At 33.9% G+C, this 51959-nt stretch overlaps 4 protein-coding genes and 1 non-coding gene across 5 annotated transcripts; 3 read left to right on the forward strand and 2 right to left on the reverse strand.

Moving 5' to 3' along the window:
* Positions 1–1335: 1335 nt before the first annotated feature.
* Positions 1336–3885, forward strand: LOC142613034 (small ribosomal subunit protein uS14z/uS14y/uS14x). The gene is made up of 3 exons (XM_075785211.1): positions 1336–1497; positions 2941–3040; positions 3667–3885. The coding sequence occupies exons 1-3, from the start codon at positions 1436–1438 to the stop codon at positions 3673–3675; spliced, it is 171 nt and encodes a 56-aa protein (XP_075641326.1). The 5' UTR covers positions 1336–1435; the 3' UTR covers positions 3676–3885.
* A 3312-nt stretch (positions 3886–7197) lies between these two features.
* On the reverse strand, positions 7198–7270 carry TRNAA-CGC (transfer RNA alanine (anticodon CGC)). The gene has a single exon. It is a non-coding gene; the product is annotated as a tRNA-Ala (tRNA).
* Positions 7271–8361: 1091 nt separating this feature from the next.
* On the forward strand, positions 8362–11274 carry LOC142612800 (uncharacterized). The gene is made up of 3 exons (XM_075784958.1): positions 8362–8775; positions 10626–10669; positions 10836–11274. The coding sequence occupies exons 1-3, from the start codon at positions 8673–8675 to the stop codon at positions 11043–11045; spliced, it is 357 nt and encodes a 118-aa protein (XP_075641073.1). The 5' UTR covers positions 8362–8672; the 3' UTR covers positions 11046–11274.
* An 11693-nt stretch (positions 11275–22967) lies between these two features.
* On the forward strand, positions 22968–33769 carry LOC142613820 (QWRF motif-containing protein 2-like). The gene is made up of 6 exons (XM_075786329.1): positions 22968–25011; positions 29260–29379; positions 29950–30066; positions 30149–30238; positions 32958–33065; positions 33380–33769. Exons 1-6 carry the CDS (start codon positions 23551–23553, stop codon positions 33437–33439), a joined length of 1956 nt encoding a protein of 651 aa, XP_075642444.1. The 5' UTR covers positions 22968–23550; the 3' UTR covers positions 33440–33769.
* Positions 33770–39277: 5508 nt separating this feature from the next.
* Positions 39278–40856, reverse strand: LOC142613825 (LOB domain-containing protein 39-like). The gene is made up of 2 exons (XM_075786336.1): positions 40542–40856; positions 39278–39961 (listed from the first exon to the last, which is right to left on the reverse strand). The coding sequence occupies exons 1-2, from the start codon at positions 40723–40725 to the stop codon at positions 39522–39524; spliced, it is 624 nt and encodes a 207-aa protein (XP_075642451.1). The 5' UTR covers positions 40726–40856; the 3' UTR covers positions 39278–39521.
* Between the last annotated feature and the right edge of the window lie 11103 nt (positions 40857–51959).

The following is a 51959-nucleotide window of genomic DNA, read 5'->3' on the forward strand; positions in this document are numbered from 1 at the left end:
AAACAGATTTTGAAGATGGGTTTAGCAAGTGTTATTAGCTTGCATGTGAACTTACTCATGGGCTAATGGGTTTTGTAAGTGTTTCAAACCCATTATGTGACCCACCTTTTGGGCACATTTGTAAACTTATAATAGAACCTCTTTGCCCTCCGAACCATACCTTTATTTATTTATTTATTTTTATAATAATTTCCGTAATGTTTTTCCATATGTGCTTAGGCCCATGGATGTGGGGAAAATAAGGAGTCCAATGATACTTAGGCTTGCTACCTTCATATAGGCTTGGTAAAAAATGGGCCTTAAGCAAAAGGAATTTGTGATAAAGGATAATGATGACATAGTTGGCTATCATTATTCATTAATGTATTGGCCCTCTTTCGGGTTCCTAAAATTATTCTCCTGTATTTTATACATTCTTATTACGAATTACATATTAATATTTTTTAAAATTAAAATATATTATACATCTAGCACCTTCAAGATAATAAAAGAAATTTTTTCAAAAAAAAAAAAAAACTGATTTACGCACAAGGTAAAGAATAGGGGAAAAAAAGAAAGAAAGAAAATTTTCCCAACATATTATTGTTTGGATCATTGAATTCAACATTTTCTACCTTAGTTTTAAATTTTTTTTCTCCCTCACAAGAAACAAAATGTTTCATAAGAGTTAAGTTTAGTGTTAATAAATTAGAATTATAACTAAATTTTTTTTGAGTAAAAGTTAGAAAAAATAACCAAAAATTTAACCTAATTGTTTTTTATATAAATCTTAAAAATGAAATATTTTGTTAGGGAAGGCATACATACATACATACATATATATATATATATATATATATATATATATATAAAATTCAATGATTGAAAAAATGAAGATTTGAACTTTAGATGTTTTTGTTATAAATATCAAAATATGTCAATTGAGGTAAGTTGAGCTACAAAATTATTGATTAAGCAAGTTTTAGTACTAGAAGAGACGACACATGAATTTATCTATTGCATTTATAAAAACCTAAAATAAAAATATAATTTCTTTAATATATTTAGGGAGCGTAATTTACCTTTTTTTTAATTTTAAAAGAACTTTATATTTTGGGGCAAGATTGGGTCTTCTCATAAAAAAAAAAAAAAAAAAAGGTTCAAATTCAATATGAGAATGAAGATAAAACTTTTGTTGCAAAAGTGACTAAACGACGCTGCGTTTCATTTAGCCTACAGAGCTACGAAACGGTGCGGTTAGGGTATTCTGTTCCTAATTCATAAAAGCAACGACCACGACCACGACCACGACCACGACCACGACCATCTTGACATATAAAAAGCGTTAGGGTTTTCGGTTCCTAATTCATTTTCTTTGCAAAGCGAGCTAAAAAAGTCCCAAAGCGGCGCACTAAGAGTTTAGAGCTTCTCGGAGAAAAAAAACAAAAACAAAAAAATGGGGCATTCGAACGTTTGGAACTCGCATCCTAAAAGCTACGGTCCTGGTTCTCGTACTTGGTATGTATTTCGTCTCTCTCTCTGTGGAGCTTTAAATTATTGATCGGTCCGATTTGGATTTGAATCGAAATAATAGATTTATTATCTATGTAATTTGTTCTCCTAGTACGCATGAGCTTATTAATCAGATTAATAATAAAAAAAAAAAACTGGGTGTTATAGTTCAGACTCATAGTCTTTTTGCTGTCAAAAGTTGTTTGTATGGGCTTATGATGATTGTTGCAAGATGTGTGTATCTATTATTAGAACTTATGGTTGGTGGATGAAACTAGACATGGGGTTTGGAATTTGGAGAGAGTCTATGCTTTCGAATAACTAGGACAAAAATAGAGGATATGGAATGTAGATGAAGGGGTTGTGAGACTTTATGGTCTAACAATACCAACGAGCGAGTGCTTTTAATATCTATAGGATAGAGAGATTGAAGATAAATGAATAGTAGGATACTAGTACAGTGGGTGAAGACTTGAAGTGTAGAAACGCGATCAGGATATTAAGTTGAAAGGAAAGAAAAATATATAAGATTGATTTAAGATCTACTATACTATTTGGTTTTGTTTTTTGGTCTGTTAAGAAGAAGTAACAAGTTTATGAAATGATTTTAACTGAAATGAGAATGTAAAGATAAAGGTAAATACGGATTCAAAATGGGGAAATCCATAGGGGCGACCCCTATTGATTAAAAGATGGGGGAGAGTGGTTTAAGATAGTTTGTTCATGTGCTGAGGAGAGCGATTAACGCATCAGAGAAGAAGCGTGAGTTGATTCAAGTCGAGAGAATGGAAAAAAAATGGTAGAAGACCTATAATGACATTAGTAGACTGGTAAAAAGGGAGATGTCAATTAAGAGATATTAGAGGGTATAACTTTCAATAGAATAGAATGGTGGAAAAGAATACATGTAGTTGATCTTGATTAGTCTCTAGAGGATCCCTAGCTAACCGCAAAATTTTAGGACTAAAGATTGGTTGTTGTTGTTGTTGTAACCTGTGATATGGATTTCATTGTTATGTTTGTCATCATTCACTTGTCTGTGTGGTGCTAGAAGTACTTTAATTGTTGTTCTCCCATATTTGGGAATTTTATTGATCTGAGATGCCAGTGCTATATGATAATATGAAAACGTGTCTGTTGATTAGGATCCATTGTCCACCCCAAAGCTTTGGGCTAAGGATTTGTTGTTGTTGGTTGTGAGTGATCGCTTTGTTAGTGCAGCATCGTTTCTGTCATCTATTTGTCGTTTTATTTTCTCCGGGTATATATAATATTTTGTCTCCTTGTAATCGTATTACCCCAACTATTTGGTTATAATTCTGCTGAAATATTTCTAAATCGTTGCTTATCTCTTTAAAATTTTATTAGTTATGTTAAGAAAATATATTGTTTTATCTTGATGTGCTGGTGCTAATGATATTGATTTGTGGGAACTTTGTAATTGTGTAGCCGAGTCTGTGGTAACCCTCATGGGTTGATCCGGAAGTATGGACTGATGTGCTGCAGGCAGTGCTTCCGTAGCAATGCCAAGGAAATTGGTTTTATCAAGGTAACCATCATTTCTTCAGTTTTATCTTTAAGGGCAAAGATTAGCTACAAAATTGGTTGTAACCTTATTCAATATCTTTTTATTAGAGGCGAATTTTGATAGATCCACCATTGGATTACATATTCTTCTTATATCTTTCATGATTGCAAAATTTCTAAAAAATTAAATATTCATAGTCATGTCATCAATAAATTCTTTAAGTTGCAAATTTTTGTAGTTTAAAATTATGCATAAAATATAAGCTGCTTATAGATCATATAGTAAATAATATCCAATTGACAAAAAAATATCAATTGACATGTGTATTAAGAGCGTAAAGGATATGCAATTTAATGGTTAGATTTTAGGGTCTAGGGTTTATTTTATTGAGTAATGTTTTAAGCTAAGGCTATAACTAATTTTGTAGTTAAACTTTGTTCTATCCGTAATTTCTCATGTGCTAACCTTTGGAAATGGCAGGAAGAAACAGAACCATTTTTTTTTTATAAATAAAGGGGAGAATACTTTGGATATAATTGCTTCCACTTCTCTCATTCTACCCTAATTTCATAAAACGTTATTTCCATAGCAATACCATTTGTTTGGTTTGTGTGTTTACTTATCTATTTCCTATTTTCATCTTTCAGTACCGTTAAAATATGGGAGGATCTAATCTACATTGACAATGTTTTCGTCCAAAGAATATGGTGGCTGCTTGGCCTGCTGGGTTCCCCTATTTTTAATTTTGTTTTCATGCTTGAACTATTGTGATTTTCCTTTTAATTTTTGTTCATGACGAAGGCTATGTAATGGTGACTTTGTTGGACCTCTTATTTTTCTACTCTGCATTATAGCCTTTATATACATATGAATGAGCCATAGCAAAGACAACTCTCACATCTGCGATGAGGCCAATTCGATTGTCCGGCAAAATGTACCACCTTAGACTGATGCAAATAGATGTTCTGTACCAGTTTGGTTCCATCAGATTTCATAACCACTAGAATTTTGAGACTTGGGCTCACTTTTAGGGGAGGCCTAACCATTAGGCCATTTGCTCAACTATTCTTTAAATATGTATTTTTGCTTTCATTCTATGTCTCTCCTTAATAAAAAAAAAAAAGGTAAAAGATGAGAAAATAAGTTCAAAAAGTGAGGGGTTCATAAAAAAAAAAAATTGAAACTCCCATGTTTAAAACTCCTAGCAACAGGTACAAGAATGCAACAAAATTGAACAACAAAAACTCGCAATAAATCTTAGCGATCAGATCCTAAATGTGTGTTTTATAACCATAAAATTTTATTTTTGTGTGTTTAATACCCATAAAAGTTTCAAATTTAAAAGCCAAGCGTCACGTGATCCACCCCGCATGCTAGCTTTCAAATTCCCTACATCCAGTAATCATATTTGGACCCCAAGATTCCCACTCCAACAATTTTGATTCAAAAACAACGGAAAATATCAACCTGATTAAAACAACTTACCCCAATTTAATCCTCTCAATTACATAAATAAGATTTAATGTGTACTGAATTGGTTAAAACAAGCCTTAGTACGGACAATGCTTGGGCTGATAACCTGGACATGGGCAAACCAAACTTGGAGTTGCGAGTTTTCCCAATCCCAGTTGATCTTAGATGGTACAAAATGTTTAAGGGAGTGAATGATGTGAGGTGCTGGCTGGTGGGTACAAACAATGATCAGTGGAGGGAGAGAGAGAGAGAGAGAGAGAGAGAACATCAAAATAAAAGAGGGGGCAGTTTGCATCACAGTAGTCATAAAGCTTGAATCAAACCCAAAACTCATACCAAGAAATTGAACCTTCAGCTGCCGAAACACCACACCTAAAGTCTTCCTTGATTTAGATCTATTTAGATCCTAACACTGTCAAGAGCATTTTTTGTAGTGGTTGAATATATGTTGTTCTTTGGGTTTGGATCAGTGGTTTTCACTTTTCAGGTCTCTTTTCCTTCTTTCTCTAGGTTGTATGAATATGACAATTTGGTGTGGATTGATATGGCTCAAGAACATTCTTAGAAAGAGGAAGAGTTTTCTTGAACCAAAACTTCACAATTTTTACAAAACCCTCACCTTTTGATCTTATTTTATCTTGACTTTTTTATGTTTTTTATATTTTGGGAGGAGAAAAACATAAAAATGAGAGCAAAAATACATATTTACCCGGTTTTTAACAGAGGTAGGTTATGGAAGACAAACATAGTGATCCTCAGGTGGCAAGTGACACTTTTCAAACCATTGGTAAACGATGTGAATTTGAGCTAAGTCACATGTGAGTTTATTGTATTTCCCCTTTAAAGAATGGATCAAATTTTGTATATTATTTTTAAAGGATGTATATAATTTTGTACATTTAAAATACACAAGATTTTCAAAAAATGTATAAAATTTTGTACGTTGAACGTACAATTTTTTTGAATAACGTATTTAATTATGTACATTCAACGTAAAAATTTGCAAATAATGTGTACAATTTTACAGATTCAACGTACACAATTTTGTACATTCAACATAGACAATTTTTCAAGAATATATTCAACGTAGATAATTTTAAAGAATGTACACAATTTTGTATATTTAATATACATAATTTTCTAAAGAATTTATCAAATGGTGTACATTCAAAAAACACAATTTTTAAAGAATGCACAAAAATTTGTACACTCAACTTACACACACACACACATATTAAAATGTAAAAAATTTTGTACATTCAACATACATAATTTTTCAAAGAATGTATCAAATTGATACATTTAACATACACAATTATGTATATTTAATTTACACATTTTTTAAAAAAAAAAAAAAAATTTTGGGTTGAACGTATACAGTTTTTTTTTATAAAAAAAAAAAAAAAACAATTTTATACCTTCAACCTACACTTAAAAAAAAAACTTACACAATTGTGTATGTGGGTGCCCGAGGACCGAGGAAGGATAGCACAACTGTAGCCTTTAGTCGTTCCTCATGTAGGAGCATTTATAACCCGAGAAATGAGGTTGCCTTAAGAGAAGATGGGAAAAGACAGAACGTCTTTTGAAGGCATAAGAGGTGAGAGAGGCGTTTCAAGGGAGAAATAAGATATTTTTGAGAAGTCCCTTGTAAAGTTTCACCTATCACCTTTGCATTAAATGACTGGTAATAGTTTTATTAGCTGCATTGATGAGGAAGTGATCTCAACAGCAGATCCATAGCTAAGCAGCTCCTTCTATCACCTTCACCAGAAGTCTAATGGGACAAGTGTCCTAATGAGAGTTTAGAGGATTGCAGGTAGAGGGTTAAGATGCTAGGAGTATATAAACAAAATGAATTTCTAGAGAAAAGGGAGATTTGAAAAAATCAAGGAAAAAAGATTAGAGTTAGAACAGTGACTGAGAGAAAAGAGAGAGAACAATGTATACATTTGCACCATAGTATTGTCTCCGAGCAAGCTTGTAATTTCACTATTAATATACTTAATCTTTGACTTTCGCTTGTTCCTTCTTTATAGGTATCCTCAAGCAAAACCCAACTTGTTTCATTCTATTATCTTTACAAATATTTATTGTCAGGTAACACCAATTTCACTATTTTAAGTAGGCTTAGGTCGCCAGATTATGTACTCTTACTGTGTACATTTCTCTGAATGTTCAACACACATAATTATGACCGTGTGGTTCTCTGCACTCCCTCATTTAAGCTGTTCTGTACTTCAGTACAAAAAAAAGAAGAAAAAGAAAAGAAAAGAAAAAGAAACTGTTCTGTACAGTGTGAACGTGGGTATGTCCTAAATGCCATTCTCGCTTCCATACTTGTGGACGAGAGCCCATACTCCAATTCCAATGGATCTTCTCTCTTCTCACTTCTCAGTGTGATAAAAGATAAACATAAACATTCAAAGCCAGAGTAATGAGGCGGTGCCCACGTCTACATATCTATGTGGAATGGATATAATACCAAGTTTTGACCAAGATATGTTTCAACTCTTGAGAGCAAGGTCAACAACGGTGAAAAGTTATTGCATCGGTTGCCCACACGCAAAAGAGAGGCCCGCATAACTGGGAAATCAATGTTGCTTCTTCTTATGTTTTTTTGTTTGGGCCTCATTGAAATGAGTTAGGCCCTGGTCATAATGAGCTTTGTCTTGGGATTGAGTTAAAAATTATCATAGCAAAAATGGAGGTGCGGGGAATCGAACCCCGTGCCTCTCGCATGCGAAGCGAGCGCTCTACCATATGAGCTACACCCCCTCATTTCCGTCTTCAAATTGCAAAACATAATACTTTATTAATAAATGTAGGATCCGGTTCATCCCTCATTCAAAAAATTTTGTTACTATTTTCACGATAAATAGAAAAATGATAAAAAAATCAGTTATTTTTGGGATTTTTTTTTCCAGGAAAAGTTAACAAATAAGTATTGATTTTGCAATTATTTTTAAGATGGATAACGTTTAGTTACAAAATTGGTTGTAACTTAAGTTTACAAATTTATTCAATATCTTTTTATTGGAAGTGAATTTTGATAAATTCACTATTAGATTACATCTTCATCTTAAATCTTACAAAATTTCTAAAAAATTAAAAATTAATAACTTTGTCATCAATAAATTCTTTAAATTTTAAGTTTTTGTAATTTAAATTTATGCATAAAATATAAGTTTATAGATTATATAGTAAATAATATCTAATGGACACAAAATTTGTTATGTGTATTAAAAGCGTAAAAAACGTGTAATTTAAGGATTAGATTTTAAAAATATATAATAATATTTATTTTATTAACTAAGGTTACATAGCCTTATGCTATAATCAATTTTATGACTAAATTTTGTCATTTTAAAAAATTATTTTATATAAAAAAATTATTATTTTTGACAAATATTTATAATTATTTTTTATAAAAATACTTTAAAAATTTTCTTAATATCCATTTAACAAAATTATTATCCTTCCTCAAAAAAAAAAAAAAAATTATCCGTTATCCGACCGTTTCTAAAATAGTTCACCATATCTATATCCATTAACGAAATCCACAGTAGTATAGATGGTGCAGTTTAATTGCTTGGGGGAGTGGGCGCAAACGCAAGTGCTTTTACTGTCGTCACCTAAGACTCAGAGACGTGCCCACTGGCTCGCATTCCACAACAACGTGTTAGCAATTGAAGCGGCTAGTTCACATTCCCCACTGTTTCTTTCTGCAACACAAAGCGAAGTGCAATAACTCACTCAGTGTTTTACCATTATCTACCTATCTACTTCACTGCTATGAAAACACAGTCATTTACTGAAACCCACATGGGTCTCCTTTATTTCTCTCATTTACCACCTCTCTTAAACACAACAACAACAACAATAAATAAATAAGCTAAACACTAACTTCATTTTCAAAGGTATGGGTTTTGTTTAGTTGTGTGTACGCGGTCACCTTTCTTTCTCTTCCACCTTTTATCTTCACGGATTTTCTGGTAGACTTTGGTGTTCTACTGTTCTCTGAATCTTTTCTAGCTGTGACGAGAGACGGTTGATTCCCTTTTTTTTTTCCTTGTGCGCATGGGTTGAGTTGGTTACTTTACTATTATATAAGGTGGTGTACACTCTTTTTGGAGCCCATTCTCATTTGGGAGTTTCTGGTTTCGTTATTTGTGGCATTATGAAGGTTTCTGGCTTATGGGTCTTGCTCTTGCTCTTCGTTTTTGGGACAACTTTCTTGTTCCTTAACGTCTCTGGCAGAAGAATTGTCTCCCTTGTTCCCGGTAAATACTTTCCCTTTTGTTACTTTGGTTTCTTGTTTGAGAAGTGTTTGTTTATTTTGGTGTTCGGTTTTTTAGTCACAATATGTTATTACTTGTTTAGGAATATGGAAATGCTGATGCGGTTGAGTGAGAAATCTTTATGTCATATTTATGATTGTGTTGATGGGTGTACAAAATTGCTTGCTAATTGTTGTACTTCTTTTTTGTGTGTAATGCAATTGTTTTCTCATAGTCAATTTTTTCGCTTGAGGTTGTAATCATGAGGGAAAAATAGAGGCATTGCTGTTGCAATTCTCAGTTGCTAAATAGCTTCAAGAGCATAATTTTTTGATAAGTCGATAGTTATAGTGGGGGAGGGGGGGATTTGAACTTGGAGGTCTCCGTTTGAAACACCAAGAGGGGTCAGTTGAGCTAAATTAGCTAAAGGCGTTTGGCTCAAGTGCATAACTAGCTCTTATCATGCCAAGGGTCTATATAAATATAAATATTAATAGGGGTTGTGTTCAAGTTAAAATTATAGTAACTTTTGTACATAGTACACTACTTAGTAACTTTCTATTTGATGTGTTTTTGGAAATATTCATTGCTGGATTACGATGTTTCCCTATACGTTACACACTTGCAAAATTTGAAGGTCACCACCAGAGATCAATAAGTATTTGATCCATAAAAATTTTAAATTTCAAGTTGAACTTTAAAATTATACCCAAAAGTTGTATTTTTGGATCTGATAGTAAGTAACGTTGAATTGATATGAAATTTGACATGCATGTTATAAACATAGAGAACATTTACTACTTTGGTTGTTCTAGTTGAAAAAGAAAAGGCTTGGTGTACCTGATGCACCATGTTAGCTACACAAGCTGACAACTTGGTGCATCATACTCCATATATGGTTGCATGTCCATTTTAGAAGCTATAAATTCTTTATCTTTTAAAATTTGTAGAAGAATTTTATTTATTCAATATTGACCAATTAATGAGTCAAATGGAGCACTCCTGAAAATTATGATTGTTGTTTGATGCAATTAACAATGCAGTTGCTTGTTATGATGCAAATCAAGGCTAAGTGAAGGTGATTTTCCATTGCCATTTTATGGTACATGGTTATGAATCTATATTACTTCCTCTGTGATTTGCAGTTCTTTATTCACGTGTCACACCTGCCATTCTTACCAACAATCATGATTCTGTTCCATGTGTTACAGTTGATTTTTGCTCATAAACACATGCTTTTTGCACTGGTAGATATAATGAAGGGAAAATCATTTAATGGTAAAGCATGATCTCTCTTTTTTATTTATCTTTTTTTTGTCATCAAGTACTAGCATAATTTGATCCCATGACCATGATTTTCTGTTGGCTTGACCCTTCATTGGACAACAGTTGGTAAGCTGTGTTAGAACTTAGCAGGGACACAACTGTTGTGCCTTTTCTGTTCATTTGCTGTTACAGATTACAGTCTTGGAGTCTGCGTTTGTTCTATTCTTTACCTTGAGATTCCTCTTGGATCATATGTACATTTTGGTGGTATGATATAAATATGCCAGTGATGCTATAACATATGTCATGTCTAAGGTGGATTTGCAGATGACTTAACTGGATTGGCTCTCTGAATTGTGCCTTTCTTTCTCGGGAAAAAAAAGAAAATCCAATTTCCTATATTTAATGATTATGACGTGTGTAATACATCTAATTATAACATCGAATAACATATCCCTCTCTAGAGTTAACCACATAGATTAGGGAATGAAGAAATCTTTAAATCAGGCCATATTAGCACTTTCAAATTATATGTACCGAAACTCTTTTAGATAATGATATTATCCTTTGCTTTAATTTTATTCCAGATGATGATGGTACGAGGGTGGCTGCAACAAGCCGGAGGCTGAAGGTAGTATTCATATGTCCATTTTGACTAACCAGCAGGCTGTCTCAACCTTAGCTATCTAAAAGGCCACCACTCAGAACAGTTTTATCTTAATTGATTAATATTTTATGCACAGATGAGACTTTTTTTTTAATTGGAACATTGGGATCTGTTCTTTCTTAAATTGCAGGAAAGTGGCTATAATTTTGGCACTGACAAGAAGAGTCAAGTAGGCAACGTAAATCTGGATGATTACCACCCCATTGATCCAGTTCCAAGTTCAAAGACATCAATAAGACCCGGACCTATCCAGCATGAAACTCCTATCATTCCATATATTCCAAGGCCCTCTCCTCCTGCTCCTAGTCCTAGTTCTCCCAAGATTGGAGGTTTTACTTAGCGTACTCCAGATTTGTTCCATAGTAGCAGACATGATCAAAAGAAGGATGCAGGATCTTGCTATTAATATTCACGTTTGGTATAGGCCCAGGAAAAAAAAAAAAAAATGCACGTGTTGTTCAAACCAGCTTGTATATTGTATAATGCTTATGCAGCCAACTTAAATATTTGAGTTTGCAGTGTACTATTTTATGTTTATTAATGTGGAAATCTTATCCTAATTATATAAATTGGCACCATGTTGAAGATATGAATGGCAGAATTGGTCCAGTTTTGCGTGCTTGTTGATTATTAGCACTAATTGGGAGTTGTTGGACCACTATTTTGTAGGCAATTTCAACTCCTTGAATATTGTCTTGGGGGCCTCTTGCCCCTTAGGAGTTTTTGGTTCACAATCTTGTATGCAGTTTCAACTCCAAGAGTGGTGACTATCTTTTTATATTGTGTAGGCTAGGGATTGCTGATGGTTTTAGTTTTACCATGAACACCAGGTGGGGGGCGCTCCTCGCCTCCCCTTGCCAGAACTTCACTGCTTCTAAAACATGCTCTGTCCAGCTCTTCACCTCTTGCCTTTACTTCTGAGTTCTGACCATGAGCCGTAGCTGGTTGGTTGTTTGTGTTTCTGCTTTTACCAACAACTAGAATAATACCAGTTTTTCTTTTTTTTTAAACCCCCGAAGCATACAGAGTGGCAATAGGCCCTTCTTAATTTTAGTGTGGTCCGGGTTGGCCATTAGAGTACTACATTTCGATTGAACCAACCAAGTACTTTGTTGTTGTTCAGCATAATACCAGTTTGAACATGCCTCAATCGATCCTCGTTTTCAACTAAATGTTGATAGAATTATAGAAACAAAGTGAAATTCTTTGAAACCCGAAGCATATAGAGTGGCAATAGGCCCTTCTTAATTTTAGTGTGGTCCGGGTTGGCCATTAGATTTAGGGTACTACATTTCAATTGAACCAACAAAGTACTTTGTTGTTGTTGTTGTGAAAATCATTTCCATACAAACTGTACCAATTACTTGCGATTTTAACCACTAATTATAAAGTACTACATTTCAATTGAACCAAACAAAGTACCACTAATTATAGAACACTACATTTGATTGAACCGACCAAGTACTTTGTTGTTGTTGTGAAAATCATTTCCATACAAACTGCACCAATTACTTGCAATTTTAACCACTAATTATAGAGTACTACTACATTTTGATTGAACCAAACAAGGTACCACTAATTATAGAGTACTACATTTCGATTGAACCAACCAAGTACTTTGTTGTTGTTGTGAAAATCATTTCCATACAAATTGCACCAATTACTTCTGATTTTAATCACTAATTATAGAGTAGTTTCAGAACCACATACTATTTCATAACTTTTTGCCATAATTCTGACGTGACAAATTGTGAGTGTTTGTTTTCTCCACCACTCACACTCTGCCAAGTAATAATTGTGGTTCTTTGAAGTTGTGATAATAAGTTTTCTCTTAATTATAAATTATAAATGGTGTTAGATCTTGACAAACAATGGTGGGATCTATGTTGTGGTGGTGTCCTAACAACTAACAGTTAGCTATAAGCCATAATCTTGACATTAATGCTATAGTTTTTATCAATAAATATGTGCTTTGCTTAGCACTACCAATCATAGTTTCAACTAGTGGGTCATTGGTCAAACTACAAGGTCAAATAATTTTTTTATTTTAAATTAAGTATATGTAAAAATAAATTTGAGAAATCATAACTTGAATATGTAAATTTAAAAAAGAAAAAGAGGCATATGCCTAAATTAAACTCGCCATGCATTGTAATTCAAAATCAATGTTTCATAAGCAATAGCATTAGAAATTCTATAAAATTCATAAGGAAAATAAACAAAGTCTTTGCTAAAGAAAATCTTGTTACATGTCTAAAAATTATGTATGTTAAATAAATAAAAAGGAAAATCTCAAACTCTAATGCGTATTTCTCTCAGTCTCTCATACATTCACACTGTACACGACCAAAAAAAAAGAAAAAAAAATGCTTAAACTAAAAAGCAATCAAGAAATAAAAAAAAAATAAAAAAAACCTAAACAAAAGAAGATAGTTGGTGGCATAGAGTTATATGGTCATACTTACATGCTAATTGTTGGCCAAGTACATCTGGATAGACTTCAAAGCATAAAAAAATTTATGCACAGTAGCAGCTCATAGTAGTAGGTTTTGAGAATTGTGAAAACTGAAAAGTGAAACAATGTTTTTTAGGGATTTTTCAGGTTTTCTCTTATTTAAATTACCATATTATCACACATTTAAATAATAAAAGAGTCAATAAAATGGATTTATTAATGTAATTTTACACAATTCACAATCCTGGTTGGATTAATAAAACCCAACTGGGTTGTACCGGTTTTGACCGAGTCACAAACTTTTCTGATCCAATTGATCGCCCAACCCAATTAATTTGTCGGGTCACTGGTTCGACCAGCTGGCCCGGGCTGGACCGAGTTTAATAACATTGCTCCTAATGGTAATGCAACCTCTTCCACACTATAATGATCAATTATATATAGGACTCTCAACCCTTTCCCTCAAGTTGATTGCAACCCCATTTCTACTCCATACCTACCACTTGTACTCGAATGTTGAAATTCCAAGCTAGTTACACTATACCTCCTCTTCCCCAGTTCAAGAAAAGCACTGCAAAACAGAAGAGAAACTAGCCCTCAAAATGCACCAACTCGTATATTATAGTGACTCTTCTAGTCTTCTATACATGTGACTTGTTGCTATCATCTAATTTACTTATTCTTTATGACAATATTTGATTACTGACTTGATTGCATATTATTCTGAATGTTTTGTTGAGGAGGCCACTATCAGAAAACAAGCCAAAAACATGGAGAGAATAAACAGTGATGGTGTCCGGTCATTCATGGGCATGAATATCTCTGACTAGCTTATTTGCTTAAAAGTTGGATAAAAATGACTTTACACAAATAAGTTAACAACAAACAAGCACGGTCAAACTCAAGGTTCTACTCGTGTAAGACTAAAAGGCAGAAATACAAAGAAATTATGATCATAATCAACAACAGCACCAACTTCAGACAAGACCCATAACGTAAGGAAATCTCTTACTCCTCAAGCTAAAATCATTGACACACCTTTGATTCTTTCTCAAATATCATTTCCCAATCCTTTTATCACTGAAATGAACACTTTTTGGGAGTTGAAAGCTTCATCAATCCACATCATACCCAGTGTTTTTCTTCTAGTTCATTTGCATTTTTTTTTTCATACATTAAACATAGAGGGCCAGGATAAGAATTGCTAGGGAAACTCTGCATTCAGTGCATTGTTTAAGTCCCTACCATCGCACTACTATTTCTCTGGGTTTGAAAGTGGAGTAGTCATTAAAGCAATGGGGTTACGGGACCATGCAAAAATATAATGTCCTAGAGTCACCCTCAATGTGGGGTACCATACTTTGGAGTTCACAAGCATAACATTATGTTACTTTTAAGTTTTAAGTAACAAACCAATTATAATATGGAGTGTTTCTCAAGTGATGATGCTTTCGAACTCCTAACAATCATGATTTGTTAATTAAGGTTTGGTCTATGTAAATGTCATCTTTATCAAATTAATAACAGATTGACATGTTGATTGGTAGCCGATGTCAACTCCAACCCAAATGCTGTCATAGCCAACTTTTCCAATCCTGCAATACTTTTTGTCCAATGTTTCAATTCAGATACAAGACTTAAAATGTGATTATTATTGGACACGTATTATATTAGTGTCGTGTTCAATGCATTGGAGCACTAGACATAAGCTAAACCTGTTTAATCGCTTCTACCAATAATTTTTTTTTTGTTTGACTAATAGAGGTACAAATTCTTTTCTCAACATATCATGTGTTAAGTAAAATTGGTGATGGATTCATGTAAAATTGATTGCAAGTATTTATAACTAACCATCTTAATAAGTCTTGAAAAAAATTTATGGTAATAGTGAAGTTGTTGTTTGTTGGAAAATTGAAGCTAGAAAAATAAGTTTTTAGAGTCAAGTATATAATTGAATTTGCTTGAAGTGGTAGGGTCAGATTTGGTTCAGCATTTGACCAAACAATGTGAAATTAACATATCTAATTTTACTGTTTGTCATTTCCTCTGCAACCAAATTGCTGGCTATCAAGGTGCCTCATTAGTCAAATTGAATTTGTGGATGATTACTTCTACGACAATCAAAACCAACCCAATAATTTCTCCTTTGGTGGGTTGTCGATTATTATACCAAGTGTACGAAGAGAAAGCATAAGATAAACGGCCATGTTAGAACATGACTTTCATTTTTCAATCCAGAACCATTTATTAGTCATTTACACAATAGCAGGTTTAACCTGATGTGGGCTGTAAATGATTTTTTATTGATTAATGAAGCAATAATTTATTGGTTATTTTCCAACAAAAAAAAAAAATTGGTTGCTTTATTTTTTGTTAGTGGCTGCACATATGAACTTATGTAGGCCTATGTTAGAGTTCATAGCAGTAAACTTTACTCCAGCTTGACATGATTATGGGTTTAATTCTGATATTGACCTGGGTATCTAAAAATTATTCACTTTTGATTTAAGATCAAGATTTTTTTGTTTGGACAAAGTTTATTTACAAAATTAGTTGTAGCCTTAGATGAAGGTGAATTTTGATAAATCTATCATTAGATGGCATATTCTTCTTCTATTCTCCATGTTTGCAAATTTCCTAGAAAATTGAAAATCAATAGCTATTTTATCAATAAATTGTTTAAATTGTAAGTTTTTGTGGTTTAAAATTATACATAAAATATAAACTTATAGATCATATAGTAAATAATATCCGATTGACATAAAATTTGATATGTATATCAAGAGGGTAAAGAACGTGCAATTTAATAGTTAGATTTTTAAAATATGTAGTAATATTTATTTTATTGAATAAAGTTGTAGTCTAATACTACAACAAATTTTGTAGTTAAATTTTGTTCTTTTTATTTCTTTTGGAAGAGTAAGTCCAAAATAATTTTGAAAAAAACCCTAAACTATTTAAGCAGGAGAAAAAGAGATTTATTTAATGGAAAAATCATTCCGTATGGGAGATGTAATGAACACAAGTGGTAATCATCTAGTTTCCCATTGATTGGATACGCTGACACACTATTAATTGATTAATAATTTAATAGTTCAATAATGCTTCCCAACCAAAAAAAAAAAAAAAAAAATAAATTCCACTGAATACTTTTTTTATTAATAGAGTTTCAACTTGTTCTTGATGATGGTGTTCTTTGTTATCGGATCAAGGTATTAATCGGTTTTTAGTATAGGCAGGAATTGAATCTTAAATTTCTTATCAAACTATAAACTTTGCTTGTTGAGTTAATTAGAACCTGCACACCTAAAATACTTAACAATCAACGATTCAACAAAACTCAAAAAAAAAAAAAAAAAAAAACTTGATAAGTAATCTATCACCGTCCAAATTCTGGTCACCACTCCTTGAATTGGACCATATGAAGTTGCTATTCGAGTAATGCATAATGAATCTGTATCAGTGTCTGTGAAAAATAGAGAGACTTAGGACCCATAACCATAAGAGCAAAGGCCCACTAAAAATAAAGCAAAGAAAAAGATGTGTACTGTATAGGAGGGCATGGACAGAGATATAGACAGCTGGGGATGGAGCATCCTAGAAAGTTATGCTTTTAGTTTAAGCTTAGCTTGCAAAATCATAGCCATTTAGTGCTGCCTCTCTTTATTAAGGGAAGTGGGGGCTTTAGGCTTATTGCATTTTGCAATAGAACAGTAACAAGGTATCCTATCAAGGTACTTGGGAAGTGGGTGCTTAAGCCGATTAAGATTCTTGCATTTGCAATAAAACAGTACTATTAATTAGGTGTTGTGCTTAAAGGAAGAACAAATTGAAGGTCAATCTGGCTTATTTGCTTCCATTTGGGCAGGTAATCATGTCTCAATGTCCTAAAATCTATATGAAGAAATTATTCTTTGCCATAAGTAGTTTTGGAAAAAAGTTGGCGGAGAAAGCTATTTGTTCATGATTATGAATCATGTCTCCTCATTTATTTTTCTTATTGGGGCTGTCCTCTTATTTAAGATATGTAAAATCAACTTATAGGGACTCTTAATTTACTTTAAAAAAAAAAGAAAAGAAGTTGCAACTTTTATAGACTGACAGCTTGTATGAAGTATGAACATTCAATTAAAAGTCCTTCTCAAAAAAAAGAAAAAAAAGAAAAAAAAGTGAATTGTCAATTGCGGCACAAAGTCATTAATGATTATTAATTAATTAACCGTCAGGTGTGTCATGAATTAAGACTTTATTTTTATGTGTCATGTTAATTGCCTTATCATTTTTATATAAAATATTTTTAAAAATAGTTTTTAAACTATCTTAAGGTATTTTTAAAACATTTCTTATTTTAATCGATTTTTTTTTTTTAAAGGATTTTGTTAAATGAGTATATCAAGTACCACATAAAATGTTGGTTTCAATTAACTCAATTGGTAAAATCTCTAATGATTGAATAAGAGATTTTAGATTCAATTATGGACTAACCATTTTTTCTCTGCACTCACAGTTTTCCATGTGCACATTTGTGGAAAAAAATTATGGCTGGTTGCTTATTACTTACACATGGACTAATAATTTTTTCTCTACACTTGTAGTTTTTCATGTGCATAGTTGTGGCAAAAATTGTGGTGGTTTATGTGGTATTAGAATTTTTGTTTTGTTAACGGATGCCTAAGGGAATTTATTTAGTAAATACTTTTTATAGAAGCTGATGTGGGACGAAAACGCTGACCGTTCCTGGACGGTCGTCACCTTGTCAGCCGTCCAGGAGTTATCCTCAGAACGAGGGTAACGGGCAAGGCCGTCCTGAGGATGATGGCGAAGCTCCATCCCTCGTCCATGGGATGCGCACGGTTTATCCCAGGAGGACTCGTCCACATAAAGATTGGTGGACGAGGATGCAATTGGAATTCAAGCACACTCGACGGAATTCCAAGACGAGGATATCATACTTAGGAAAATCTCCGAATATAATATGATAATCCCTTATTCTACGCATAACTGTCATATATCCGTTGTGAAATGGAAATGTAACTCCTAAACGGTTATGGCAGTTACATTTAATCCTTTTGCCTCCTCGAATCTAGGGGAGGTTCCAGTATTCAATAACCGTCTATGGGAACGCTATATAAACACTGATTCTGACAAAGCAAAGGTATGTGAATTTCACTCCAAAAAAGTTGGAACTCCAAAAACATAGTGAGAAAAACTAACTTTACCATCGGAGGGTTTTTGGCCGGCAGCCCCGGTCGCCTTTTATTGGCTTCTCTTTTTTTCTTCAGGCTGTAGAGAGAGCAAGTGGTCCTATTAAGTCTGAAGCATCCAGCCTACTGATCTTCTTAGTATCATCAGAAGCTTTTTATAATAAATTAAAAAAATAACTGATTTTTTAATAATTTTTCATAAAAATTATATATATATATATATATTCTAAAATAGTTGATGAACAATAACAAATACTAACACATTAACCATACCATTTGTCTAAAAAGTGAACTAGTAAAATATTTGTAGTTTTTTAAAAGGTGAACTTTAAGATTAAAAAAAGATAACATTTTAGGCTAGAACAAAGAAACAGGTACAAATTATAGCTGTATCTTGCTATTAGCAAATTCGAGATGGTGAAGTTTCAAGATACACTATAATTCATGTTACAGTATTTGTTGTCTCGATAACTTCAATATCCTATAAATGGCTCCATTTTATATAATCCATTATAAAATATAACAGGTATTTAATTAGTGTTTTTATTTAACAATAAAGAACTATCATAAAAAAACATGGACACCGTAACATTAAAGTTAAGCTTGCATTTACCCTTCCACAATGCACGTTTTAGAAATGATGAAATCATGCTTACGCTAGAGTGGCAGTATGAGGTTTTAATTTTTTTTTTCCCCTGATAAATACAAAGGAAATGAAGCAGCTTTTATGAATTGAGTGCCATAGAAGCAAAGCACTTTCGGGAGTGGTCCTTTTTACGCGTTACACTTACACCTTCACGTCGTGCATGTGTTATTGTCCGCGATGTGATTGTAATTTAGGGGCCTCAAGTCACCCAAGCATTCAAGTAGCCTCAACATCCTTATTCAATAGTTGAGGAATTACTATTGAGCCATATTTGCATTGATAATCTTTAAGATCAATTGTAAATCAAAGACAAATTAAGGGCCACATTTAATCATGGAGGAAAAGATCAAATCAAATGGCCAGCTGGTTTCTCATCATCCTCTCTTTGTGAAATATGAATCTAGAGCTTGCATAAGGGAAAAGTGAGTTTATAACGTTGACTTCTCTCTCTCTTTTTAGGTTGGTAGTTAGTGTTGTTATAGAGTTTACCTCAATTTGTGACTATGTGGAATTTGAGTCAAGACGGAGATTTATTAGGAATTATCTCAATTTTCTAATCTTACTTGGTGGTAAGAAGTCCATTTCTTGTTAAGTTTAGTCTTTCTAGGAATGTATTCTTTACTCGCTAAGAAAATATATTCATTGTCTATCAATGAAATGAATATTATAAACTTCAAGAGGTTAGCTTAATGGTTTTTAAGATCTCATCATTTTCATGAGATTTTAGGTTCGAAACCTCTTGCCAATATTGTAGGACTACTCTAATGGGATTTCTTATTGTTATAACGTGGTATGTGTGGAATAGGAGACTGCATACACTCGAAGTAATAGTAAGATATTCAAAAAAAAATTTGGATACCCTCATTTGTCAAAAAATAAAAATATTGAATGAATTTAAGTCTTGTAAATAGATAATAATACCGTAAAGGATTTGTGGGCTTTATGCAAAGGTTCTCCCACATGGGAAGAGACTTTGAATTAGTTTGAGAGAGCTCTAAAAAATTTTGTTATTTGTGAGTCATCTTTTGAGTATGTTGACACTTTGTAATCTCCTTTTTAGATAATGAATTCATCTCATACTACTTGTAAATGTAGGCTATTGCTAAACTACATAAATTCTTGGCATTATTTACTTGAAGGTCTTTTTAAAACTCACAATATTTTTTCAATCAACCTTGTATGGGTGTGCTATCCGAAGACCTTTTCCGCAACAAAACTACCATTAGAGCTAAGTTTCATTACTAGGAATTTGGATTTGTTCTTCAGAGCCAAGAGTCGCTATTTAGGTGTTTGGATTTTTGCTACCTAGGTAGATATATTCTTCGCATCCAAAGTTCACTACTTCGGCATTTAGATTTATTCTCTTGGGATATTTTGTTGATTGGTTCGTGAATCTGATTATTGGGAAAACATATGTTAGGTGAGTCCTTTACAAAGTGTTTAGTACTTAGGACAATGGTTTCTAACGCTGAATTTGAGGTAGAGACATTTGATGGAACAACTGAACAAACAACTTCTGCATATGACAATGCGAATTTACGAATGTCTTGATCCAATTGGAGTTGGATAGTGCTTTTGAAAATCGACCTAAAGAGGGTATGATAGATAAAGATGGGGAGAGATTAATAGACAAGACTTAATGGCACAAACTTTGGGTGCATTTGGCATTTAGTGGCGCATTTGGAGGTAGTTTAGGGTTATTTGCACTTTGTTTTTTGTTGGACGTTGATTTTATTTTGGCAATTGATGCACTTTTGGCTTGAGAGAAGCCTTTCCAAGGTCACCAACGTAGAGATTCTTAAAGAATTTATTTTCTGTGGCTTGATCCATGCCAAGGTGGAAAGAGGAATTTGACGAACTACGGTTAAATTGGCATGATTCATGTCAAGGTCACTTTTTTTTTTTAAATTTAGAAAAACATTGTTTATAATTTGATACAAAAAGGTTATGTAACTAGAAATATAGGGTTTGGGATTAGGAAGGAGTTTGTTGGGTTTGATGCTTTGATGACCCACGGGCAGAAAGGCAATTAGTATGACTTAGGATTAACTTTAGATAATGGAGTCACTAAAACTCAAACCTGGGAGGATGATTGTCCTTTTCACTTTTAAGACATTCTAAGTTTGTTAGTCTTTGGTTAATGGTGAGGCTAATGAACTTGATGTATTAGTTTCTGGTCTTGATCTAGTTGGTGACATCACTTTTCAGTTTCTTCTCCCCTAATTTTAGTTAAGTAAAGCAACCCAAAAAAAAAAAAAAAAAAGAAGAGAGAAAAAGAAGCACGTGTCAGTGAGAGGGAAAAGCACAAAGAGAAGCCACCTGCACCTACTTTATTTTTATCTACTTCTCATAGTGATTTAGTCATCACCATTTTTTTTAAAGAGTTTTAAACTATTGTATTCGCTCCTGATAATAACTTTTTATCATCAAATAAAAATACCAATTGATTTTTGGTGTAGGCGATGATTGAATCCCAGATCTCTTATTCAACTATTAGAAACTTTATCAATTGAATTAACTGAAACCCACTTATTTTGACATTTTGAACGAAGAAAACCTTCATATAATCATGATATTTCTTTTTTAGAATTTGTTTCCATAGCAATGAGTTCTTAATCTCAAGCAAAAATGGAAAAAAAGTTTCTTGAGATAGGGAGTAGATCATTTCATCTCTTTACGCACACATCATGTATTAATTAGAGTAGTAATTGAAAATACGTTAAAAACTATAGCTTCATTTGGTTTGTGTTTGTGTTTGGAGCGTCTGCGTCTGGGGACCTTTTTTTTTTTTTTTTTTTTTTAAGTCCAGCGCCTCTTGCACTGTTCATGGAACATGAATAGTGCAAACGAGAACAGTGATTTCATTAATGAACAGTAATTGAAATATATATTTTTTATTGTTTTCAGTTTTCAGCAAAATAAGCGGTATCTAAACGCACACTATGTTTTTGGCATTCACCCAATTAAAGTACTACCACATCTTTAGAGTAACCTACTATGACTTCTCAATTATTTCATTTCATATAATTTTAAAGAGTAATGCTACAGATATAAACAATTTTACAACATTTTTACAAACTGCTGATGTGGTTTTAGTGTTTTCCAAATAATTATTGTAAGTAAAAATGTGGTATTAGAGATGGACCCATATTAGAACTAGTAAGAATTTGTCACATTAGTAGTTTGTAAAAATATTGTAAAATAGGAAGTAAATCATTTCATCTCTTTATGCACGCATCATGTATTAATTGGAGTAGTAATTGAAAAGCCGTTAAAAACAATGCTATAGTGCCTATAGCATTACTGAATTTAAAAAAGAATAGCATTTTACTGTAGGCTTACATAATATTTTGTAATTTATTAGTGATATTTTTTCATAATAAGATTGTTACCATAAGAATAGGAGGGGTTTAATTTGGAAATGTAAGTTGAAGATAGTTTCAATTTATGACATTCCTTATTGATGATTGTCTTTTATCATTATACCAAAACCTCAATTGGTTTGTAACGTAAGTAGATCTTTTATACGATGAAAAGCAACTTTACCAATTGATTTCAAAAATGCAAGTTTAACCTATTTAAGAATTATTTGAACTTTTTTTTGGGCAAGAACTATAAGGTTCTTGATTGCCTAAGGAGGTGATTGTTAATCATGGGTAATTTTCTAATGCTAATAATAATAATAATAATAGAAGGTTCATAATGAATGTCACAATTACAAACGAAACTTTCTAAACGTATTTATGCTTGATGATAGGAAAAAAGATCGAATGGACTACAATTTGGACATTGGACTTTTAAACCCCAAAACTTTAAAACGGCTATATTTTCTCCTAAACACTCTCCTAAAAAAAAAAAAAATTGGAAAAGTCCGGTGTCGTTTGCGTAACGTCTCTCCGAAGATTCATAGAATCACAGCCCTCTATCTTTTTCATGTACTATTACCATTTGCCTAATGGGACTTGCAACTTGCTCGTGTACCGTGCAACAAGAAATAAAAAAAAACCCCGCAAACTCGCTGCCACGTCACCACAAATCCACCAACGCACTTCACTCTCATTACAAAAAAAGCCTTACCTACACCACGTTGCCTTTTCAGCACGCGAGTATCAAATCCCTTATAAATTGCGCGAGTAGGATTTTCATATCGTTACAATTTAGAAACACCCCCCCCCCCCAAAAAAAAAAAAGAAAAAAAAAAAGAAATTAGTTGAACTTTCCAGCCCCAGTCTTAGTGCGACAGTTATGCTCTCAAATCTCGCCTAAACGTCTTCCCCTTTCTCTTTTTTGCGTCTCTTTCACTCTCTCGCCGGCGAGTCGTAACGGTTATATTTCCGGTCAAATTTTGTTTGAGAAATCACAATAAAGCCACTCTTTCACTCTTGGACACTCTAAAAAGAACAGAGAATTTTAGCTCTTTACTCTCTCTCTCTCTCTCTCAACTCTCTCGGAGCTTTTACTACTTGGCTCTCTAACCCCAAGCTTTTGGAGGTTTTTAGGGCTTGAAATGAGATTGGAATTGCTTTTGTGGATATAAACAATGGTAGCTGCTGTGTCGACGACGGCGGCGGCGTTGAATTCCAAAACGACGCCGCGAGGTGGGCCACGGCCACGGCCACAGCAACAGCAACAGCCACAGCCACGCCAAAACCCTACACGGCGGCCGCTCTTGCCTTCTGAGTCCGACAATGCTATCGCTCCTCCTCGCCGTCCAAAATCTCGGGAAGTTACTTCTCGCTACATGTCCTCTTCTTCTTCTTCTTCTTCTACTTCTACTACTACAACTATAACTACTGCTTCGAGTTTGAATAATTCACGGCGATGTCCGTCGCCGTTGGTTTCGAGGACGGCGGCGGCTACGACGACGCCGATGCCGTCGGTCACCAAGCGGTCTCAGTCGGTGGAGCGGAGGCGTGCGGTCACTCCTCGCCCGAATTCTCTCGATTTGAGAATCGGAACCGGCAATGGCGAAGTCTCTGCGGCTCAGAAGCTCTTGTTCACTTCGACAAGAAGCTTATCGGTTTCGTTTCAGGGCGAGTCGTTCTCGCTCCAGGTCAGCAAGGCTAAGCCGGCGCCGTCGCCGTCGCCGAATGTAAGAAAAGGTACGCCGGAGAGGAGGAAGGTTACCACCACGACGGCGACGACTCCGGCGAGAGGTTCGGATCAGACGGAGAATTCGAAGCCGGCGATGGATCAGCAGCGCTGGCCTGCGAGGTTACGGCAAGCGAATTGTATGACTCGGAGCTTGGATTGCACTGACGAGAAGAGAGAGCTCAGTGGATCAAGTGGTGTGGTTAGAGCATTGCAAAATTCAATGCTAGACACTAGGGCTTCGTTTGATGGAAGATTGAGCTCAATTGAACTCGCTGCTGTTGAAGGCAATTCAACTATGGGATCGGAGACACAGTCTGATCCTATTGCCTCCGATACTGAAAGTGTATCTTCTGGTAGTACTTCTGGAGCACAAGACTGTAACGGTGGAGGTTTACAAGGACAGCGTGGAAATCGCGGTATAATGGTTCCGGCAAAGTTTTGGTCAGAGAATAATAACCGTTTGAAGCACCAACCGGAGCTGTGCTCGCCGTTGGCGAAGAATGTAGGAGTCAAAGCTGTTACTCCTAAGCTAATTGCGCCGAAGAAGTTATCAATTGATAATCCAGTACCGTCTCCTCGTGGAGTTGTGAATAGCAGGGGAAACTTGTCTCCAATCCGAGGAGCATTGCGCCCTGCTTCACCGAGTAAGCTTGGGACGTCGTCCCCTTTGAGGGGAATGAGCCCTTCTCGAATGAGGAATGCGGTGGTGGCAGCTACACCGAGTAGTAATTTGAGTAATACGCCGTCTATTTTAAGTTTTGCTGCTGATGTTCGGAGAGGGAAGATTGGGGACAACCGTATAGTTGATGCTCATTTGTTGAGGCTCTTGCATAATCGGTTTTTGCAATGGCGTTTCGTGAATGCTCGGGCTGATGCTGCCCTTTATGCGCAGAAGTTGAATGCAGAGGTAAATGTCCTGGACTTGATCCTGACTATGTATTGTTGATTGTATAATTAACTCATGTTTGCTCTGTTACTACTTTGTTCATGCAATGTCTTATTTATTTATTTGTTTATGGTATTTCCTTACTTGAAAAGTATACTGTTGCATTGAATTCATGGAAAGTATAGAAAGTAATGCAGTGTCATTTTATTGAGGGAGAAAGGATGAAGTATGAAGCTGGATGGATCAGATAATGGTGCTGTGTCATTGGATTTGGCCACATTACAAACTTTTCTTCCTAAATGGATGTGTATCTATTATATTCCTAATAGAGTTTAAGTCAAGTGCAAGTTACTGGATTCTGGTCTGTTCTCTGTTGGATAAAAAGATGTGAATGGAAGTGGATGAATAAAGTGGGTTGAGAAGAAAAAGAATGTGTTCTCATGCAATACTTTGCACGGAACCTACAGTGAGCATGATAGGGTGGAGAGTTTGGTAGAGGAAAGAGAGGTAAAAGGTCAAAAAGGTTGAATTTCTAGGAGGGAGAGGATAGTTTAGAAGGGGAAGTTGCTGTAAGGGATAGTTCAAAGGTGGAGGTCAATGGTTTCATGCAGTTTGTGGAACTTGCTGGAGGTAAAGATGTAGGCTATCTGGCTTAAAAAGAACAATCTTAATACTTTTGTAAACAACCATCTATGGTTTATTTATCTTAGTGCGATGACAAGTGCTGTCCACCAGAAGTGACATGTCGCATTTGTGTTCGGGAATCAGCCTCTTAAAAAAAAAGATATGGTAGTAATGTAACCTGCCTACTATGACCTCTCCCAGACCTCGTAAAATTTGAGCTTTGTGCATTCAGTACAATCATTTTTTTTAAATAAATAAAATCTTAATGATCATTGAGTACTTTTATTCCAAATTCTTGGAAGTTTATGATAGGGAAGATCTAGGGTGTTCGGTTTGGTCAATTTTTAGGGGGGGGGGGTATTTCAGGCCGACCGCAATGGTTGTTTTAGAAACCATGCACCGAGACTGGTTGATCAAGATGGAGTTTGCATCTAATTGGTATGGATTGGTTCAGTCAGTGTTATGAATTTGGCCAAATCACAAATAAACACAGAGAAAGGGAGAGGGGTTGTTTGTCGGTGTGGGGCTGTACCGACAACAGATTAGAGATAATCAGCTAGAGAGAGGAAGATACAGGCCTTACCAAGGTTGCCGATGTGGGGTTGTTGGCGGTAGGACAGCAAAGGGGTGACCGCAGGTTGAAGGAGGCTGACTGTGTCTTTGGGGTGTGAGGGTTGAGAAGAGTGGTTAACGTTTGGAGAGAGAGAGAGAGAGAGAGAGAGAGAGAGATGAAAATGTTAGGGTTTGGGTGGATTTGTTTAATTGTTTCAGTTTTTACTTCTTTGATAGGATTTGGTGCTTCTGAAGGTGTACCCTCTTTGTGTGTATGTGTATATGTAGTATTTAAAATAACATATAAAATACAGTAGTGACTCGGTTGGTTTTGGTGTGGTTAGGTCTAGCTTTTACTTAAACCACGTCTGCAACCGCACTGAAGATCTCAGTTTTCTTTTCAACAAAACTGATTGGAGTAAAAATTGGCCAAACCAGTCTGGGTTGGTCAGATCATTTGGTCCACCAGGTTTTTTTATTTTTATTTTTGTTGTTGTTGTGTGTGCAGCCCTTAGAAAGACTTTCTTTTTAGGCTTTCAATTAAGAAAGACTAAAAGAGAATTTGTAGGCTTTTGAGTGAGTAGAAATAGAGTCGAGGGGTGGTAAGACTTGATGGTCAAGAGATAGTAAAGAGTAAGAGCTTTCAATATCTTGATCACTAATTTATAAAGATGGAGAGATGGAAGAGGATGTGAATTATAGGATAAGAGGATGGTGGATGAAGTGGAGAGGTGCATTAGGAATTTTGATTGATTGTAGAATATCTATTTAAGTTAAAGTGAAAATTTTATAAGATTGCTATATGGCCAACTATGCTCTATTATATTTGAATGTTGGGCTATTAAGAAGCAACATATTCATAAAGTGAATGTCGATAAGAAAAAGTTGACGAAATCCATTTAAAAGATAAGATTAGCCCCCTATTGATGAAAAGATGAGGGGGAGTTGTTTGAGATGGTTCGGTTATGTTCAGAGGAGAGCAATTAATGCACTAGTAAGAAAGAGTAAGTTGATCTAAGTTGAGAAAACAAAAAAGGTAGAAAAAGACTAACAATTAAGAAAGCAATAGAGAGAATGACTTTAGATAAAATGGAACAAAGGAAAAGAATTTTTGTGGCCAACCCTAACTAATTTGTTGAGAATCTATAGCCGACCCCAAAATTTTGGGGATAAGGCTTTGTTGTTGTTTGTTGTTAATGCACTCATCTTTAGTAGTCCCTGCAGGGAAAGGGATGCTGCTATGTTTTATAGTTAGTATTTGGGTTGAACATTTAGTTAGGAAAGAATGAGGGTTTGTTAGCGGTGCACCTCAGAGAGGTATGTAATCTCATTTTCTGCAAAGGGAGTCCTAAAAAGGTGAAACGAATGGTTCAAAGTTGGCAATGAATCCCAAAACTTTCAGGAATTGAGTTTAAAACATAGCTCTATCTTGTTTAAGGTGGCATATATGGAGAGAGAGGAATAGGAGGACTTTTGAAGGGTCTTTTACAGAGACTCAAATGTCAGTTTGTTGGGTCAATTTTCTATTGGTTACTCCCACCAAATATATATGATTTCATCAATTCTTTGTAATTGTAACTTGACTAAGGGAACCTTTGGGTATATAACCAGTATATGCCATTGATTTCCAATGTGTCATTGTACACTTTTTGTTTCATGAAATAATTATTATTCCTTATTGAAGGAAAAAAATTCCTGCATTTGGGTGCCCTTATTTTCTGCAATGATGTGTGATCTCATGGGATGGGTTGCTGATGCACTCCTTTCGACTGCAAACTGCTCAATGGTTGCCCTTCCTACATCATATCTCAGATTGCTTTTGGGATACATTTCTAGTTGAAGGGAGATTAACTTTAGCTGCAAATTGCTTGGTGCGTGCTGTTCCGTTGCAGTGTATTAGGTTGGTTTTGGATTTCAATTAAAGGCAAAGTTGATATCCGGTTTTAAAGTAAAGAGAGATGAAATCCAGGGAATCTAAGAAAGACTAGGAGTTAGTTTGTGGACCATGGGAGGATTATGTTAGCCTTTTGGCTGAAATTTTTTTCTCAGTGGATGCCCGTCCTTTGTCATTTTTCATATTGCATTTGGGATTTTACTTTTGCTGTGGAGATGGTGTGTTTTTTTAATTGGGCAATCTGTAAGAGAGTTAACTGTTTGCAGGAGAGCATGATTGTCAAAAGTTCAAATGCTGTTCCTTATAGAAGTGTAGCCTTTATCAGAAAGACAAAAGCCCAATATTTAAATTAAGATTCTAGAGTGTGATTCATCAGAGGATTGACTGCAGGACTCAGGAATTATGGTTCATCAATCCTCTTAGGTGCAAGCATATCACTAACATCTGTTCTGAATGTTGATTTGGAAAAGAAAGATGTGTGGTATGTGATTGAAAATACTGAATTTCTTCAACCTCAATTATTGTGTTATCAATGGTGGACTGACTTACTGATCTCAGAAGTTTGTTAAGCATTCGGGTTCAAATAATTAATTTTAACTGAATCAACAGAACTCAGAAGCACTTCATGGTATTTGAGTCATTTAGTAAGTAGCCATTGTTGATGAAACCAAACGTCTGACTCATCAGTAGTAGTTCCTTAAAATTGGTGCTTCCTCCGAGCTGGTGAGTCTCATCTTGGTCTTAGATGAAGACAAAATAATTTTGTCCCCAGCTTACATCTAAATGGAGAGCTTTATTTCAGGATATTTTGTAGTGATCACTAACAACTCTTGTGGGTACAAATTAGTTCTCCAAAATGCCTGCTATTACATTGTTTGCTCCAGATGGATGCGTATTGCACCATGTAACTGTTAATCTCACTACCACTATCTTGATATTGTCTCCTATGTTGTGTTCCTCTTAATTAGATGATGCCCAAAAGTCCAAGCTATTTAAGATTTCTAAACATGAATGGTTGTATCTTGATGAGGACATAACTGCGTGCTGAGGTTGTCAATACTTTGTTCATGTGAGAGTGCATATTTATTTATTTTATTTTGTTTCACTTGCCACTTTTTTGGCATTTCAGATGTTATGCTTTTAGCTCTTCGGTTCAACATATTAAGTTATTTCATTGCATAAATGTTTATTTGTCACAGAGAAGCCTTTATAATGCATGGGTAACTAGCTCAAAACTACGTGAGTCTGTTAGAGCCAAAAGAACTGAGTTACAACTATTGAAGCAAAATTTGAAGCTAACTTCCATCCTGAAGGGGCAAGTAAGATTTGTAGCTACACTTTTTTTTATCTATATAATGGACTTTTAAATTTGCTTTAAAATCTTTCATTGCTTAAGAGCATCATCATCGCCATCGTCATTTTACTACTGAAAGTTATTTGGGTTATCCATGTTTTGCATAATTGTTTGTAAATAATTCAATTTTTAGATATGAGTATGTTCTTAAAAGGTTCTTTTTATGCTAGGATTTTAGAACCCTCCCCGTTTTTCAACCTTTTTCTCCTTTCCATAAATCCTCTTGGAAAATAGACCATGAGGTTCTGAACTGTAAAATAAAATTTGAATAATTGCTAGATGAACCAGGCTAGCTACTTCTACCATTATGGCCTTTGGTTCAGGTAATTTTGTACTGGGTCATTGGCTTGAATTCCATTATGTAATTTATGTCTGCTTAAAAAATTATGACACTAGCTAACTCGTTAGATTTTTTTCTATCTTCTTGATGTCACAAAAATATTGAGATGCATGCATGCTTGTGCATAAGAGGGTTTGTTGCTATCACTTGCTGTCTAATGTTGAATTTTATTCTAATTGTGTTCAACAAATGCAGATGACTTATTTGGAAGAGTGGCCTCTTACGGACCGGGATTACTCCAGCTCTTTGTCAGGGGCTACTGAAGCTTTGAGGGCTAGCACTCTTCGCCTTCCTGTTGTTGGTGGGGCAAAGGTAAGCATTAACATCTCCGCTTCCCAAAAATTGGCACATTTGTGGCAGAATAAATTTTAATTTGGTTATTTTGTTGCTACAGGCTGATATCCAAAATGTGAAGGATGCCATTTGTTCAGCTGTTGATGTTATGCAGGCTATGGCATCCTCAATCTGTTTATTATCATCAAAGGTATCTTTTTTTAATCTCAAGTTGTTCTATTGTTGTTTCATCTAACTTCTTTTTTTAAAAAAGGGATTTAATATGCAGAAATTTGCGAACACTGTAGTTTTGTATCTTATAAATGGAGCATAAGCTTGTGCATTAGGTGGTTTGCAGGGTTGTGGTTGGTGAAAAGAGTAGCAGATCATTCTATACTGAATCTCTATAAGCTAACATTATAGAATATTTCATTTGTAACTTGAAATAGAAGGTTATAAAATGATCTGTTGCTTTCCAAGTAGTGGCATTAGTCGCCTTGGATGTGAGCACAGATCATGTTGTCCGTGGAATTTCCTTCATTTGTTGAGAGATAATTGATTTATTCCTGTCTTTTGGTCATCTTGGATTCTTGTATCAGCAGAGGTTGAGGCCGTTTTCTTATGTGAGTGGATGCTATCACCCTTGAGGTCATATAGAGATGTTGACTTCCAACTAAAATCCTATTTCTTACTTTGTTGTGGGTGTTTCAACTTTTCTGCTTTTTTGTTAATGGAACCTCCACTTTCCTCTTCATAGACCTTCAGTCTTTTCCTTCCATTCCTTCCCTGCCCTGTGCCTCCCCCAACACACCCCCTCTTTTTTATCCCCTTGCCCCTGTGGGGAAGAAACAATGTTCTGAAATTACACTAGAAAATCCATCTATCTTTTTATTATTTTACTTGGTTATATCATTTTGATTTTACACTTCAAATAGGGACACCTCCTGGGGAGGTAACAGCCAAATTGGAGTTATTTTAATCCATATATGATGTTGTATGTCAGTTTATGTTTTATCGGCCACATTATCTGCATGCTGTATGTTGCTTTTATGCTCGCAACAAACTCACATATGCAGTTATATGTTTTGCTCATGCATAAATATGATTTAATCATCTTAGTGTATTTAATTTATTTAAATCAATCTAAATTTCAGTATATATACACAACCACACTTTTACAACCATTGAAAACATGAACAAATTTAAGATGATGAAGTTAAAAAACACTGTCAATTTCTGTGTGTGTGTGTGTGTGTGTGTGTACATGCATTGTAACTGCTATTTTTGCATAGTTTATGCATCTAGTGATGTTGGTAGTAAATTCACGAGCATGCTTGCATACATGCATTCACAGCTGTTTTTTTTTTATTTGCTCTGTCATGCACAAGTATTTCAGTTTTAAAATTTTTTTGGGTTTAAACTGTGAACAATACACCATGTTACCAAATTTAACATTTGATCTTTGTCAATGGCATTTTCCCCATAAAAGTACCCTACATCATTCAATCTTTACAAGTTATTTGTGTCGTGTCTGAGGTTAACTGACTATTTCTCTACCATTATTGGTATTGATCCTTGACTTGTTACAAAAATTAAGAAAAAATGCAAAAAACAACCTCTGAATTTGGGTCAAAACCAACCTAATCCCATGTACTTCTAATTTGAAATTATAAACCCCTGAATTTGATAAATCCTCAAATCACTCCTGTTAATGTAATGAATGGAAAATGCTACACATGCATTGCTTGTGATAGAATTTCAATGTTAAAACATTTGTAATTAAAAACTCTTTATTTATTTTTTCTTTTTCTTTTTTCTCTTCCTTCTTCGGTGGCACTATGGCCCAATCACCAACAAACCCCTGTTGCATGGTACCAATGCTAACAACCATGTCCAAATCCTAGAATATATATGAAGAAAAAATAAAACTTAAAAACAATTGGCTAGATGGGTGCAAAACTGGTGGTGAGGTGGGCGAAATAAGTGACGAGGTGGGTCGGGTTTTGGATCCCTGATCCAAATCCGTGGTCTTTAGGTTTATCCATTTTCACACTGCTTTCTGATACAAATCCGTGGTCCTCTGATTGCCATAAGTCCCCATTATTGTTGCACCGTCTCAGACTAGAGGGAGAAGAAACAGAAAATAAATAAAGAGTTTTAAAACGAATTTTTAATTAAAATTCTATCACTTACATTAACAAAACAGTAATAGGTGTGATTTTAATCCAAAGATCAAAGGGGTTTTTTTCTTTTTTCCCAAAAAAATTATTAGTATTGATCCCTGTATGTTCTTCAAATGTTTTCCACGGTAGATGATTTTGGGATATTGAATTATACTCTGTTTAGCCGGCTACTTTTTCATTTTTGCTTTTAAAAGCAATTACACTATCATTCATCTTCTCTACCATAGATGGCAAAAGGTTTTCATAGTCTAGCAATCGCATTTATGTTTTTTGTGAATTGTTGACCTCCATTAGCACAGTATTATCTTGCATATCCTAACACTGTAGAGTCCTCATATGTAAAAGACATGCAGCAAACACCAATTAGATATAACTGCACTTAATCCCGGCTCAAATAAACTCTAATCAATGAGATATCTAGATGCTGTTAAGCTCCATCTTTCTTCTCATTTGATTTGTTAGAAGATGATATCAATTCACAATCCAAGTGAACTTCAAATTATTCTCTATCCAAAGAAGTTTTTTACCCCCTCCTTTTTTTGGGTTGGCTATCCTTTTATGATTCGTTCTACACAACCACACATGGCTATCCTTTTTGTATGATTTCTTTCACTCACACACACACACCAGCACCAGCACAAAAATATATGCAAGTTCTTAGTCCATCCTGCATTGTTAAAGTAGCCACTTGTTTTCCAATCTTTAGCTTATTTGTCCCTTATGCATGAAATTATTTGTTATTTATAGGTTGGGAATGTGAACTCTTTGGTAGCTGAACTCTCAAAGTTAAGTGTGAAAGAGCGTGCTTTGCTTGATCTCTGCAAAGATCTCCTTTCAACAAATGCAGCCATGCAGGTAATTGTTCTATTCAACAAATATCAAGTAATTGGGACGGAAGTGTCAATGCAACTAAGATGGCTGTTCCCACGCATAATGCCTGGGAACAAGGCAGCAACTGTTTACCTAACATTCCCAGAACATGGCATGTCCCTAGCCGTTATTGTTGTGCGAATAGTCATTCCCATTCCTCTTCCCTAGAAGTGAAATAAAAGTAAAAATGTAAAATTCTAATTTTGTAATTCAGTAATAGTTGGCATCCTAGATTCCTAGTGTGTTTTTTTTTCATTGAATAACGACATTTCTGATTTGAAAATTTTAATTATGGCCAGGTGACAGAGTGTAGCTTGAGAACACATATTGTACAACTAAAGCGTGTACCGCCAAGCTGACAATGAAAGTGTAAAGCTCATATCATTTGACTGCCTACGTTAATAGCTAACAATATCCGATGACCCCCGAGGTAATAAGACATTTGTGTTTGGTTGTGGCTTCAGAAGAGTGCTAATTTGGCCTTCGTTGAAATACATAAAAAGTAGTTGTATGATGTATTTTCGATTAGTAGATGACAGGAAATTGACGTTCATAATATCAAAAATTAGATTGATTGTATACAGGTGTTTTTCTTAGAGGGCTGAGGAATGTATATGTAAATATGTGTAATGATGGTTCTATGTTTCCTTTTATTCAATAGTTGATTAAGTTCTTATTCATGCCTCTTCCTATTCTGTGTATTTGATTAGTTTTGATCTTTTGAAACATCTTGCATGTCTACGTTTGTGTGATGATCACCACGCCCCATTAAACAAACTGATATGTTTTTTTGCTACTGTAAGTTGAGGGAACTTCGTCCCTGGATTCCAACCTTGAATGAAAATTTGAAATATATCAATTTTTTGGCGGAAAAAGTATATCAATCTGTTCAAAGAGCTGTGCGAGTTAATTTTAAATACGTGTAGGAGCCTGAATCTTGGATTCGATGGTGTTTTCTTTAACATCTTAGCTCTCTTCTTTGCATTGGCCCTTGCTGGTTTACATGTGTTAACTTATATAATAATCACTTAAAAAAAAAAAAAAACTTATATAATAACCAAAGGCTACTAATTTCTTTTGTATTTTGCTAACAATATTTACTTATGCTATTGGTAACGTGGTATGCCTTTTGTTTGTAACATGATATACTAAAACTATTACAAATTTTACTACATAAAAATTACAATTTAGTATGGTAAGGATGTGATCGGTACGATATAAACAATATAATATATGAATGTTTGAATTGTTTTTTATTTATGGGTGACATGTAAATTTGTTATATCTCTAACTTCACTCCTTATTGACCTTTTTCCATTCCTCTATCATGGGTTATGTTGCAATCTCAAGATTCTCATCCACAACAAATCCAAAGATGCAAAAAGAAGAATTGGAAATAAAAGAAAGTGTTAGGAGGTGTAGTGGGGGAGGGGATTGAGTTGCATGTTAATATAAAAGAAAAACGCGTCAAAAAATGTCTATTTCAAAACAAAAACAATGGTTGGTTAAGACCCATGAAATTTGCATGTAACTTTTGATCAAAAGAGTTTATTCTCTATTAAAGATATAACGTATTATTTGCTTACTACAACATAATAGAAGTGAAAGGAAAAAACGAGACAAATTATGGTTTGATCTTTTCTTTGTGGTTGTCAATTTTAAACTTTCATTATCTTGGATTTCACTGAGAGACCTTCTAGGCAATTATAAGATTATTTAATAAATCAAGAGATTGATGATTAGTGAAGTAAACCCTCACATTTTTTATATTTCTCTTTTTGTTTATCACTCTTTATCGCAAATTTTCTACAGCCAAAATCACAAGCTTTTACACAATTTTACACATAGTTCGCGCCTGTTATTTATGCTAGCTATTCCTTAACCAAGATTTTGAAAACCTTATCACATCCATTAGCGCACATAGTTCGTGACTTTATGTTAATCCTTAAATTAAGAAGGTTTGGTGGAAATTTGAAATGATTGTGAGTTGACAGTAAATTAAGTATTTTTATGTACCCGTAATCCAATGAAGAAAGGAGGCTCTAGTTTGGTGTAGGACCCACAGCATACGCGAGGATTCGATTACATTAATTGCCAGTCATTAATTGGCTGTCCCTTTCGTGTTAGCTTTTGTCAAAGATATGGGTGCAGTGATGCCGTGGAACCCACTTCCAGTGGAGGAGAACTGCGTCTTTTGTAACGCACCATTTTTTGCTTTGCCAAAATCTAGAAAACTCTGGGACCCACCCTAATATTTCGTTTCAATCCTCAGAATCTAAATCCAAATCCAAATCCAAATCCAAATATTTTCCCAACTTCTCAATTTCATTTCGGCATGCATGCTTATCATTTCGGCCGGTATGAATTTTGACTTCATTTTCTCCCTTCTGAACTCGAATACTTCATTTTCTTCATTTCTTGCTGGTCTGAACTCAAAGCCATACTGTTTCTCCTTAAAGCTACGTCTAAACTCAAAACTCAAAACTCAAAACTCAAAGCCACTGTTTCTCCTTCAGCTTCATTCTTGTTTCTTTGAGCCACCACACTTCTCTGTTGTTGACATTTCCTTTGCTAGAGAACACTGACCTGTTGGGCGTGTTGGGCTCCAGCCTTTGCTTGAGTGAGGAAGAGTTAAGACTTAAGGATGCATAAAAAAAAAATAAAAAAACGAAGAAGTTTGTGAGGAAGAAGAAAGAAGAAGATCAGATGAAGAGGATAAGTGGAAAAATACGTGTGGGCTAATGGAAATGGTAAGGGAGCTTCCAGGAAATTTCCTAGTTAAAAAACTAATCCTAAATTCTTATTTATTTACAATAATGCCACAAGTAAAAAGTTTAAAAATATTCACACGTTTTTTTTTAATCCACTTCAAAGAATTTTTGTTTTTTAAAGGTGAAATACACTATATTTATTGTATTATTTACAATTATTTATTCGTAGAAAAATTATAAATAAATATTTTTTTAATCCCTCCTTATTTAAGATTTTTTAAAATAAAATAGAATTCGTTACTTTATATAATAGAAATAATACATATATATATATTTTTTTTAAATCCGAAACACCTTGAAACAGAATGCCAAAATAAGACGATACCAAAATATTTCGTTTCACTAGACAAACTGACATAGGGTCTGAAAAAAAATTAATAACTTTGAACTTTAAACACACCTGCTTGGCAATAGTGAGACAAATGGTGCATTTGTATAAGCTGCGTTTGTATAAACTGTTGAAAAACGATGTTTTGAATTGAAAATGAACTTTATTAAAAAAGTTATAAATTGTTGAAAAATGATATTTTGAATTTAAAAAGAATGTTTAGAAAAATGTTGTGAGGGGTTGTAAGTATAAAATATAATTTTGGATTCTAAAATCGTTGTTTTTAAGCTTCCAAAACGCATAATCAAATAGACTCAAACGAGTCGAAATGAAACTCAGTGTTGCATTTGAATTGTTGGGAGTGTTCTGATGATATTATCATTTGTGTTAGTATTATTTTATATTATTTTATTATATTTTGTCTCTATAGGATGGATGGTTAAGGTGGTATTCATGAATGTGAAGTTGAAATTCATTAGAATCTACGTAAATAGGAAATTTCTCTGACAGAAGGAAACAATTAATTATGATAGAACTTGCTAATCGTTGGATAGTTTAGACAAAAGTCTTGATGAGTGTGCAGATCTGTTTTGTCTTGCAAACTTACTACTTATATTAAATATTGGGTGTTTTCATGATAATGAAAGTCTACCTCTTTTGCTGTACTATGATGAATTATCTTGGCGATGAAAATTGAGAAGTAAAACTGTCGAAAATAAAATCAGTCTTGATGGGACTGACGAAATCAACTACTGAGGAGACTAAGGCATTTGATGGGATTGACGATATTAACTATCGACGAGACTAAAGGTATCTGATGGGATTGACGAGACCACTCTCTGAGACGAGCCTAAACAAGTATACACGTCACTGACGAGGATATCAGGATCATTCAATGCCACCAATAATATCTCGGACGGTTACAGAACCAGCTGGACGAATCGTTGAAGGCATATTAAAACCCCATTACTCAGCAAGAAGCGTTATTGAAAGAGGCATTAAAACCACAATAACTGCCACAACGGCTAGAATCTGGAACAACATATATAAAGCCCACGCATTGCCAACAGAAGGTATGAACACAGTTACAAGATATCCCTAATCATTTTTATAGTCTATTATTATAAACTCCCTTGTACTAACTTTGGCATCGGAGACGTTGTGGCAGGCACCACACTGGTGACCATTCTGGAGAATTTCTTCTTCCGTCGCGACACAAGCAGTCCTCTAGTCCCGTCTGGACGACCTCACTACGACTGACGAACTCGTGATTCATCAATTTGGTCCCGTCTGGACGACCTCACTACAACTGACGAACTCGTGTTTCATCAAGTCTCAAGGATCTTATAAAAGGTATTCACATTTTCTAAAAAAAAATTGGCTAATTTGTATGGCATAACCAAACCTGTAAATGATTGCTACTTTGCGACAACTTGAAAGTCTAATGGAAGCTCAAGTGTGCCATAAATTGAATTGGACTAGCACTACAAAATACTCATTTTACAGCAGCAATTTTAGAAACTGCCACAATAAGTTGATTTATTACGGCAATTTAATGTTGGTATTTTTTAAACCGCTTCTATAGACACCTTATTATGGTGTTTTAAGAAACTGTCTCAATAAATAGAGTTATTATCGCGTTTTAAAACCATTATTATAGGTTTGAAATTAGTATTTTTTTAAAAAAAATTGTTTTTTAAATAACCTATTTTGGACCTATTGTCACATTCGTTGCGCAGCATTACAAACCACCGAGAAAAAAAGCGTCAGAATAAGGTATTTTGAATTGTAGTAGAACTTTTTGGAGCTATCCAAGTGGCTTAAAAACATCAGGATAGCTCTAATTTTTTGTAGTGAGCTAGATAGTCTATTAGTCTTTTTTTTTTTTTTTCACTTATATATATATATATATATATTTTTTTTTTTTTGAGAAGCTTTCACTTTTATTGCAAATTGGGTTCTCTTCGCTCTGTGAGGTTGGTAGGTTTGGGACTTGAATGATGACCCTATCAAATCTGTCTCAATAAATGAACAAGTAGTGTCTTCCAAGGTCAACAAAACTCAAAGATTTAAAGTGGTTCTAAACCAAGCTAGTCCAAGACAATAAAATTAAGACTATTAAACCACTAATTTAACCTTCTTATCTCTTCTCATGTACCAATGTCACCAGGGCCGGCCCAACAAAATTTGGGGCCTAAGGCGGAAATTTTATATGAGGCCTTTTTATGTAAACATTAATTAAATAAATATATATAATACAAATTAAATTAAGACTAATTTGATGTAAATACAGAAATTGATGAATAATAATAATTAAACTAAGGTTAATTTCATACAGAGGATTGAATATCATAGTTGAACCATAAATTTAAACAAAAAGAACTAGAAAAAATATTATTTAAAAAAAAAAAAGAAACTTACTATAACTTGGATATATAACTATGCATAGTTAAGTACAGTTGTAACCTAAATTTTAATTTATATATTCTTTTTAAGAGAAAGAGATAGATAAATATTATTTGGTGCGTGGTTTTGTAGGATATTAGTTTACAAAAATTAAGATATCAAACTATTAGAGGAGATTAGTCATCATTGATGCTCTATCACATTTGCAGCATTTTTTTTGAAACATTTTAGGGTTTCAATTGGTTTTAATTTCTATTGGTTTCCTATTTTGGAAGCCTTGTTAGAAATGAAAAAGAAAAATACTAAAAATACTGCAAAATGTTCACAATATAATGTGATAATGACAGTAATTGATAAAATTCAACAACTTAATTTATTTATATTTGAATTAATTTTTTATGTGATTGGTGACATGTTAGCTAAATTTAAACTTAAACCCATAGTAAAATTTGTAATATCTTTAATATCACTTAAAAAAAAGTACTAATTATTTAAAAAATGTTATATTTTTATAAAATTTTGGCCCTTCACAAATTGAAATGGGCCTTTTTTTAGTAGGGAATTTTTTTTTTTGGTTGTGGGGCCTTAGGCCTAGGCCTAAGTTGCCTAGGCCTTGAGCCGGCACTGAATGTCACCCAAGTTAATATGTACGGCCCACATCAAAAGCCATGCAACACTCACACACGTCATAATTTCAATGAAACCCAAACAAAATTAACATTCAGAAACAACAAAAACACTTTCCCTTAAAATTTGTCCAAAAAACCAAAAACTCACCGGGAATTTTTTTTTTTTTTCCCGGTATGTGACTAAAAAGGTTCTCCATTATTACTACTACTATTACTACTCTCGCATCAGTTGGTATCGAAGCCAAACTGCGCGCTATTTCATCATAGACAAAACTACCCCATATCTCTAATTTTCTCTCTCTTTCTCTCAGACAAACAAATTGAGAACCTTCTTTTGATCATTCCCAGAGCTTCCAAAGCTAGTCATCTCGGAGACCTCAGAGCTAAACGAGGACGACGTAGTGTTCGCCGCCATCATGCGCTGCTTCAGTGCTCTCGGATAACCACTCCATGGTTTGGTGGTGATCTTTTTAGGACCCAGCGAGAGAGTGAGAGCAGGATCGGACGGCTGATGAGCTTCTTGCATGAAAGCCGTAAATGGAAGGTACGGATTGCATGTTGTGTCATGGAAAATTCCGTTAGTGTGTGTCTCGAACTCCGTTAAAGGAGTCGGAGTACCTCCAGCAAGCACTGTGTCCACCGCCGTCTGGCACACGTGCCACTTGCCACGTGCTAGCAGTCCCACTGATCCGTCCACTGGGTTCACAGTACGCCCACATGCTTCAAATAATAAGGATTGGAACAAAGCTGAAAAATAGAACAACAAAAAATATTATTTTCTACAATTATATCTCTAACACTTATTTTTTGGGCAATAAGACAATGATGATAGTATAATTATACAAATACAGTACACATGAAGAGTAAAGGAATTGATGTCCGAACATTTCTATTTCACAAAACTAGACAAGACAGAAACCCATAGACATAATCACATGGTAGAATAAACATGAGACTTTCAAATTTAGTCACGCTCCTATAACAACTCGCCTAGCCACCACTCAAGCTGTAGCCCTATGGCCTACGGGGTTGTGAAGAGAAAAACTCAATTCATAATTTTTGACATGATTTGATGAGAATAATTTCTAAAAATTTTATGGGTCACTCTATTCTCAACCCCACACACACAGTATCATATGTGCCTCTCTCTTTTTTCTACCTTAGGGAAATAAAAAGAAAAGGCAAAATCTAAAAGAGCTCAGCTGTTTTTACCATAACTGCAAATTGTGAGTAGTTAAAAAAAAAAAAAAAAAAAAATGATCGATAACCTCAAAAAGGAGCTTTGTCCTAAAACCATATAAAAAGAGAAAGTGGAAATAGTGAAAACCTGGTCTTTGGGTTTCTGGGACGGCGGAGACGAAGGCGATGACGTCGCTGCGGCCAAAGAACTTGGCGAGGAACAAGACAGCGTTGCCTTGTGCTTTTGGGGACTCGATCCATTGCAGGCACGATCTCAGCACGCATGTGTCACTGCAACCCTTTCGAAGTACTCTGCAACCGTTGCAGCTCATTCTGACCCACTTCGTTTTGAAAAAAAAATTTTCCCCTTTCTTTTATGATCGAATCGACAAAATTTTATGCAGAAAGATAGAGAAGAAGAAGAGTAATCTTGAAGAAGAGTGAGAGAGAGAGTGAGTGAAGTACAAGAAGTGAATAACTAAGGCATTTATATAGGAGAAAGAAATTTTAACAGTAAATGCTTTTGCGTGGGTGGGGTCGAGTTTAAATTTAACCATGGTTGAGTTAAAAGGTAGTTTGACGTTGGACTTTTGTGTACGATGGGTGAGAAGGTTGTGGGGCCCATCTGGGTGTTGGAGATGTCGAGGTCGAGGTCGAGGGGAATATCGATACATATCTTCCAAACTCTGGGCAAGAGCGGCTCCGTGTTTCCGCAACCCATTGTTCTAGACTTCTTTCACCTCTAATCCACCGTTGGATCACACTTTTGCTCTAGATTTCTATCAATCTCTCGCCGTCGGATTTGTCTATGATGCTTTGCTTTGATTATTTTTTGTTGTTGTGTACTTCTTTTGGGTACGAACTGTGAACAGGGTGTAGCAGTGTTGGGGGGTGAGAATTCCCAAGTCCCATAAAAGTGCACTGTGAACCCCACGAGATTACTTGTTTTCCACCGTCCAAAAAACAAAAAAGAGTCGACTTTTTGGGTAAAATTTCTAGTCCATGAATCAATAATTGAGCTTTAAGAAAAGGTTATTGGGGTTTTAATTTATAGCCCCGTATATCTTAGACACAATATTGAGATAATCCCATATTAGATAAACCGACTTTTTTTAAGGTGTGGGAGTGGAGTCTTTTCTTCTTTTATCTTTGGGGGATTTTTTTTTTTTTTTTTTTTTGGGAGGGGTTATTATATGGGGTTAAGTGCTAGAGACTAGAGTGAAATCATGCAGAAGGTGATATGTCCACACCTAGTTTCAACTTTCGTTTCAATAAATTTTCATCCATCGCCAAAGAGAGGGGAATCTTTCTTGGTAAATTTATTTTATGTGGTTCAAATGTTTTTGTCAATTTGTCCATCTATATCTACAGTCTACATAGCAATGGAGTAACCACATGACCATAGAGTCCACATCATATGTACAACTTTTCAAATATTTACTTCCAGTAATTCACAAGATTAAGAGACCATTTAATTAATCTTATTAAGGGTTTTGAATTTAAGTATAAGATTAAGTTAGTTTAAGTATAACATTTTTAAATTCTTATTTTTATATTTTAAGTAATTGTATTTTTATCTGACGTATGTTTTCAGTTGAATAAATTATTTAATTCAAACCGTTGTAACTGAACATTGATACGTTACGCGGTTTCTTCGCCTCTTTTTCCTCAAATACTATTGTCCAATACTTTTAAAGCCTTTTTTATTTTTGTGGTGAGTACCATTTGAAGCATTATATTAATCGCGAGAATACGTAATCTCTCACGCACACCCGATAAATCTTATTGGTCTATTTAGCCAAGTACTTTTATAGTGTGGCTAGATGACAAGATTTGCGCACATGGATCTGTGTGATTAAAATTCAAATACCTTATTTAGATAGTTTACAAATGGTAAAGGATTTGGATTTAACAAATTTACCAAGCATTTTAAATACTTATAGATTTGGTATTAAGGAATTTCAAATCCAAATTCAGATTCATAACACATTAAATAGGATCATTAACTTAATTGAACTCAACCTAATGAGCATCTTCTTTGTAAACAACCATGATTTTTATAGTGAGAAATGTTAAAATTACTACAAAATTTTATTAAAAATAGTGTATAAACCATGTGACAATAAATACATTTGATGGATTTTAATAACATAATAAAATATCATCAGAATTACTTTGTTATGATTAGTGACACATTAATTTGTAGAGATTTTGTAATAAAAATTAGGGTAAAATTCATTAACATACCCTAAGGTTTGGGCTAATACCAACCAAATCCAAACATTTTCAAAACTAACCAATTTGGTCCTTAAAGCCAACTTAGCCCTTAAAAAAGTCAAAAAAAATAAATAATTGTTTAGGGACTAGTTTTAAAATTTTTTGAACCCAGTTGACATTAACTCAAACCTCAAAATATGTTTGTAAAATTTACCCTAAAGATTATAGTATCTAATTTCACACTTTCCTAACAATTTACCAATTCATGGAGAGCCTTGAAAACTAAAACTGATTCGTAAAGGGATCATTGGTGCAGCTTTTCAATGCTAGGTCCTTAAAGTGATGAATTTACGTTATGGTTGGGGACACCCCCACTTGCAGAGAAAGTGTGAAAATGTGATGAAATATGTTTGTCTTCACTCATCCTGCAACGATGCAAAAAATGTGGGTTTTTGTGGGATCCACACCTGAGGACTCTGATGAGAGACGCGGAGAAACGAAAATAAGTTTGTAACCCCAATCTCTCTCTCTCTTTTTTTTTTTTTCGATGATATTAATTGGGTTTGGGGTGTCCTTGTCCTATGTTAGCTTTACTTTATGTTTATTTATTTATATATATTATTATTAATAATATTTTTAGCTTTTGTAAAAGAAAAGAAAGAGAAAAAAAAAAAAAAAATTTGGTGGAGGATGCCGTGGAACCTACTTCCAAAGGAGGAGGACTGTGTCCCAGGAGGAGGCTGACGTGCACCGCACCATTTTTTGCTTTCTAAAGTTTTGTTTATTACTTTGATTGGGACCCACTTTTTTATCCATTTTATTTCAATTCTATTCCTCTCCTAGCTAGAAATGCATGCACTAGTGTTCTATTAGCTTTGAGAAATGTCAAACCAAATTAAATAACTCTACTAAGCAGAAAGTTCGGCATAAAGTTCCGCTACAAATTTAGTTATAATCTTAGACTACAACACTAATTTAAAAATTAATACAATTACATATTTTGAAAATTTAACTATTAAATTGTATGTTCTTTATATTCTTAACACACATGTAAAATTTCGTGTCAATCGAATTTTATTTACTACAATCTGTAAACTTATTTTTTATAATAAAAAAAAAAATAGTCTACAAAACTTGTAATTTTAACAATTGATTGATGACATAACTCTTGATATTTGATTTTCTAGAAATTTTGCAAGAATAGAGGATATAAAAAGAGAATCCAAATCTTCTGTCCCACTTTTCCTGCTCCACTCTATACTCCACCAATAAAAACTTGCCACGTGTTCACTTAAGTAATTAAATACTATCATTATTGACTCATTAATGCTGCTGTTATTAATTAATAATAGTATTTAATTACTTAGGTGAACACGTGGCAAGTTTTTATTGGTGGAGTATAGAGTGGAACAGGAAAAGTGAGATAGAAGATTTGGACTCATAAAAAGAAAGTTCATGCTAATGGGTGCCTCAAGGCAATGGTTAACAATTCATTTTAGAAAAAAATTTGATACCACTTTTATGAAAAATGAAAAAAACTGTTAAAACATTAATTGCTTTTATGGGAAATGTTTAACAATCCATTTTAAGAAAGTTTTAATACTACTTTTATGAGAAATGAAAAAAGCTGTCAAAAAATTAATTATTTTTCTTTTCTTTTCCCAACAAAATTTTCTTTTAATGGATTATTAACCATTATCCTAAAGGTATCTATTAGCATTTCCCTAAAAAGAAAATGTAATCCAATGGTGGATTCGTAGAAATTCACTTTCAATAAAAGATATTGAATGAAATTGTAGCCTTATGTTACATTAAATTTTGTAACAAAACTGTAGGTTCCAGTTAGCTAAACTGGTAAAGTCTCTGATGGTTGTATAAGAGACCTGAGGTTCAATCTCTGCCTACACCAAAAATTGATTGGTGTCTTGGTCTAATGATAAAGAGCTATTATCAGGAACGGACGCCATAGGTTGAAACTCTCTAAAAAAAAATTGTAATAAAACTATTTTCTTAATAAATGGACAAAGTTTGGTTACAAAATTTGTTATAGCTAATAGTTACAAACTTCTACTCAAAATTAACATTATTACATATTTTGAAACTATAATTGTTGATTGCATGTTTTTAATAATCAAATTATGTGTCAATTAGATGATATTTATTATTCGATGCATAAAACTTAATATTTAAACATAACTATTGATCTTTGATTTTTTTTTAAAATTTTGCAAGTATGAAGGGTATTAAAAAAATATATAAAATAGTAGATTTGTCAAAATTTATATTTAATAAAAATATATTTAAAAAAATTTCGTAATAAATTATAATTTTATTGATGAGAGGTGGGGGGAAAAAATTAAAGAAAGAGTTCCTTACAATTGTTTTTAGCTAAGAAGAAGGGGGCAAACAAATTGGGGCCCATTGGGGCCTAAGCCCAATAATGACTGAAAGGATCATTATTCATTAGAGCTCATGTCCTTGGGCCGACACGGAATTTGGAATTCTACAAGGGGAAGTACTGAAATTAATTTGTTTTTGGGTCCAAAAAAAGAAATTAATTTGTTTTTGACATTGGATTTGCTTTTGCCCCTGAAATGGGCATGTCGCTTTGTTACATTAAAAATTTGTGCCCAACGTACCTACGTAAGGTCAGCATCATGGAGCCCAAAAGCAAGACTATCTTACGGTATACGTTGGCAAAATAGGGATATGGATCCAAGTTTTCAGGGGAAAAAACAAAGTAGATCTACATGATAATCATGCTACCATTTTTTTTTTGTCGAGAAAGTTTCAACCTGTAGATTCTTTTTTGATGATAGTTATTTATTATTAGACCAAGACATTAATCAATTATAAACGTAAGCGGGATTGAACTCAGATTTCTTATGCAACCATCATAAATTTTAGTTAATGAAAAAATTCTAAACATTGTTAAGAAAAAAAAAATAGAACTACATTGCTCCAATTTATATTTTTTGTTGAAAAATTAGATTATTGTACATTATAAATAACTCAATCAATTGTATAGATAAAATGTGGAAAAAAATTATTTAAAAAAAAAGAAAAAAAAGAAAAGAAAGCAACCGCTACAATTCTTTCACCTAAGAAGAGGAGGCAGAATTGGGGTCCCTTTGAGGCCCGAGCCCAATAGTGACTCAATGGATTCATTAAAGCTCAAGTCCATGATCATTAGAGCTCATGTCCTTGGGTTAACACTGTGATCATTAGAACTCATGTGCTTGGCCCAATCCTTGGGCTTACAGCTTACTGTAAGTTGATTGGGTACCACCTTAATATTGATCCCATCCTTGGCTATCAAAATCTAAAACCATTTACAATTTAATTAATGATTAAAATTGCAAATAATTGGTGCGGTTTGTACTTTATATGACAATAACCCAGTCCTTTCTGCCCATTATCTGGCACTAAGTCTTTTCTTTGTTTTAGCAACAAAAAAAAAAATATGACAATAATTTTCACTATGAACAACCGATAGTGCACTAAGATTAAGAAGTGCCTATTGCACTCTAAATGCTTCAAGTTTCAAAGAATTTCACCCTGTTTATTTCTATTCTAGATGAAAACGATAATCAAATAAGGTATGTTCAAATATGGTATCATGCTGGTTGTCCTTGGGTCTACATCCAATCCAAAATGTGCTCAGCCCAAACCAAGATTACATTTCTATTTCGTCTTATCTCACCAATTAACCTATGGTTCTTACTTATTGATCACATCTCTAATTGGGACAATCAAATGAAAGTGCATGGCTGAGAGCCTTTGAGGGGGAAATCTCTCACTTAAATTGAGGATTCCTAAAGCTTAATGACCAAACTTATTTCAAAATAGATACAAGTGTCAGAGGAAAGTATTTTTATCCATCAAGTTAGCATTTATTACTTTGAATAACTACCACTCATTTCATATTAAACAAAATGACAAAGTCACCAATATATATATGTTGTGTGGTGCAAGTATTTTGTTACTCTTCTATCATGTAACACCTTGAGGTAAACAATCTAGATTGTTAAAATTTGGCCTTTGATTGTAGTTTCATTTATCTTCTTCCATAAACATCAGCAGCATTTTGGCTGTGAAATGTTAGGACTTTTTTCCACAAAATTTCTCCAACTCCTAAGAGTATAAAAGGGGATCATAATTCTACTTTTGAGCCTATTTATTGGTTATTTCAACTGAAGTAGGAGTTGTCTATACCACTTTTGAAACCTACCCCTTCTTTTTATTACCAGCTCAAATTATCTTTGGACAATTTAACTCTTAACTGCTATAATAATTTTGTTAAGATTACATGTGAACAAGAAATTCCATTGTTGAAGCAACCTCTAATAAGATGCTTGCTTACAGCTTCCTCCTAGGAAAATTAAAGAGTATTTCCCCGACTATTTATGTTTTGTCCTCCTAGGTTTTCCTTAGAGAACCTAAGATATATAGTTTAGTGACAATTGTATTAAGTCCTGCGGTGTTCAACTATATGAAACTCTTTAATATTTTGTTCTTGGTTATTGCAAGTTGTGCTTTCCCATTTGCAGTTGCATGGACCTCCATTTAGGTATTGGTATATACAGATTTGATAAAAAGTAAGGTTTCAATTGGGTATACAACATTCGATCAAAATTTTTTTTTGTATATACTTAAGTTACTTATTGAAATTTATTTATTTATTGTTTAAACTTTACAATGAAAATCATATATCTTTATATCTAGTATTTTGTTTACTCTTGCTGCCCTCTAACTTGAACATGCCATTTTTTGTTGTATGTGGCTTCCATCTTAGCAGTTAAAAATTGTGATTTTTTTTCTTGATGTGAAAGAACCATGCAATTCATTTTATAATTGTTCAAGTACTATACAATTTAGGAACCCATTGTATAGGATATTATTATAATCCCCATTGTAAGTAAATAGGAGTCATATTGTTTGATTTCAATTACCAAGACTTTAATAGTTATGGTATTAGTTATGGATGAAATACAAAGTTCATTTGGGAACTGTACCTGTTTATTCAACTAATCCCTTCCCCAATCATTACTATTATTGACATTCTCACATTATTTTTAACTTACCGTAGACTTTAGAGAGCCAAACCCAACACTTTGTTTAGAGCTAGGTATAGAGAAAGAGAGTCAATGATCTCATGCCCCCAATTCTCAAATATTTGTATGAAGAAAGGTAAGTTGAAGGGTCTTTTTTTTTAAAGGAATTACAAACTCTTTTAGACAAAGATACATATATTTATTGAAGTTGGTACAATCTCCCGTTTTGGTTACGACTCCTATTTTAGTAGTTAACTTAGGACTATTTTCAATTGACAAGTAGAACATTAACAAATCTATTATTTGTTATTTATGAGATGTGTTAACATTTGATTTTTATGTTGCAGAAGTCATTGAGTGTGGGAAAGAATCACTGAAATTGCTTCTAATATTGCTGCATTTGAATGTTTCTTTTGCTGCATTTACGTGTTTGACCTTTTGACATTTGATTTTTTGAGTAAATTATCTATGAGATTTTTCTCCTTTGTCTATGTGTGTGTTTAATTGTGTAATATATGTGTTCCAATTTTGGTATTATTCAATTCTAATATAGGCGTTACATTATATTAATCTTATAGGAGTCTAACATTGATAATCTTGAATGCCATTTGATTTTTTGGTACATGTTAGTCTATTGGTTAAATATTTTCTTGTTTTTAGCTTCTATTGAGACATATACAGATTGCAAACATGTTTTTTTTTTTTTTTTTTTTTCAATTTATACTTATTTCTTCTTCTTTTCAATTGTATAGGGTGGAGGTCAATGAAGTGGTTGTGAAGCATGCATGGATATCACTTTTTGAAGGGAACTTTTCTTACAAGTTGTGTATATATTTGTCTATATTTACTTTTGAAACTATGTGTTTGATAGTCAACTAAACAAGTTATGTATATATTTGTGTTCTTGGACATATCAATTTGATGGAGTACTTTGACTTTTGCATTTATTTAATTTGTATCTTTAAATTGTAGTTCCTAAATATAATGTTTTATATTATCTTATAATGTGTATATTGCAAGATAGGGTAATAGACAAAATTTTTTTTTTTTTTTAAAACTCAACCTATTGCAACAAGGTTGTTTGTTGTAATAAGCTATGACATTTTTCACAAAACCTTGGAAGTAATAAACTATTGCTACAAAATTATTTGTTGTAATAAAGAAGTTATTGCATCAACTTGTTTGTTGAAATATTTAAGATTTATTACAACGAGTTTTTTTTGTTGTATAAATCTATTGCCTTAGAGTTTATTACAACGGCTTGCAAAAACTTTTATTGCAACCACTTTGTAGTTATTGCAACAATTTGTTCCGTTGTAATAAAGTTGTTGGGGCCAAAGAAGTTGCCGAGGAACGTGACAGCGTTGGCTTGTGCTTCTAGGGACTCGATGGATTGCAAGCATGACCTCAACACTCATGTGTCAACGCAACCCAATCCAAGTACTCTACAACCGATGCAGCTCATTCTGACACTTGTAGAATGGAGAGACGAAGAAAGAAGAGTCAATGAAGTAAACCAGTGAAGTGTAGTTAAGACTTAGGAGATTAGGGCATTATAATATTATATAGAAGAAGAGAGAATGTTCTGTCTTGTCAGATTTGCTTAAAAAGAATCCAAGGCATAAAGTGCCACCGCATTAAAAGCTTTTAACTTAAGGTTTGGCTTACATGCAATTAATTTTTTAACAGGACATCTCCTTCAACAAGGTGGTTTGTTGTAATAAGTTATGACATTTTTTACAAAACCTTTGAAGCAATAAGCTATTGCCACAAAGTTATTTGTTGTAATAAAGAAGTTATTGCATCAACTTGTTTGTTGCAATATTTAGGATTTATTGCAACGAGATTTTTTTGTTATATAAATCTATTACCTTGGAGTTTATTACAACGGCTTGCAAAAACTTTTATTGCAACCAGTTTTGTAGTTATTGCAACCACTTTGTAGTTATTTATGTTTTTTTTTTAATTATTATTTTTTTTATTGGTGTTAAGGCAAGCACTCCCTAATATTATCAAATAGTTTGATTAGGAAGTGGAGAAAAGTTCGGCCAATTGAAGAAAGGGTCAAAGCAAGAATTATAAGGAACACGTATTACTAGGAAAGGTTTTCAGATAGGACCAGGCCCATGTATAGATTACGGCGCCCATGGCCCATCTTTTTTTTTCTTTTTTCTTTTTTTCATAATATATATAAGGGATAAATTGCGAATGACGCTTATTTGAAGTTTACACCCTGAAGTTTGAAAGTGTTTGAATTTTAAACCCTAACATTTTAAAATTTAGATTTTAACCTTTAAATTTTAGGGGTGTCTGGATTTTATTTCCTAAAATTTGAAAATGTTTGGATTTTACATCTTAAAGTTTTAGAATTTTGGAGTGTAAAATTCAAATACTTCCAAATTTCAGGGAGTAAAATTCAAATTCTAAAACATTAAGGTGGAAAATCCAAACACCCCAAACTTCTGGAGATAAAATCCAAATTCTGAAATTTCAAAGTGTAAAATCAAATTACCTCCAAATTTTAAAGGTGTAATTTGCAATTTATCCCATATATAATTATACTCTCCCTAGTTTTTTTTTTTCCAAATTACACTCAAAAGTCATGGTTAATCCCTCAAGAATTTAGTTGGCCCAAAGAGACTAAAATAAATAAATAACTAACTAGTTGACCTAAATATATGTGAGAGTGAAACTGTGGAAAATGAGAACTATTTTGTGGATCTTTTTAGTAATGCTTCTATATATTTTCTTGACATTGTTGGTGTTTTTTTTTTTTTTTTGAAAACTCATGGATCTAAAAATGAAAAAAACTTCCTTTCCCAAAATGCCATTGCTAAGTGCTAACGGCTAACATTAAAATTATGGAAACTAATGAATTAGGCATCAAATCTACAAAGGAATTTGACAACTACCTTAACATTTCCCCTTCTAACCCAAAGAAGAGACATGAGGGTGTATGATTTTATGGTTAAGAAGATTCAAAGGTAGCTTTCTAGATGAAGATCCAAGCTTTTTTCACTTGCAAACAGAGAATCACAATTATTATTTCAACAACCACGGCTATCCCTGTTCACATATCATACAGACCTCCCATCCAGAACATGCATATAGGTTGAGCCGTATTTTTGTGTGGGGTTCCTCAATCCAAAAGCATAAAAAGACATCTTCTTAATTGGGATGTACTAGTTATACCCAGCCAAAATACACTAGGTGATTGAGTTTGAAAAGAGCACTATCACTATGTAAATCGAAAAATGAAACCCCAATCCCTATTCTCACCAACTGTTCACAGATTGTCCATTTGTAGACTCGATTGAGCCTCTACGGCCAATTAAACTCGACTATATCATCCCCCCCAATTTCATTAAGAATTAATAAAATCTGAAGGATTGGAGCTTCATATGTGGTGTAGCATATATGTCTGACCAATTGATCTCCAATCCATACAAATTACACTACAGAAATTCTTAAGCTATATATGTGGTGGGATCATCATAGCCTAGTAGTCCATGAATTAAATGGGTACATTCTTAAAAAATGTGGACATTGACCTGAAAGTGCGAAAGAATAATTTTTTTTTTCATTGTTAGATTAAATGGTTGTATTCACTGATTCTTAACGGTTTAAGTATTTTAGACAGTTGGTAATTTATCAATTCGAACCCTTCACTGAGAAGAGCAAGCGGTGCTGGACCTCCCATGTTAAGTTCCGTTTGGCTTGGAAGAAATTGAATTGGCTTCAAGATTGAAACCATATATATTGGTCCTCATTGACCATTACTAATGCAGATTGCAGACCAAAAAACCAACTTTGATACGTTTGTCAGTATCGAACTGTTTAGGATACGCATATAGGCAAGACTCAAGAGGGTTGTGCTGGCTTGAGCAGTTGAGCTCCCTTTTTTCTTTTTTTTCACGTTTTCAACTTTTTCTAGTTTGGCTAATTCCTCTCTGCCTACCAAACATGAATGAAGTGAAGTATCCCTAATTTCTAATGGTACCGTCAAATGGTACAAAGAATTTGGACAAATTACGAAGTTTCTTGGCAGCACCCATTGGAAGTGTCCGAATTACCATATTTACATTCTCAAAAGCACTTGTCGAGGCAAAAAGAAACTGAAACTTCGATGAAATTTATAGATCAAAAAGTATGATTCGAGTGTCGGAAAAGCAATAGAAATATTCTATATAGTCATAGATCTGGCCGATAAACACAACTAGAAGTGGTAACAAGTTGTGTCCACGTATATATGCACAAACGTTCGATTTGGTAAGAAATTGCTTTTGGATTAACAC

This window comes from Castanea sativa, chromosome 10 (assembly GCF_040712315.1).
Source record: "Castanea sativa cultivar Marrone di Chiusa Pesio chromosome 10, ASM4071231v1".
In the NCBI taxonomy this organism is placed as follows: Eukaryota; Viridiplantae; Streptophyta; class Magnoliopsida; order Fagales; family Fagaceae; genus Castanea; species Castanea sativa.

Bases quoted from the DNA above. Each gene is read 5' to 3' on its own strand.
- LOC142613820 (XM_075786329.1), top strand. From the start codon at position 23,551: ATGGTAGCTGCTGTGTCGACGACGGCGGCGGCGTTGAATTCCAAAACG. The intron at 25,012-29,259 runs GTAAATGTCCTG...TATTTGTCACAG, and splicing joins CGCAGAAGTTGAATGCAGAG to AGAAGCCTTTATAATGCATG. The intron at 29,380-29,949 runs GTAAGATTTGTA...CAACAAATGCAG, and splicing joins CTTCCATCCTGAAGGGGCAA to ATGACTTATTTGGAAGAGTG.
- LOC142613034 (XM_075785211.1), top strand. From the start codon at position 1,436: ATGGGGCATTCGAACGTTTGGAACTCGCATCCTAAAAGCTACGGTCCT. The intron at 1,498-2,940 runs GTATGTATTTCG...GTAATTGTGTAG, and splicing joins GGTCCTGGTTCTCGTACTTG to CCGAGTCTGTGGTAACCCTC.
- LOC142612800 (XM_075784958.1), top strand. From the start codon at position 8,673: ATGAAGGTTTCTGGCTTATGGGTCTTGCTCTTGCTCTTCGTTTTTGGG. The intron at 8,776-10,625 runs GTAAATACTTTC...ATTTTATTCCAG, and splicing joins AATTGTCTCCCTTGTTCCCG to ATGATGATGGTACGAGGGTG. The intron at 10,670-10,835 runs GTAGTATTCATA...CTTAAATTGCAG, and splicing joins CAACAAGCCGGAGGCTGAAG to GAAAGTGGCTATAATTTTGG.
- LOC142613825 (XM_075786336.1), bottom strand. From the start codon at position 40,725: ATGAGCTGCAACGGTTGCAGAGTACTTCGAAAGGGTTGCAGTGACACA. The intron at 39,962-40,541 runs GTTTTCACTATT...TCTATTTTTCAG, and splicing joins CCCAGAAACCCAAAGACCAG to CTTTGTTCCAATCCTTATTA.